Source organism: Helianthus annuus, chromosome 3, assembly GCF_002127325.2.
Source record: "Helianthus annuus cultivar XRQ/B chromosome 3, HanXRQr2.0-SUNRISE, whole genome shotgun sequence".
NCBI lineage: Eukaryota > Viridiplantae > Streptophyta > Magnoliopsida > Asterales > Asteraceae > Helianthus > Helianthus annuus.
Window position 1 is genome coordinate 60,880,075 of NC_035435.2, and position 72,089 is coordinate 60,952,163.

Genomic DNA, 72,089 nt, shown 5'->3' on the forward strand with positions numbered 1-72,089 from the left:
AGCAAATGGCTGACAAAGTGCTTGTAGCGTAAGAGCTAGAGGTAGTTTCTGAGTCTGGAACTGAGTCTAAAAGCATGGTCAGTTCAAATGATTCAATCGATGAGTCAGGTAAGAAAGCTAAAGCTGAGAACGACTGCAAAAATTGCATGAAAAACTGCAAGGTTTGTAGTACACTTGCTTACCTTAGCGGTAAAAAGACTGAAGAATTGACAAGAAGGGTCAGAGAAGTGGAAAGTCAAATTTTAAACCGTGACAAAATGTTAAAAGCTTCAAATGATAGATTAAAAGATCTAACTGAGAAAATTGAAAATGATAAAAGTGACGTAGAAAGAATCAGGAAAGAAAATGAAAAATAGGTTCATGAAAATCGTCAAATTTCAGAAAAGTTTGAAAAGTTAAAAAGAACGGTAAAAAGATTCTGATGAAAGAAATGGTAAAACAAACAAAGAAAATTTGCAATTAACCGGAGTTCTTAGGACAAAAGAAGAGCAAATCAACCAACAATTGGATGAGATTGCTAAGTTGAAGCTTCAGTTTCAAGAAGCTAAGATTGAGAATGAACGCATCAATCTAAAATTGAACAGTTACAACTCCGCAAGCTTTGTTCTTCAACATATCATTCCTAAACCAATTGGGAAGAACAAAGCAGGCGAAGATGTATACTCGGATGGAACTGGGGTTGGGTATCATCAGGTTCCATCGCCAGTGTTAAATAATTTTTCAAAAAAAAAAATTCGGGTTGGTTAATGATGAAGAAGTAAATGAAGTTAAGCTTCCAGACACAATTGATGTCACATTCACTTCATCATCCGATGAAGACAGTGTCCAGTCCGAAATTGTTAAAAGCATGGCTGAAAATGTTTTGAAAGCTGACAGTGACACAACCGAGGATCCTGGACAAATATATTCCGAAATCAAAATCCAAAAACAACTTAAGTGAAGAACCTAATCTTGTGATGTACAAGATGATGGGATCTGATAAGTTGTATTCGGATCGTGAATTTCCTTTGGAGAATGTGAATGTTGGGAAATTGAAAAATGTGTTCAAGTTGATTGAGATTGATGTGTCAGAAATTGAAGGTTTGAAACATTCTGAAAGACAATTAAACTTTGAAAAGGATAAATCTTACTATAAAAAACCTGTTGTACCACCGGTTTTTATAACAACAACCAAAACAGATGGTCCGGTGGATATCAGGGTGGTAAGAATTATCAAAGAAGGAATGTTCAAAACAGAAAGTTTGTTGAGAAAAATATTTTTGTGAAAAGTTCAAGTTCGAGCTCACTTTCAGAGCAAGAGTCTGAAATTTTTTCAAAATCAAATCAAGAATTCTTTGAGAAGAAGGCCTCATAGCCTCAGACTGAAGGCACAAGTCGGGTTGTTGATACCCGAACATGCTTCAAATGCAATCAAGTTGGACACATTGCATGAAAGTGCACCAACTTAAAGCCTAAGTCTGAAGTTGTTAAGAGTCAGGAAAAGAAAGTTGATGCAAAAGGAAAAGCTCCAATGGTTGTTGAGAAGAAAGTTTTGAAAAATGAAAACACCAAAATCAAAACTGAACCTGTAAAGAATGTGGTAACTAAAATTGATAAGTTTTACAAGCGGGGTGCATCATCTCAACAAACATGGAAGCCAAAAGTTGTTGAAAAGAGAACAAGTTCTCCAAAACCAAAGGTTTCAGAGTTGGAAAAACAATCATCTTCTACTACACCGGTAAAGATGAATTTTCCTTTGGATTATTATGAGAAACTTGAAAAACAAACGACCACTTCTGAGAAGAAAGATGTTTCAAAGAAAGACCAATCATCTTGTCAACCTCTTAAAAATAATTTCTTTTTATACAAAAAGGTTGAGATTGGGTCTGAAGAGAGTTTAAAGATGAATGATAAGAATTTTCCGCCACTTTACACTACAAAAACTCACATCAACATCAAACTACCTGAGTCGAAAGAGGCTTGGGTGGCATCCAAATCTAACTAAGCATTTGTGACTTGTGCAGGAGCTTCCGAGATTCATCTCGCGTTGGATTATGGATAGTGGAGCTTCTCGGCACATGACAGGGAAGAAGACCCTACAATACGATGTTCGAGGATTTAATGGAGGATATGTGGGATTTGCAGGCAATCAAGGTGGTAGAATAATTGGTGAAGGAACTTTATTGAATGGTATTGTCACGTTTGAAAGAGTTAACTACATTGCCGAGCTTGAAAACAATCTTCTGAGTATCTCTCATATTTGTGATCGCATGTATACAACGCACTTCACAGACAAAGAATGTTTGATTTTGAAACCAGGATTTGTTGTTACTGAAGAATGGATTATCATGAGAGCACCAAGAGTCAATGATCTGTACGTGTTGTGTGACACCCCAGGAAAACCATGCAACTTAACTAGCTTCCTCAGTGAGTACGTACCAAATTTCGGGACGAAATTTCTTTCAACTTGGGGATAATGTGACAACTCGTAATTCGAACCTATCTTTGTGCTTAATGTAACGTGTTTGAACATTGCGTGTTTATGTGAACATTGGTGATTAATGAAATGTTATGTTGTTATGTTAAGTGAATGTGTGTTACATGTTTTTGTAATGTGTTTGCATGATGTGAACCCGATCGCACAAGCCTTCTCAGCCCACATTCGTTGGTGATCGAACCAAGGGTAGCCCAAAGCTGGGTTCGGCGCACTCCTTCATACACATACCCCTTAGGGAGTTTTATTTCTCATTAGTTAAAAAACAAGAACACACACAAAACCCTAGCTCTCTCTCTCTCTTCTCCTTCCTCTTGTGCGACGGCAGTAACCTTTCATCTTTGAAGCCGACAGATATCCTGATCCTCTCGAAGTCCTTGTGATTCCTACCTTACATTCAGTTAGTATATGATTTTTATTGCCCGACATTGATTACTGTTATAACTTGATTGAATGATAATATGGTTAAGTGTTTGATCTCGGTTGGTATGATAGAGGAATTTGATAAATATCGTGTGATAATTAACAAGTTAGATCTAATATTGAAACATGGTTGATATCGGCCGACGATGTAGAATTGGTAGTAATCGGTTTGCATGTTGAATGTTGTTTGAGAACATGTATATATGGCATAAATGAATGATCTAATAGTGATGAACATTTGATGTAATGAACATTCTGATTGATCCACATTGATTTATGTGATAGGGGTTGTTCATGATTTTAGGTTAGGGTTCTAAGTAAATTAATTGATAGGTGTTGATTTGAATCTGATCATAGGTAAATTGATGATTTGATCATGGTTAGGTTCATGTTAATTGATTGGGAGTTGATTGTCAATAATCATGTAATTATGGAATGTGTAACTGAACCCATAATTTATGGTCAGATATAACTAATCGCACAAGATCTGATCGCATAAGGATCAGACCGCACAAGTCCCTAATCGCACAAATTGGATCGCACAAGCTAGGATTCCCTAAAGTGCAACTGTTCAAAGCATACTGTACAACCCATTGTTGCATGATCGCACAACAGGTTGTGGATCGCACAAGATAGTGTTGATCGAACAACATGTTGGGCCGCTCAAATGATTTAACTGTTTTAATATAACTGGGCCACGTATCTTATTTGGGCTGGGTAAAGGATGAATCGCACAATCCTTGATTGTGGATCGGGCCTGCATATGGTAGACTCGCACAACAGTGATGGGCTCAGACAATCTTATCGGCCCAATCACATGAGTCGCACAATTGGACATTATACGTAAATGCCGATGTTGAATATATTATGTGGTATTAACCGCCTGCCAGGAATCTATGTGTATGCCATGTATGTCATGATTTATACGTGTTCGTAACCTGTTAGACTATGTGTAGACATACGTGCATTACTTGAAACCAAAACCTGACTTGTATGGTAACCATGTTAGGACGTGGTTGACCCCTTTTAGCTCAAGTAACCTTTTCATGTATCTGTCGAGCAAACCAAGGTGAGTTCACACTCTTACCAAGGCATGGGATTCCCGGGGTTGGGAATGGGTTTGAATAATGGGATTGAACAATTACTTGTACTTACACGGCTACTAGACTATCTACCATCATCCTCAGGTTAAGCAGGGCACTTATGTAAAACCTACGTAAACATGTACTTACCACTGTCCTCAAGTTACGAAGGGCACTTACGTAAAACCTACGTAAACTCACGCATACTACTGTCTTCGGGTTAAGAAGGACACTTACGTAAAACCTACGTAAACCCCACGCGTACCACTGTCCTCAGGTTAAGAAGGGCACTTACGTAAAGCCTACGTAAACTTTGTACGTACTCCTGTTCTCAGGTTAAGAAGAACACTCCTGGTTACAACTAGTCTAGTACATACAACATGGGAAGCCCCCACTAACTGAACATACAGCATGGGAAGCCCCCACTAATGAAATATACAATCGGCTTAGTTAATAAAGCATAGTTATGCAATGAACTTACCTACTGTGAACTCGCTCAACTAGTTGTTGACTTTCTGTTACATGCCTTGCAGTACCATAGGTACTCATGGAGCTTGCACGGGAGGCGCGGTCATTGTGGGCACAGATTGTGGATATTATGGTAAACACTTTTATGACATTTCAACTTAATACTTATGTTGGGTTTTTACATTATTGCTTTCGCTACACATTTGACTATGTTTGGTTTTGAAAAAAAAAAAAAAACCTTTCGTATTGATGAATGACTTTTTACCATTTACTTATATGTTCAATATGATTGGTGGCTTGATCCTGGTCATGTCACGCCTCCATGCGGTGGTACTCCGCGTGCGGATTTGGGGGTGTGACAGATTGGTGTCAGAGCCATTGGTTATAGAGAACTCGGTTTTAGTAAGGGGAAAACGTTTTTATTAAAACCAGACTATAACCTGTACAGTGCTCAACGATCCAAAACGACGCTTCGCTCCACGTGCAAGACTCAACATCCTAGGTAATATGGTTTGTGTTTATGTTGCCTACTTGCTAGATTACATATAACTTTGCTCATGGTATGCTTAGATACACATAACCACTATTGCTTGAGAACACTTGTGTGCTTACTCTCTTCTGTCATCGCACTTTTCGCGAACCTCTCTCACTTATGCTCCTTTGATATGAAGATCATGAGTGGACGCGTTAACCTAACCCAAGCCCAGTTGACGGCTCTGATCAATGAACAAGTCGCTGCGGCACTTGCAGCCGCTCAGGCAGGAAGTCAGAACGCTCAGCCACCCTTAGGCACGTTCAAAACCTTCATGGATTGCCGACCTAGTACCTTCAGTGGTACTGAGGGAGTTGTAGGCCTCCTCCATTGGTTCGAGAGGCTCGAAACTGACTTCGAGATGCGCGGATGCCCTGAGTCTCGTAGGGTAAAGTTTGCTGCTGGAACACTCGAAGGTGCTGCGTTAACCTGGTGGAAAGCACAGGTTCAAATGTTAGGGCTGGCAGCTGCTAATGCCACCCCCTGGAACGACTTCAAGGATCTAATTAAGGAGGAGTTTTGCAGTCAGGATGACATCCACAAACTAGAGGTAGAGTTTCTCAACTTACAGATGACGGGGTCGGAAATTGAGGCTTATACGAAGAGATCGAATGAATTAGCCACATTGTGTCCCACTATGGTGCCAGAAATTCAGAGTCATGTGACCGTGACTAATCTTGGCACTATCCAGCAAGTCACTCGGCTGGCTCATCGCCTCAAAAACCAGGCGGTAGAACAAAACAAACTACCGAAATGTGTTAATGCTGCTACAACTTGTGCCCCTAGTGACAACAAACGCAAGTGGGATGGAAACCTGAGCAAGGGTTCCACTTCGGTTTAGTCTCAGTCCCAGCAACGAAAGACAGATGACTACCAGATCCCCAGTCAGCAGTCTTCTGGTAGTCACGGGCAGGGTGGATATCTAGGAAATCACCCAAGGTGCAACAGATGCAATAGGCACCATAGTGGTCAGTGCAACAAGGGACGTTGTCAGCGGTGTCTCAAGATGGGTCACGAAGCCAAGGATTGCCGAAACACACGTCCTGCAAACCAGGAACAACAACAGCAGCCTCAAGCTCCACAGAATCAGCAGCAACCCCAAAGTTTTAGAGGATGTTTTCAGTGTGGTGCTAAAGATCACTACAAGAGACACTGTCCACAGTTGAACCGGAACCAGAATCAGGACGATGACCATGGAAACAATGACGCCCGGGGCCGCGTGTTCGTGATTGGTCAGGGTGACGCAAGGAATGATCCTAACATGGTTATGGGTAAGTTTCTTCTCGACGACTTTTATGTTACTGTTTTGTTTGATTCAGGTGCGGATACCAGTTATATGTCACTGAAAGTTAGTCGAATGCTCAAACGTACACCCACACTTCTAAACACTAAGCATGTCGTAGAGTTAGCTAACGGTAAACGTCTAGAGGCCACACACATAGTTCAGGGTTGTAATCTAATCCTCGCTGGTCAGACTTTCTCTATCTATCTTATCCCTATAGTTCTGGGTAGTTTCGACATCGTCATTGGGATGGATTGGTTATCCCAACAACAAGCGAAGATCATATGCAAGGAGAAAATATTCGTATTCCCCGTTCTGGCAAGGAACCTCTCGAAGTTCAAGGCGACAAGAGAGGTGCCGTGGTTGGCATCATCTCCTTCCTGAAGGCCCAGAAGTTTTTACGAAAGGGCCACACTGCCATTTTGACACTTGTTACAGACGCAGCAACGAAAAAGAAGAGATTGGAGGACATTCCAGTAGTACGCGACTTTCCTCAAGTGTTCCCAGAGGAATTACCTGGGCTACCGCCTCATCGCCAGGTCGAATTCCAGATTGAACTAGCTCCAGGAGCAGCACCCATAGCCCACGCACCGTATCGCTTAGCTCCAACCGAACTGGAAGAACTGTCTAAGCAACTACAAGAGCTTTTGGATAAGGGTTTTATTCGTCCTAGCTCTTCACCTTGGGGAGCTCCAGTACTATTTGTAAAGAAGAAGGACGGTACCTTCCGTATGTGCATTGATTATCGCGAGCTCAATAAGGTGACAGTGAAGAATCGCTATCCTCTTCCACGTATTGATGATTTGTTCGATCAGTTGCAAAGATCGAGCTACTACTCAAAGATAGATCTGACGTCAGGCTACCATCAGCTGAGAGTCCGGGATGAGGACGTCTCCAAAACAGCATTTAGAACTCGCTACGGCCACTACGAGTTTCTTGTCATGCCATTCGGGTTAACGAACGCACCGGCAGTTTTCATGGATCTTATGAACAGAGTGTGCAAGCCTTATTTAGACAAGTTTGTGATTATCTTCATCGACGACATCCTGATCTACTCCAAGAGTCAGGAGGAACACGAGCAGAACAGTTGTACGCCAAGTTTTCAAAATGCGACTTCTGGCTTCGTGAAGTCCACTTTTTAGGCCACGTGGTAAACAAGGACGGGATTCATGTGGATCCATCCAAGGTAGACTCGATCAGGAACTGGCCTGCACCACGTACACCAACGGAAAAACGCCAATTCTTGGGTTTGGCGGGTTATTACAGACGGTTCATCAAAGACTTCTCAAAGATTGCACAGCCGCTTACACTACTGACACAGAAAGGTGTCACTCATCGCTGGGGCAATACACAGGAAACAGCCTTTCAGCACTTAAAGGATAGACTATGCAGCGCACCTATTCTTTCATTGCCAGAGGGCACGGACGATTTTGTGGTATATTGTGATGCATCCATTCAGGGTCTTGGATGTGTGTTAATGCAGCGCGACAAGGTCATTGCTTACGCTTCGCGCCAACTTAAGGTCCATGAACGGAACTATACTACACACGATTTAGAACTGGGAGCTGTTGTTTTTGCACTTAAGATATGGCGACACTACCTGTACGGTACCAAGTGCACTATCTACACCGATCACAGGAGGCTCGAGCATATCTTCAAGCAGAAGGAATTGAACATGCGTCAACAACGATGGGTCAAGATTGCTGAACGATTACGAATGTGCCATCAAGTACCATCCGGGCAAAGCCAATGTTGTGGCTGACGCCCTCAGTCGAAAAGATACTACGCCTAGGCGCGTACGAGCACTACAACTTACTATTCAGTCTGGTCTTCCTACTCAGATACGAAATGCTCAGGTAGAAGCACTGAAACCAGAAAACGTCAGGGCTGAAGCCTTACGTGGCTCAAGGCAACGATTAGAAGAGAAGGAAGACGGCGCCTATTATGTAATGGGGCGTATGTGGGTCCCACTATATGGCAGCTTACGCGAGCTTGTAATGGACGAAGCACATAAGTCTCGCTACTCGGTACATCCAGGTTCGGATAAAATGTACCACGATCTCATAACTACGTATTGGTGGCCTACCCTGAAAGCTCACATAGCAACATACGTTAGCAAGTGCTTGACTTGTGCGAGAGTCAAGTCGGAATACCAGAAACCATCAGGCCTACTTCAGCAACCCAAGATACCACAATGGAAATGGGAGGAAATTTCCATGGATTTTGTTACTGGCCTACCTAGATCTCAAATCGACTCACAAAGTCTGCACACTTCCTGGCTATTAAGGAAACGGATAAGTTCTCCACTCTAGCAGACGTATATCTTAAGGAAATTGTCTCAAGGCACGGAGTGCCGACCTCTATTATCTCTTATCGAGATGCACGATTTACTTCAGAACTGTGGCAAGCAATGCACAAATCTTTTGGCTCTCGACTAGACATGAGCACAGCCTATCACCCTCAGACGGATGGGCAGTCTGAGCGCACGATTCAAACCCTAGAAGACATGCTTCGGGCTTGTGTTATCGACTTCGGCAACAGCTGGGAAAAACATCTCCCTTTGGTGGAGTTTTCGTATAATAACAGTTACCACACAAGCATTCAAGCCGCTCCATTCGAGGCATTGTACGGACGTAAATGTCGGTCACCTCTCTGTTGGGCAGAGGTGGGGGATAGTCAAATCATAGGTCCAGAAATGGTAGTTGATGCTACTGAACGGATTGCACAGATACGACAACGCATGGCGGCGACTCGTGACCGTCAGAAAAGTTACGCTGATAAGCGCAGGAAACCACTCGAGTTCCAAGTTGGGGATCGAGTGCTACTCAAAGTCTCACCCTGGAAGGGTGTGGTTCATTTTGGAAAACGGGGTAAACTTAATCCACGGTATGTCGGACCGTTGTAAATCACAGAAAGAATAGGCAAAGTGGCCTACAAACTAAACCTACCAGCAGAACTCTGTGCAGTTCACAACGTTTTCCACCTGTCGAATCTGAAGAAGTGTCTGTCAGATGAGACCCTCATAGTTCCTTTGAAGGAGCTCACTATCGACGAACAGTTGTGATTCGTCGAGGAACCAGTCGAAATCATGGACCGGGATGTTAAGGTCCTCAAGCACACCAGAATACCTCTTGTTCGGGTTCGTTGGAAATCCCGTCATGGCCCAGAGTTCACCTGGGAACGCGATGATCAAATGAAGCAAAAGTATCCCCAATTGTTCGCAAGCAGTACTGTGACATCTGTGCCACCAAGACCATCGAACAGATACCAAATCAATGAAATATTGTATTTCATACTTGGAATTTGTATAAATATGTGTATCATTTGCACATATCAATTCTCGTTCGATTTCAAGCTCTAAATCGCTTTCTGGAAAGTTATACGCAAACTGGTGTGTAAACGCAGTCAGTTTAATGCGACAAACACTCCGGGATAGTGAAATAAGCATAACATACCTTAAATAACCTTCACATAACTTAGAAATAAGTTTTGGATGGTTTGGTGTGTTGAAAACAAGTTTATTCGCTTACAGGGACTAATTTCGACAAACTGCGAAAGTATGCCGATTCGTACTGTAACGAACAGTCTGGAACTTGATCATAAGCTAAACATACCATAAATAACCTAAACATAGCTTAGAAATAAGCTTTGAGGGGTTCGGTGTGCGAAAATATGCTTATTTGATCTTTCAGGGACTAAAAGCGTCAAAAAGTGCACAAGTTTGCATTTTCGCGCATATCTTACGTTCTAAATATATCCGGGCATCCAAAAATTTATGTAATCATTAAAATATTTTATTTTAGTGATTGGCATGATAAAATTCCATTCGTCGCTTAATTTGGACCGTTTTTGCGTTCGTTACGACTTCCGTCGTAATTAACCGAGCAACGCGATCGTACGACCAAACAAACCGACATCCAAGATGTTTTTGAGTATGTTTTGAGTTCTCTATACTTTAACTTCATTTTAGAGCCTTGAAATGAGGTTAACGAGGCTTAAACGTGTCAAAAATGAGCCGAAATGCAAGTTTTGCAAGTTCAGGGGCTAAATTGTCATTTTGAAAGTTGCTGGTCTGCAGGTCCCTTACGGACCATATGGACATGTGCTTACAATCCGTAAGCAGTCCCCAGATCAGCAGAATTGCAGAAACACTGAATCTGGTCATTTCCTCTTGTTCCAATGGTTTTGATCAATGGTTTTTCATGCTATGGGCTGGTTTGTGTGGAGAACAAGTCCCCCAATCATTCTTTGACAATTGTATGGCCTAGATCATGCCCTCTTCTCCAAGAAATGATCCTAACGGTTGCGAAAAACTATATATAGGCCATCCCATTTCACTTGTTCCTTGCTCATTTCTTCTTTCTCTTCTTCACATCTGCTTTGGGAGCTCTCTCAAGCATTTGGGACTTTGTCTTCTTTGTAGAAAAGATAGCAAGGACCCTTAGTGAGCCTTCTTTCATTCTTTTATTACTTTCCTAGCTCGAAAGTCAAACTTAGTTTGACTTTCAGCTTTGACCACGAGTTGGTCAACGAGAAGTTCGTTTGAACTTCGCAACGTGAGCGTAATCATGTTGGTTATAGTCCTTAGTGACTATACCCACTGATTACCACGTTGACTAGGCGTAGTCACGAGTCGTAGTTTCGGTCAAAATGCGCATTTAAGCGTATTTTGCAACCAAACTACTCTAGGTATCAAAACACTTTGTTTTGATATCAAAACCTGTTTTTCTAACTTAGTTAAGCATGTTTTAACATGCTTAGCTCGTTACTTTTAGTTTAGTGCTTGTGTAGAGTCGTAAGTCAAGCGGTCTAAACCACCGCTTAGACTTTCGAACTCGACTCGTTTGGTCGATCTTTAGGATCCGACCAAGCATGTTTAGTGACCATAGTTGTATAGGGAATAACCTTCCGAGGTTATACCTTATGGTCACCGAGTTTAAGTAGTTATATGATAGGTAGATTATATGCCTTAGGTAAATTACCAAAATTCCCTTTTCATGCATAATTGGACTTTAAGCATATGTAACCTAAACTTTTGTCACTTAACTGATTTTACAACATATTTAAACATGTTTAGGTATATAATACTTGTCATAGGACTAGTTAGACGTCTCGAACGCGCGTTTGCGCGAATGACGCGTTAAAGTAGCGTAAGCTACCTTAATGGGTCGTAACGGGTCGAAAGCACTTAGGTAGGTTTCAATCTAGTATGTAGGCATTGTTAAACCATGTCATGTGAGTTCCTATAACTCATTTTGGTTTACAAGACCTCATCCTATCCGATCCTCCGACTTAGGTCCGGTTTATTTATATAGTTATTAGGTTGCCGATTGATTCCGTGCTCCCTCTAGCTTTGCTTGGTTGTTGTTCAAAGACCGCTAAGCATTCTCAGGCGAGTACATAATTCCCCTATTTTACTGTTTTCGATTGTTTTGGGGTGATCCATATGTGTTAAATGATTTCGATGTTTAAACAATGGTTTATATTAAATTAATAACGATTTTGATAAGGTGAACAAGACTTGTTGTTTGTAATTACATAACGAATAACATTCATTAATTTTGGCCAAACCGACCAGTATTAGGTTATGGTACCATAGGATCTGATAAATCCCTTTATCAGACTGCACCCATGGTTATGTGTGGGTTAGGTGGGTAGCAACCGAACCTGATGATTGTTAACTTACCCTTTGGTGGTTAGTTAATGCGAGATTGTTAACTTACCCTTTGGTGGTTTGTTAATGCGAGATAGGCGAGTCATGAAGGTTTGAATGTTATTAGCGAGGCGACCAAAAGTATTTTCACTATTAAAACGAGTTAAACGATTTTGGGATGAGTTACATGATTTGAAACAAATTAAACGAGATAAACGATTTGGTTAAATGATTGGTTTTGGGATGGGATTAAATCATGGGACAGGTGTAGCATGATAAAAGCATGGTAGATACGCTGCTGGTACATCTTATATATAAATGCTCTTATCATACTACATTTTGTGTCATTATTTAGTTCACTGGGGAAACGATTTTAAAACGATGTCACACAACGAGGTTATTGAAAGGATATAAACCATACGAGTTTTATTAACAAGTTCTTACGAGACGTTTTACAATTTGATTTGATAAAACAAATGTTTTGGGTTAAGAATCATGGCTACGAGATTTTATAACAAACTATAACCAATTTGATTTGAGTTGGTTATTTATGTTGCAATACACTTTTCAAAACAAGGTTTGTATTTTGACTCTTGTAGTCTAACAAGGTACTGCAACATATAAATTAACCATGAATCCGACACTCTCATAAAACCTATATACTCGCCAGCATTTCTTTGCTGACTTTGTTTTCACATATGTTTCAGGTATTATTGATTGATGTCGATTGCTAGAATGCACACTCATATAGGACTGGACGAGGCCTTAGTGACTTAATAACAATGATAGACTATGTTTAACTTGTTTGTTAGATTTCAAGACGATGTAAATGTTTAATGTTTAATAAAACAAAACTTCAAATTTCCGTGTGTTTTGAAACAATGATTCTGTTACAACACTCCCCGACGTTTCCGCCACGGTTTGTTGTTTTAACGTGGTCGGGGTGTGACAGAAAAGTTGGCATCAGAGCTCATGGTTATAGGGAATTAGGTTATTAGTAATGCTTTGACCTAGTCTGTAACCTTCCTAGGACCCTAACACAAGATTCTTGTGTTTAGATTTTAAAACAATACCGTCACCTATCCTTAGGTGACAACCACAATAAGAACATAACTTTCGAATCCGCTTCGAAAATTAATCATCTGTTCTAGGATGATTGATTACTAGGTTTTGAACCCTCTGTTATACGGTTTTGAACCCTTCCGGTTTGATTCATCTTTGGCTTTATGCCTTTTGAGTTTTCAAAATCTCGTCAAAGTTCGGGTCTAAATAATGTGAACACGTGCAAACTGGAAGAGTGAATGCCTGTACCCTGAGTTTTCTGTCTAAGGCTAGAGTGTTCGTACAAATCCGCAGTATCGGACCAGTCACTCTTACCTGGGAACTCTTGGGGTGAGTGTTCACTTATAGGCGAGCATGTCTTCAGTGATACATTAATATGACCCATTTACTTTGATTAGTCACCGTCTCATTTGTTTGCCTTAGGTAACAAACAAATGATCGCAATTTTTATGCATTGCCATTCTATTTTGATTACCCAGTAGCCTTTCATTCATTTCCCCCTTTGTCTTTCCTTTCCTTCAGAATGTCACTTCATCGCAACGACGCTCAGATGTCCGAACAGGCTACTAAAGTTGCCCAACGAATAGGCGAAGTAATCTTGAAGACTGCTGAATTAGCTATTGCCATGTCCCGTCTCCAGGATGAAACCACCCGAGAAGCATCAAAGGAAGCAAAAGCCAAGCCTTCAAAAAGGTCAAAGAAGCGTAAGACCTTAAAGAATCCTCCAGCCGTTGCACCAAATCAAGCAGGACCTGGTCAGGTGGCAACACCACCAGCCAAGAAGCGGTACTTGGGAACTGCTCCTTTCTACAATCAATGCAATGGCCATCATCCGAATCAAGCACCTTGTTTCAAATGTACCCACTGCGGGCGATGGGGACATTTAGTTAACATGTGCCATTTTGTCATCCAAAACAAAGCTGTTGCAGGTCCTACTGTTACTCGAGCACCATACGAAGGAACAGCCCCTTTGTGCCATCAGTGTAACCTCCATCACCATGCTAGTGTCAAATGCCAAATATGCTTCAAGTGTGGACTTGTTGGTCATTTGGCAAGAGACTGTCGTTCAGTTGCTACGTTAAACCAAACTATTCAGAACCCTATTCAACTTCAAGCAAATCCAGCACAAGCTCGTCTTCCTCCTGGAACTTGCTACTTCTATGACGAGATGAGTCATTTCAGGGACGAATACCCAAAGTTTGTCAATGCAAATCTGACCCACGGATGAGCATTGGGCTGATTAGAAGAAGCTGATGCTTGAAATAATTAGAAACTTATGCTTTTGTTTCTTTTGTTGAACTCTGAAACAACCTGTTTGGTTTATAAATAAATCGTTGATCACAATTCTGATGTACAAGTGTAGTTACACATGTGTATGGCATACCCCTATAATACCTACACCAAAGAATTATGTTCTTTACAAACTACTCTTGTAGTTCTTCCATTCATGTGATCGCTCATGATTTCCTAAAAAATTCTAAATACTCATTTCAAGAAACGAAGTACCGAATACAAGTGACATTTGGAGTAATCACTTTAAATCCTTGGTCAGATAAATAAGGGTATTACTTTTTCAATCTTGTACCCAACCTCCAAATTCTGCTTCATATGTCGCCTTGGCATAGCTAGCACCTCAAATTCATGAGGATTCTTCCTCGTGTGTCGACCTAAGCACGTGTAGTGCAAGGTTTCGAAGCATCCCCTGCTATTCGAAATCCGAAATCCAATTAGATCCTTGTGGATGATTATCGCTCAAATCGGAACCTTTGATTGGATTCTTTGTACGCCTTAATACGTACATTAAAATTCAAAAAGGACAAGCCGAATTCCTATCAAGATCTCTCTATCTTCATAGTTAGATTTTTGAAGATGTTTAAAGTGCCAAATGAAATCCATGGATTGGATTTCCTGGTATGCTTTAAATACCCGTGTCCAAAGATAACAAATTAAAGGTCAAGTTAAACGATTATGTGATTATGTGTTTCTTTTATGTTTTTGTAATCCGAGTTATTTGTTATCCAAATCCTCGTAGAATCCTTCATATCTTCATATGAGGGATTCATAGTAGGATATCCAAAGGTACTACCTTAAATCCTTAATGGGCTTCTACATGATAGTTAAGACCCTTGGATTATATATGTCACGACCCCCGACCCCATCCTGGCCGGAATCGGAAGTCGCGAGCAGCCAAGTGGTACCGGTGATTATTTTAAAAAAACATTGCAGCGGAAATTTCATCAGGACCGTGAGTTAGGAAAATTATCAGAGTTTTAGAAACACCGGATTTTATTTAAATAGATGGAATAAATTCCATGTTTTACAAAGGTAGCTTTTAATACGGGATAACCCAAAAACAATATTTCTTAAGTTGATTTAATTAATAAAATAAGCCACTTCTTGATCCCTTTCAGTGCCGTATCCATCTTTCATTCCAATCTACTGTAATTACCTGAAACGTGTTTTAAAAAGGTTTTTGTCAGCGGGAAATACTGAGTGAGTTCATTCAAGTTTTATGAACTGACTCTTAGTTATAAATTACAGCATAAGAGCGATTACAATGGTTCACATCTTATCTTTATCTGGCTTTCTGCCACAATGGTGACAAGTCACAATGGTGACGATGGTCATACCACTATTAGGTCAATGAACTCTAATAGTGACGTTCCTCCCTAGTAGGTCAATGAACCTAACTGGGAGAAATAGTAATGTGCACAATACCCCACTAACCAATGAATCAAGATATCCACGACTTAGTCCCTGTAATTATAACTTTTGAAAATACTTTGAGGTATTGTAAAACAGTTTGAGAAAAAGAGAATGACTCACATATAATCATGCAGATTCATACGGCCAAAGTTTAGTCTACAGATAAGCCTTGATATATTGCAGATTTATACAGGCAGAGCCTAGCCTACTGATTAGCCTTTTTATCCTAAGTTTAATAACAAGCACACAATTCTGGGTTAGTAATCAATCCAGCATTTACGATAACTCACGAGATCAAATTCTCACAACGAACGACAAAGTGCGATACTTCATCCATCGAATTAACGACGAACGACAAAGTATAACCCTAATGTGGGCGGCACTTAAACATCCATTGGATATATTGATCGTCGGAAAATGAATCATAGCAGCGATTGTGCTAATACCCTGATTGCGGCGTCGATTAGTGATCCGTGTGTGTTAATTGTGATAAACAGAACAGAAATCGGTGCCTGAAGTGAATTTCTTCGTCGAACCAACGCACAGAAGCCAGTCCCAAGGTCCTCTATTTATAGCTGGAAAACCGTCCCCCTCGCGCCACGCAAGGGGTCCTCTTATTCCTGTCGCGTGGCGCGACAGGTCACTTCTAGGGTAGAGTAGGTGCGTGTCTTTTATAGCTTTGGTGAGTCAGATTTCGACGTAATTCAATTCCTACAGCAAATTGTAAGGATATTACCGACTAGGGTTTACCCCCCCTGAGTTTTAGGGGCCCTGATCCTGATTCCGATTGTTCTGAAAATTTTAGGGTTAATGTAGAATTACTTGGGTTTCTCAATTAGGGTTTCCTTTTTCTTACATTAAAATAAGAAATAGTATTTTTAATAAGAGTTGTTATATCAGGGTCCGGGTTTATACTTACGAAACATGTTTAGGATGTTTTTGTGTGAGTCGTTACAATATAGTACCATTCCATAATACGAAAAAGACCCCTTGAGCGGTCTAGTAAAAAGATTAATTCAAATCTGGTCAGGAATGACATGTGATATAGCTGGAAAGACTTCTAGGTAGTCTGTTTTAAAAGATCATTTATTGATCTAAAGGACTCAATGATGGTCTAGTCACAGTCATCACAGGTTCGTTCATTTGGTTCTTCCCTACACATTATCAAATACACTATGTGGACTATGCAAGGAATTACGTAATTATGGATGCGTACATAATTATGAAATTCAGTGCACGGAAACCACAGTAAGATTTATCATGTGTAAGAACTGATGGTGGCAACAATAACGGAATGTGAATGATGTAATGGAGGTACGGTGGACGCACCAATGGCACTTCATATACTTGTATATAAGTGAACCTCTTACATTGCAAGCATAATGTTACTAAAGTTACTAGAAGTTCAGAACCCAACTAGTATTGTCTTATCTTTTCGACTTCATGTTTCGAGCTCTCACAAGTTTCTTCTGATTAAATTTCGGGACGAAATTTTCTGAAGTAGGGGAGACTGTGACATCTGTGCCACCAAGACCATCGAACAGATACCAAATCAATGAAATATTGTATTTCATACTTGGAATTTGTATAAATATGTGTATCATTTGCACATATCAATTCTCGTTCGATTTCAAGCTCTAAATCGCTTTCTGGAAAGTTATACGCAAACTGGTGTGTAAACGCAGTCAGTTTAATGCGACAAACACTCCGGGATAGTGAAATAAGCTTAACATACCTTAAATAACCTTCACATAACTTAGAAATAAGTTTTGGATGGTTTGGTGTGTTGAAAACAAGTTTATTCGCTTACAGGGACTAATTTCGACAAACTGCGAAAGTTTGCCGATTCGTACTGTAACGAACAGTCCGGAACTTGATCATAAGCTAAACATACCATAAATAACCTAAACATAGCTTAGAAATAAGCTTTGAGGGGTTCGGTGTGCGAAAATATGCTTATTTGATCTTTTAGGGACTAAAAGCGTCAAAAAGTGCACAAGTTTGCATTTTCGCGCATATCTTACGTTCTGAATATATCCGGGCATCAAAAAATTTATGTAATCATTAAAATATTTTATTTTAGTGATTGGCATGATAAAATTCCATTCGTCGCTTAATTTGGACCGTTTTTGCGTTCGTTACGACTTCCGTCGTAATTAACCGAACAACGCGATCGTACGACCAAACAAACCGACATCCAAGATGTTTTTGAGTATGTTTTGAGTTCTCTATACTTTACCTTCATTTTAGAGCCTTGAAATGAGGTTAACGAGGCTTAAACGTGTCAAAAATGAGCCGAAATGCAAGTTTTGCAAGTTCAGGGGCTAAATTGTCATTTTTGAAAGTTGCTGGTCTGCAGGTCCCTTACGGACCGTATGGACATGTGCTTACGATCCGTAAGCAGTCCCCAGATCAGCAGAATTGCAGAAACACTGAATCTGGTCATTTCCTCTTGTTCCAATGGTTTTGATCAATGGTTTTTCATGCTATGGGCTGGTTTGTGTGGAGAACAAGTCCCCCAATCATTCTTTGACAATTGTATGGCCTAGATCATGCCCTCTTCTCCAAGAAATGATCCTAACAGTTGCGAAAAACTATATATAGGCCATCCCATTTCGCTTGTTCCTTGCTCATTTCTTCTTTCTCTTCTTCACATCTGCTTTGGGAGCTCTTTCAAGCATTTGGGACTTTGTCTTCTTTGTAGAAAAGATAGCAAGGACCCTTAGTGAGCCTTCTTTCATTCTTTTATTGCTTTCCTAGCTCGAAAGTCAAACTTAGTTTGACTTTCAGCTTTGACCACGAGTTGGTCAACGAGAAGTTCGTTTGAACTTCGCAACATGAGCGTAATCATGTTGGTTATAGTCCTTAGTGACTATACCCACTGATTACCACATTGACTAGGCGTAGTGACGAGTCGTAGTTTCGGTCAAAATGCGCATTTAAGCGTATTTTGCAACCAAACTACTCTAGGTATCAAAACACTTTGTTTTGATATCAAAACCTGTTTTTCTAACTTAGTTAAGCATGTTTTAACATGCTTAGCTCGTCACTTTTAGTTTAGTGCTTGTGTAGAGTCGTAAGTCAAGCGGTCTAAACCACCGCTTAGACTTTCGAACTCGACCCGTTTGGTCGATCTTTAGGATCCGACCAAGCATGTTTAGTGACCATAGTTGTATAGGGAATAACCTTCCGAGGTTATACCTTATGGTCACCGAGTTTAAGTAGTTATATGATAGGTAGATTATATGCCTTAGGTAAATTACCAAAATGCCCTTTTCATGCATAATTGGACTTTAAGCATATGTAACCTAAACTTTTGTCACTTAACGATTTTACAACATATTTAAACATGTTTAGGCATATAATACTTGTCATAGGACTAGTTAGACGTCTCGAATGCGCGTTTGCGCGAATGACGCGTTAAAGTAGCGTAAGCTACCTTAATGGGTCGTAACGGGTCGAAAGCACTTAGGTAGGTTTCAATCTAGTATGTAGGCATTGTTAAACCATGTCATGTGAGTTCCTATAACTCAATTTGGTTTACAAGACCTCATCCTATCCGATCCTCCAACTTAGGTCCGGTTTATTTATATAGTTATTAGGTTGCCGATTGATTCCGTGCTCCCTCTAGCTTCGCTTGGTTGTTGTTCAAAGACCGCTAAGCATTCTCAGGCGAGTACATAGTTCCCCTATTTTACTGTTTTCGATTGTTTTGGGGTGATCCATATGTGTTAAATGATTTCGATGTTTAAACAATGGTTTATATTAAATTAATAACGATTTTGATAAGGTGAACAAGACTTGTTGGTTGTAATTACATAACGAATAACATTCATTAATTTTGGCCAAACCGACCAGTATTAGGTTATGGTACCATAGGATCTGACAAATCCCATTATCAGACTGCACCCATGGTTATGTGTGGGTTAGGTGGGTAGCGACCGAACCTGATGATTGTTAACTTACCCTTTGGTGGTTAGTTAATGCGAGATTGTTAACTTACCCTTTGGTGGTTTGTTAATGCGAGATAGGCGAGTCATGAAGGTTTAAATGTTATTAGCGAGGCGACCAAAAGTATTGGTTTTGGGATGTGATTACACGATTTTGGGATGAGTTACACGATTTGAAACAAATTAAACGAGATAAACGATTTGGTTAAACGATTGGTTTTGGGATGTGATTAAATCATGGGACAGGTGTAGCATGATAAAAGCATGGTAGATACGCCACTGGTACATCTTATATATAAATGCTCTTATCATACTACATTTTGTGTCATTATTTAGTTCACTGGGGAAACGATTTTAAAACGATGTCACACAATGAGGTTATTGAAATGATATAAACCATACAAGTTTTATTAACAAGTTTTTACGAGACGTTTTACAATTTGATTTGATAAAACAATTGTTTTGGGTTAACAATCATGGCTACGAGATTTTATAACAAACTATAACCAATTTGATTTGAGTTGGTTATTTATGTTGCAATACACTTTTCAAAACAAGGTTTGTATTTTGACTCTTGTAGTCTAACAAGGTACTGCAACATATAAACTAACCATGAATCCGACACTCTCATAAAACCTATATACTCGCCAGCATTTCTTTGCTGACTTTGTTTTCACATATGTTTCAGGTATTATTGATTGATGTCGATTGCTAGAATGCACACTCATATAGGACTGGACGAGGCCTTAGTGACTTAATAACAATGATAGACTATGTTTAACTTGTTTGTTAGATTTCAAGACGATGTAAACGTTTAATGTTTAATAAAACAAAACTTCAAATTTCTGTGTGTTTTGAAACAATGATTCTGTTACAACACTCCCCGACGTTTCCGCCACGGTTTGTTGTTTTAACGCGGTCGGGGTGTGACAAGTACAACTACTAGTGAGGCTGAAGCTACCACGGAATTTCGGGACGAAATTCCAGATCAACGGGGGGAGGATGTGACACCCCAGGAAAACCATGCAACTTAACTAGCTTCATCAGTGAGTACGTACCAAATTTCGGGACGAAATTTCTTTCAACTTGGGGATAATGTGACAACTCGTAATTCGAACCTATCTTTGTGCTTAATGTAACATGTTTGAACATTGCGTGTTTATGTGAACATTGATGATTAATGAAATGTTATGTTGTTATGTTAAGTGAATGTGTGTTACATGTTTTTGTAATGTGTTTGCATGATGTGAACCCGATCGCACAAGCCTTCTCGGCCCACATTCGTTGTGATCGAACCAAGGGCAGCCCAAAGCTGGGTTCGGCCCACTCCTTCATACACATACCCCTTAGGGAGTTTTATTTCTCATTAGTTACAAAACAATAACACACACAAAACCCTAGCTCTCTCTCTCTCTTCTCCTTCCTCTTGTGCGACGGCAATAACCTTTCATCTTTGAAGCCGACGGATATCCTGATCCTCTCGAAGTCCTTGTGATTCCTACCTTACATTCGGTTAGCATATGATTTTTATTGCCCGACATTGATTACTGTTATAACTTGATTGAATGATAATATGGTTAAGTGTTTGATCTCGGTTGGTATGATAGAGGAATTTGATAAATATCGTGTGATAATTAACAAGTTAGATCTAATATTGAAACATGGTTGATATCGGCCGACGATGTAGAATTGGTAGTAATCGGTTTGCATGTTGAATGTTGTTTGAGAACATGTATATACAACATAAATGAATGATCTAATAGTGATAAACATTTGATGTAATGAACATTCTGATTGATCCACATTGATTTATGTGATAGGGGTTGTTCATGATTTTAGGTTAGGGTTCTAAGTAAATTAATTGATAGGTGTTGATTTGAATCTGATCATAGGTAAATTGATGATTTGATCATGGTTAGGTTCATGTTAATTGATTGGGAGTTGATTGTCAAAAATCATGTAATTATAGAATGTGTAACTGAACCCATAATTTATGGTCAGATATAACTAATCGCACAAGATCTGATCGCATAAGGATCAGACCGCACAAGTCCCTAATCGCACAAATTGGATCGCACAAGCTAGGATTCCCTAAAGTCCAACTGTTCAAAGCATACTGTACAACCCATTGTTGCATGATCGCACAACATGTTGTGGATCGCACAAGATAGTGCTGATCGCACAACATGTTGGGCCGCTCAAATGGTTTAACTGTTTTAATGTAATTGGGCCACGTATCTTATTTGGGCTGGGTAAAGGATGAATCGCACAATCCTTGATTGTGGATCGGGCCTGCATATGGTAGACTCGCACAACAGTGATGAGCTCGCACAATCTTATCGGCCCAATCACTTGAGTCGCACAATTGGACCTTATACGTAAATGCCGATGTTGAATATATTATGTGGTATTAACCGCCTGCCAGGAATCTATGTGTATGCCATGTATGTCACGATCTATACGTGTTCGTAACCTGTTAGACTATGTGTAAACATACGTGCATTACTTAAATCCAAAACCTGACTTGTATGGTAACCTTGTTAGGACGTGGTTGACCCCGTTTAGCTCAAGTAACCTTTTCGTGTATCTGCCGAGCAAAACAAGGTGAGTTCACACTCTTACCAAGGCATGGGATTCCCGGGATTGGGAATGGGTTTGAATAATGGGATTGAACAATTACTTGTACTTACACGGCTACTAGACTATCTACCATCGTCCTCGGGTTAAGCAGGGCACTTACGTAAAACCTACGTAATCATGTACTTACCACTGTTCTCAAGTTACGAAAGGCACTTACGTAAAACCTACGTAAACTCACGCATACTACTGTCTTCGGGTTAAGAAGGACACTTACGTAAAACCTACGTAAACGCCACACGTACCACTGTCCTCAGGTTAAGAAGGGCACTTACGTAAAGCCTACGTAAACTTTGTACGTACTCCTGTTCTCGGGTTAAGAAGAACACTCATGGTTACAAATAGTCTAGTACATACGACATGGGAAGCCCCCACTAACTGAACATACAGCATGGGAAGCCCCCACTAATGAAATATACAACCGGCTTAGTTAATAACGCATAGTTATGCAATGAACTCACCTAACGTGAACTCGCTCAACTAGTTGTTGACTTTCTGTTACATGCCTTGCAGGACCATAGGTACTCATGGAGCTTGCACGGGAGGCGTGGTCGTTGGGGGCACAGATTGTGGATGTTATGATAAACACTTTTATGACATTTCAACTTAATACTTATGTTGGGTTTTTACATTATTGCTTCCGCTACACATTTGACTATGTTTGGTTTTTTAAAAAAAAAAAAAAAAAAAAACCTTTCGTATTGATGAATGACTTTTTACCATTTACTTATATGTTCAATATGATTGGTGGCTTGATCCTGGTCATGTCACGCCTCCATGCGGTGGTACTCCGCGTGCGGATTTTGGGGGTGTGATATGTTGGACATGAGCATAGCTACTACTACCACGGGTCAGGCTCATTGCTTCATGTCTAGGGCAATGGAAAAAGAATCTAAATTGTGGCATAGAAAGATGGGCCACATTCACCTACGAAAAATGAATCACCTGGGGCACAACGACTTAGTAACTGGTGTTCATGTAAAAGGTTTTCATCTTGAGGGGGAGTGCATTAGTTGCATCAAAGGCAAACAAAAGAAGAAGTCACATCCTCAAAAGAAAGTTAATTCAGTTTCAAGACCGTTAGAGAGACTCCATATGGATTTTTTAGTCCTGTGAACGTCAAAAGCATAACTCTGATCTCTACTGTCTTGTAGTTACTGACGACTACTCAAGATTTTCGTGGGTATCATTTCTGAAGACAAAAGATGAGACTTTTGAAAGTTTGATGGCGTTGTTCAGAAAAATTGAAAACTTGTACCAAACTCAAATCAGAAGAATCAGGAGTGACAACAGTACTGAGTTCAAGAACAACAAGAAGGAAGAATATTGTGATGAGAGAGGTATATTGCAAGAATTTAGTGCTCCTTACACTCCACAACAAAATGGAATAGTAGAACGAAAGAACAGGACGTTAATTGAAATGGCCAGAACAATGCTTGCTGATTAAAAGCTACCAGTCAATTTTTGGGCAGAAGCAGTGTCAGCCGCTTGCTATACACTCAATCGAGTTCTCACAGTGAAGAAATTCAACAAGACGTGTTTTGAGTTGATCAACAACTGCAAACCGAACCTGAAGTATTTAGAACCATTTGGGTCTCCCTGTACTATTCTAGAACCTTTTGGAAAGTTTGGTCCAAAGAGCATCGAAGGAATATTCGTTGGTTACTCAAGTCCACTAAAACGAGTCTTTGTTCCAAGCTTGAAGCGGATTATTGAAGCTCATAATGTTGAATGTCAAGGGTATACAATGCCACCACAGAATCCCAGCGATTCATGGCGTTTTCACTACGATACTTTGTGGGATTCGTTTGACATGGAAGAAGGACCAGAATTCTTTGATGAGTTGGATATTCTGAGAGAGTATGAGTCATCACAAGAAATATTTCCAGCTGAGTATTTTAGACGTCAATGGCAAACTACAAATGATGATGAAGCCGGTCCAAGCAATGCTGGTGAACATGATGATATTCAGCAATCTTCAGAACATGAACATGCTCCTGATAATCAGATGGCAGTCAACGATAATCAAGAGTCTGATGATAGATCAATATTCGATCGTGGTGATTCAGATTCTGAGGGGGAGCAAATCCAGATTTCAAGTCAAACAATTTCAGTTGGTGAACATGATGCAAATCAATATGTTACAAATTTGGAGGGCGAGGTAGATGTTCCAGGTGAGGTTATGCCAAGAACTCTTTCATACCATCCAGAAGAGCTAATTATTGGAGAATTACAATCAGGCGTCCGCACCAGACGACAAATTGACCAAGGGCTTACTTGTTTTTATTCTACAATGTCACACCCCGAAAATATCTGTTAGGATCTGAGTTTGGATTGATTGTGATTTGTGTTTGAATTAAGATGAACAATGAAAGAGTAGTGCAGCGGAAATTAAATGGAAGCAAACTTTTCACAATCAAACAAAAGAAATGCTTTCAACCATACATTTTCGACAAAGAACCAAATGTTTAAATTTATTTCAAACTTTGATTACAATTGCATGTATGCTTTGCAAACTCCCCCTCAGCCCGAGCTCAGTAATTTGTTCGTGCAGGAAGAAGATGGTGAAGAGCTAAACAGAACAGTACAGAGCACTGTTCTATTTATAGGCACGCAACAAACCACTGAGCATCTAAGCTGACGTCACCATGAAAGTGACATCTAACCTCCTAACAAACTCTAACAACTGACATATACAAATACTGCTTATGCTAACTACTGATATTACATTACATTACATTAAGTAAATAAACAACTGCTGCATCCTTCCACTGCTGTGAACCCAGTAGTACTTGTCATGATCAGCAGAGCTTGAACCAAGGCAGTAGATTGAGCAGTAGAGCTTTAGTTCTTCATCAGTCTTTGACTTGATCAGCAGTTGTAGGTCAGCAGTTTGTATGATCAGTAGATAGGAGGTCAGCAGATGTTGAAACCACTTTCAAGGGGAGAGACTTGCATGCATAACATCTGCTTATTCTGGATCCATTGCTCTGATCAAGTTTTGGCTTTAATTATCTGTTCCTTTGGCAGGGTTCAATCCCAACAATCTCCCCCTGGAACAGATAATGCCAAAACTCTCCATTATTGGTAGATCTTTATTGCCTCAACAACAGTTCCCTTATTTGCCCTTTGAGTTGTAATTCAAAGGTTAAGGCATCTGTGTCATCATCATCCCTGCTAAGTGGAAGATCAAGGAGATCCTGCAAAATCTTCAATACTCTGGCCAAGAGCTTGTTCCCTTGTTAATTTCTTCACTTCTCCACTAGACTTGAACACTTTCAGTACGTGAGTCTGTTTATCAGTTTTCCACTTTAGTACTTTTGAGCCTGGTGGGTTTCTTGGGAGATTTTTATTGGTTGAGGTATTTGGTGATGCAGGTCTATTCATGACTGCCTGAGCAGTACTTGCAGATTGTTCCAATTCAGATTCTTCTTTCATCATTAACCTAATGCCTTCTTTTACAAGGACATTACCAGCAATTAGATCTTGAATTGTTTCAGCACCTGACTGGTTTTGACTCCTTCTTTTGTAGATGGCAGCACCAGCTAGAGAAGTGTTTCTTTTACCTTGCAGCTTTGGTGGTCTTTTTGAGACCTCTGCTTTAGAGTAGTCAGGCTTTTGTGGAGCTGTTGGATCTTTCTTCCTAAGTTCCTCCAACCTTTTGTAGGTGGCCCTGACCCTAGCTTCTCCCCACTTTGACACAGAATTCTTTGACCCATAATCAGCTGCTACCAGCTCCTCTTTCATTATCTTCAACTCTAAGGCCTTATCAGCTTCAAACTATTTGAATTTTTCAGGAGGAGTTTGCTGGACCTTATTTTTTATCATTTCTTGAATCCTGGCTGCCTCACTTTCAAGCTCAGGAATGGTCCAGTTTTTATACATGTATTTCTCCCCCTTGTATTTCTTGTAGGTCATGATGTTTTCAATGTAGTCTTTTCTCAAGGTCTCATCTGCCCTTTCAGAGATTTACTGACATACACTTTTGGCAAATTGCTCCATAGATCTGACCTGTGTGAGTAGAAACTGATAGTTTTGCTGAAATTCTCTATCAGATTTCCCTTGTTTATTTTTGTTTGAGATATCCTCTGCTTGCCTGGCCTTGATTTTTAAATATTCTTCAATATTGTTTGGCCTGGGATATCCTTCAACTGATGGCAAACTCCTTTTAGCAGGGTCATCCTCATAGTAAAAATATTTGATTTCTTCTCTAACTGCTATGAGTTCCAAAGGAAACAAAACACCTGCAGGAGGTAATGGCTTTTGGATTTGAGTTGAAGAGAGAGGAATGGGTTTTGGAAATGTGACAAGTGCTTGAGATTTTGAAGCTGTTGGTGGTGGTGATGGAGAATCATCATCTGGTATGATAATCCTTCTCCTTTTTATTTTAGGAGAGGCAGATGATGTTTTGGGTGGAATAGTGGTGGTGGTTTGAGTGGCAGTGGTTTGTGACTAACTAACTGTTGTTGAAATAACTGGTGTTTCAACCACTGTTGTCATTACAGTAGATGTTGTAACATCTGTTGTCTTCTGCTTTTTGGCAGGAGGTGATGGTGGAGATGTTGTTTTAAGTGGTGATGATGGTGGTGGTAAGGTAGTGGTAGTGGTGTGTGTTGAAGTGGTGTGTGTTGAAGTGAGAGCAGTTGTTGAAACAACTGAAGTACCAACAGATGTTGATACAACAGGAGTTTCAGCAACTGTTTGGGTGGAGGTTTGATGTTGGTGGCTTTTGGATGGTGGTTTTGAAGTATGCTTAGTGAGTCTGGATGGTGTGGACTTGGGTTTCCTTACTTTTCTAGTAATATTTCTTTTTGGCTCAGGATTTTGAACATCCTTTAACCCAGAACAACCCTGCGCATTCAGCTCCATGTAAGCTCTTTTCTCCTCATTCCACCTTGATATATCCTTTACCGCTCTATCCCTTTTTACACTTAATACACCTTCATCAAGTGCATTCTGGGTAACATCAACCTTCTTGCTACCATCTGGCAAAGGGATTTTTCTTAGCATAGCATCCTTTTCTGGCTCAATATACAGACCATTATCAATCCCTTTCTTCTTCCACTCCTGAATTTTCTCCCCCTTTTTGGCATTATCTGGGGGGAGTTCATCAATAAAAAGAATTGTTGGAGGAGGAGTGCCAGTGGTTGTCAACAGATGGGCCTTTAGGGCCTTGATGTCTGCTTGTGTGTTCTTGAAGCTAGACTCCATTGCTTTTCTCAGCTCTTGAACATGTTTTTCATGTTGCTGCTCAGCCATCTGTTGTTGTTGTTGGAGAAAAGGTTGAAAAAGGTTCCATAGCTCATTTGTAGCATCTGCTGGTGGTGGAGCAGGTGCTTAAGATGGAACAGCAGTGGATTGTACCTGTTGTACTGTCAACAACTGATGCAGCATTTCTTTGATTTCTGCAACAGAGGTATCAAGTTTTTCAACACGATTCGTCAATTCCTGGTACTTTAAACCATCACCCAAATTAATGGGATCATCTGATTTCCCACTATCAGTGGTTTTATCAGAGGTTGAGGTAGGGAGTGTACTCCAAACATCAACAACTGATGCCCCTTTTTCTTGGTACTGGGGTCTTCTTCCTTCAACACTTGATAATCATTTGATGGAACCAGTGGTCAAAACAAACTGACTAGCAGATAACAGAGGTGTTATAGAAGGAATTGCCTCCAAGGAAGTCTTATTGATGTAACCACTGTCCAAGTGCAAACCCGTGGGTTCAACACTTGTAGTGGCTGCTTCACTTGGATTACCACCAAGAGTTACTTGTAACTCAGGGGGTGTAACCTCCTCAGGTTGTGTTGGTGGGTTAGCAAAGACTGATACATCAGGCCTAGTCTTTTGTTGAGGCATATTCTCATGAACAGGTGATTGAGAAGGACTGGTTTGTGCCTGGTTCAAATCAATTGCATCCAACAGCATTTTTGTATTTGGTGGAATTTTGGATGTGAGGGTAGGTGTAGAAAGAGAATGTGCCCTGGGCATTGGGCTATGGATGATGGAAACGAGCGCCTCCAGAGCATCATGATGTGGTGACCCTATTTGTACAACCTGTTCTTTTTGTGAAGAAGCAGGACGAGTTTCAGGTATGGTTTGAGATATTTTTACCAACTGCTGTGAGGAAGTAGCAGCAGTGGTTTCTTGTGACTTTTGTGCTGTCACTGGCAGTTGCTCTGGTATCTCATCCTCCAGAGTTGCCTTTTTGGTAGGTTTTGGGGGGTTTTTGAGTTTTCTTTTTCTGTGGCCTTTTAGTGATTGTAGGTGTGGGTTTCAAAGCAGTTGTTTTGCTGCTTTGATCACCTAGAGCAGTGGGCTCAGCAGCTGATACCTGAGGAGCAGTGGTAGCTGCTAAATTCTGCTCAGGCACCTCTGCTTGTGTTTTGCAAGGTGTTGACATTCTGGTAAAAGTTTCAGCAGTTAAGCTGTGCATTTGAATAAATTCACCTTGGTTTATTACAGAAAGATCATCCTTACTGAATTTCTTTTCAAAATAATAGCTTAGAAATCTTGGAAACAGTAAGAATGATTTTGTTTCAACATTTTTAACCAAATCATTGAAGATTACCTTGGAATAGTTAAAATTTTTTTCTTGTAGAATAGCATATCCCAAGTTTTGAATCTTCATTGGTATTTCATTAAAAGTAGCATATCCCAAGTTTTGAATCTTCATTAGTATTTCATTAAAAGAAGTGGTTTTATTTGAAAAACACATAAGGAGGGTATGGAATAAAAACCGTGTTGCAGGAGGGAAGAAACCTTTTTGTAAGGTGTCTCTCTTCATCATGTGTCTACATACCCTCTTTCAACGAAGTCAATTTTTAACTCGTTTTTAGGAAAAGAATCTGTACCTTTCTGATCATCGAGCTGAAAGACCTCTGATATGGATTGTGGTGTTATTTGAACTGCTTTTTCCTGTAGAGTAGAGTTAATGGCTATGACATCTTTGCCTTGTTTGTCAAGGGTACAATTTTTCCAAAACTCTCTCTGGGTTTGCAGGTAGATGGGAGCATCTGCTGTAAGCAAAGTTTTGTACTTTGACGCAGTGATTAAATCGAGGATGGAATCAAATGTATCGATGGTGCCGGGTTTTGTGAGAAGACCCAGAAGATTGTGAGAAGGTTTGTGTGGAATTTCTGTGGGTTTAGCCTTTTGAGAGGCCCCTTTTGAAGATGATTTTGCGGAAGGCTTCGATTTAGTCATTTTGAAGAAGATAATCGAAGAACTTTGTGAAGGAATTTAATGAAATGTGAAGAAACTGCTTTGAGAAGAGAATTTTTGAGAATTCAATTCGACAGTAAGACCCTGTTTGGGGTTTTGAAGGGGGTTTTATAGAGGAAAACGTGAATGCTGATGTGGCAGTGGTTACAAAAGGTCTGACCACTATGTACTGACCACGTACCATCCCCTGGTGAAATGAAGGACAGTACTTTTGTGAAAACTACTTGTGAAGGCAGTGGTTGCAACGGTAATGGAGGCAGTGGATGATTTTCACTATCAGTGGATAGCATATCAGTGGATACAACACTGATTTTGAACATCAGTGCTTATCAGAGGAATATGAGAACAGGGGATGGTTTTCAGCAGTGGACAGACTTTTGAAGTAGAGCAGACTTTTGAACCCATCAGTGGTTATGGCAGACTTTTAGGATTTCAATGAAAAATTCATTTTTAGCTATTTTTAAGGATGGATTTTTGATTTTCTGAAAACATTTTAATGCTTTTATTCATAGAAAAACAGGATTTTGCCTGTTATTCCATGTTGAGCATGCCAATCCTAGAGATCAAGCTTTCAAAGGTGGATGTGTCTAATGCTCTGGTTAGCACATCTGCCAGCTGATCCTTAGTTGGAACATGATGCAGAGAAATCAAACCTTTTTCATAGCAATCCCTCACAAAGTGATGTTTGATGTTGATGTGTTTGGTGATTGAATGAGAAACTGGATTTTTGATGATATTTTCTGCTGCCTGGCTGTCCAACATGAGTGGTGTCTTTAAGGCAGTGATACCAAAATCCAGCAACTGATTTTGAAGCCAGAGCAGTTGGGCTGTACAGCTTGCAGCAGCTATATATTCTGCCTCAGCAGTGGATGTGGAAACAGCTGCTTGCTTTTTGCTTTGCCAAGACACTAAGCAATTGCCTAGGAATTGGCACCCTACTGAGGTGGACTTCCTTGTCTTGTCACATCCAGCAAAGTCACTATCTGAGAAACCTGAAAGCTCAATTTTACCATCAGCTGGATACCAGATACCAAGTGTGGGAGCACCTTTTAGGTATCTGGATATCCTTTTTACAGCAATAAGGTTTGACTTTCTAGGGGCTGATTGGGATCTTCCACAGACACATGTTGCAAACATAATGTCTGGCCTAGATGCAGTTAGGTACAATAAAGACCCAATCATGCTTCTATATAAGGTTTGATCAACCAAATCATCCTTTTCATCAGACATGACCAATTTATTGGTTGCAATGGGTGTACTGCATGGCTTACAATCATCCATATCAAATTTCTTTAAAAGTTCTTTGGCATATTTTCCTTGATGGATGAAAGTGCCATTTTGCAGTTGCCTTACTTGGAGACCAAGAAAGCACTGGAGTTCACCCATTGCACTCATTTCAAACTCAACTGTCATGAGTTGCCCGAACTCTTCACACATTTTATTACATGTGCTTCCAAATATGATGTCATCCACATAAATTTGGACAATCATCAAATCCTTCCCTCTCCATTTTAAAAACAGTGTTTTGTCAATTCTGCCTCTGGTGAAACCAATGGAAAGTAGAAAGGTGGAAAGAGTTTCATACCAGGCCCTTGGTGCTTGTTTCAGGCCATACAAAGCTTTATTCAGCTTGTAGACATGATTTGGATTAATGGATCCTCAAAACCTGGAGGTTGACAAACATAAACCTCCTCTTGAATCTTACCATAGAGGAATGCACATTTGTTATCCATTTGATACACCTTGATGTTGTGGTTGACAGCAAAGGCCAGAAAGAGTCTGATAGCTTCAAGTCTTGCTACAGGGGCAAATGTTTCATCATAGTCAATGCCCTCTTCTTGTCTGAAACCTTGAACCACAAGCTTGGCTTTATTCTTGACAACAATACCCCTTTCATCAGTTTTCTTTTTGAAGACCCATTTTGTGCCAATATAACTTACACCCTCTGGCAATGGAACAAGCTCCCATACTTGTTGTCTTCTAAACTATTGGAGCTCCTCTTGCATGGCTTCTACCCAGCTGTTGTCTTTCAGTGCCTCCTGGTACTTGACTGGCTGATGGAGTGATAGAAAACCAGCAAAAAGACAAATGTTTTGGGATTGCCTTCTTGTGAGCACCCCTTCATTGATGTTGCCAATGATTTGATCTGGTGGATAAGATTTCAGGAAGATTCACTCCCCCTTTGTATGGAACAATGGCATTGAGTGGTGAGGGTTGTAGATGTGTATCATCTGAGCTAACCACTGCTGGTGACTTTGATGACCCAGCAGTGGCTTCAAAAGGTGGTGGTATAGGGGGTAAAGGTGTGGACACATGCTGACTTTGATCCACAGTTTGAGGATTTTTATCAACAGTGCTTGATGATGTGGAAGCGGTGGTTAATGGGCTACTTTGGTCAACAACTGTTGAGGTAGCAGTGGTTGAGCTTTGACAGCTGTTTTGGACATCTGCTGCTCTTCCCATTGTGGCAGACTTTTGTTGAGGAATGATGATCTCATACCCATAGTCTGGGTGATGAATTTTCTGATGGACCTGCACTGTTAGTCTTGACAGCAATATTTTCAAAAGTGAATTTTTCAAGATCAAACAATTCTGCAGGATTTGCTGGGATTTTCATTGATGAAAGTTCATTGAACTTTACATTCAAAGTCTCTTTCACTGCTTTGGTCCGTGTATTAAACACTTTGTAGGCCTTAGCAGTGGTTGAGTATCCCAGGTGGTATCCCATATCAATTTTGGCTGCAAACTTTGAGATAGAATCTTTTAAGTTGAAAATGAAACATGGGCAACAAAAAACTTTGAAATATGAGATTAATGGCTTTATTTTATACAGAATTTCATATGCAGTCTTTTTGTGCCTAGGGTTGATTAAAACTCTGTTTTGGACATAGCAAGCATTGTTTACTGCCTCTGCCCAAAAAGTTAATGGCAAACCTGAATCTGCAAGCATGGTTCTGGCAGCCTCAATCAATGTTCTGTTCTTCCTTTCAACAACCCCATTTTGCTCTGGTGTTCTAGGGATGTTGTACTGCCTTACAATCCCTTTCTTCACACAGAAGACATCCAACTCCTTATTTTTGAATTCTGTTCCATTGTCACTCCTGAAGACTTTCACTGGAAGGTCAAATTGCTTTTCAACCTGTGTCACAAAGTCTTGCAAAATGCCTGCAGTCTCATCTTTTGAGTGTAAAAAGAAAGTCCATGTAAACCTAGAGAAGTCATCAACAATAACCAAACAATATCTCTTCTTTTTGAGACTCATGACTTGCACTGGGCCAAACAAATCGATGTGCAGCATTTGCAGACACTGGGTTGTTTTGGACTCTTCAATGGGCTTGAAGGAGCTTTTATGCTATTTTCCTTTTAAAAAGGAAACACAATGCTCAGGACATGAAAACATTTTTTGTGTTAAGCCTCTCACTAGGCCATTTTTTGAAATTTCATTGATTGTCTTGAGATTTGTGTGCCCCAGTCTTTTGTGCCAAAGCTCTGTCTCTTTGTTAGAGGCAGCTGAGAACAGACAGGCATCAGTTCTGGGACACTCTTTTGACATATCAACAACATAAACATTGCCACTTCTTTGAGCAACAAGTTTTGTTTTTCCTGATTTTATTATTGCTTCAATCTTTTCAACCATTTCTGGTCCAACAATCCTACAACACTCCTTTGTGAAGAATGACCCATACCCCTTGTCACTCATTTGTGAGACACTCAGGAGGTTGAATTTCAGATTGTCTATCAGATTGACATTTTCAAATTTTACATTTCCAGACTGAACTGTACCAGACCCCAGAACTTTCCCTTTACTATTATTCCCAAAGGATATATCACCCCCTTCATGGATTTTGAAATCTTTGAGTAGGGCTTTACATCATGTCATGTGCCCGGAGCCTCCACTATCTACATACCAAAGACTATATAAGCATGTAGAAGCTCCCTGCACATGAAGTAAAAGGATTAGTTCAATAAGGTCTCCAAAGCCAATAAGGCTTTGGATGGGGTCTCAACAGTGTCTGGGATGGTGACAGATGCATGGACAGTGGTTAGCTCAGGGGTTTGAACAATTTTGGGAATGTTTTTCTCTAACCACTGTTGGGGGTCTTGGCCAATCACCTGTTGATAACCAAAAGGATGCCTGTTCACTCTAGGTTTAGAGGGCTTTTCGTAAGCCTCATAAACATGTAGGATCCTTTGGTATGATGGTTGTCCTTTGCCTCTACTGAATTGATTGGCAGGGGGTGCATCAGTCACCTGAACATCTCTTTGAACAGATGTTTGGTTCAGCTATTTTGTGACAGCTGTTTGGACCGGCACAAACAGTGGTTGCTTCTTTGTGAATTTGACAGATGATGTTGATGAACTTAAGGATGTTTTTGCTGTGTACTCCTTCTTTTTCTCATCAAAGTTTTTGAGATACACACATTCCTTAGTTTTGTGGTTATTTTTACCACATATGGTGCAGCTCTCAGCAGATACAATGACACTTGTTTTGTTTAGATCATGTGCTTTTAGATGAAAACAGTCTTTTGTTAGATGATTTCTCTTTTCACAAAAATCACAAAACAGGTTTTTAATCTTTTCTCTCTTGTTCCTTTTCTCAGATTCCTTTGCAACAGAGTTTTGAACCACTGTTGGGATATCTTTGATTGGAATGATCTTTGCTTTTGGAGCTTTTACACCATCAGTGGTTGTGAAATCCATTGGTTTGAAGTTTTCCAGGATATCACACTCATCAGACCATGTGGGTTTAAATTGATATTTCTCAATCTCCTCAAAAGTTAGGGATCCCACAGATCTTTCCAGAGTAATTTTGTTACCAAGTTTGTCAGTTATTTTAACCTCTTGGCCATTTTTGTTGGTTGGTATTATTTCAGTTGAACCAGCTTGTTTTTCAGCAGTGTTTACAAGTTCATCATATTTTCTATGTCCTATACCAAACTTGACATTGCTTTCAAGATATTTTGCAAGCATAACCTCATATCCTTTACAAGACTCCACCCATCTTTCACAGGTGATCTGGGTAGACTCCAACTCCTTTTTGCAAACTTGGTATTTTTCTACCATAGTTTAGAGTTGAGTTTTGGTTATGCTCTGCTCTTCTTTTAGACTGCTGATCTCTTTATCTTTTTCAGCCAATTTGTTTCTAAGTTCTTTTAATGACTTTTCAAATTTGACTTCATCAGACAAGACTTTGTCCCTAAGGTTTTCATTTACCTCTTTGATGTTAGCAAATGCAATAATACATTTGTCTGAACACATTTTTTCAAGAACTTGAGGAGTTACCTTGGCAGCAGCCATCATGGCACAATTACATTGATGATCATCTTCTTCATCAGCTCTCCCTTCTCCCTCACCAGCTTTCTTCAACTCTTCTTTATCTTTGTCTTCTTTGGACAAAGGGTCAGACAGTGGTTCAATCAGGGTTTCTGAATTTTCTCCCAGCAGTAGTTTACCAGCAACTGCAGTAACCACTGCTTCAGCAACTTCATCCACTGTTTCAGCACTTAGATGTTCACCTTCAGTTTCTACCCCTTCTGGTATTGACTCTAATGCCATCAAACAAAATTCATCATCAAAAGTATCATTAGAAGCATAGAGAGCAAAATTTTCATCACCAAGTTCATCAGGCATGCTGCTCCAATCAACAAAGCCTTGTGTGAAAAAGCTTTGTTGATCTGGTTGTGTCACTGTTGGAGCAGCTTGTTGAGGTGCAGCAGGTTGCACCTGTGCCTGAGGAACAGGGGCTTGAACAAACTGAATTTGTGGAACAGTGGTTTGAACATAATGCACAGGCACAAGGGTTACAGCATAATGAGCAGTGTTAACATGTGTTGCAGGGGCATATTGGGTATAGTGCACAGTGTTTTGTTGTTGTGGTCTAGGGTTTGAGCTAGGATGAGTAATTATTTGACCAGTGGTTTGACTCCTACTTTCCCTAGCAAAATGACCTAGCCTATTACACTTGTAACACTTGATTTTTTACTTATCCAACCCTACCCTTAAATTCCCATGAAGCCCTGGGAATTTTCTCCCTGTTCTTTTGTAGAATTTGCTTGTTCTAACACTCAGCAAAGCCAATTGATGCAAAATGTCCATCTCTTCTAAGTCAGTGGAATCAAAATGTTGCAAATCATTGAGTTCAAAGCACAAGTTACCTGACATCTGGTTTTCATTATTTGCAGTGAAAGCATAATTTGCAGAGTGAGAATCAGAGTTGTTAAAATTACCACCAGCAGTTATGTCAATAAAATGATCATAACTCTGATCCTTACTGCTGCTACGAGATTCTTCCTGACCAAACAGAGCTGTGCTGCCAAATGAATAGTCATCAGCAACTTTACCAGACTCTTGCAACTTCCTTTTCTGGTTTAACTCCCTTTCATAGGTCAGGAGTCTACCATGGAGTTGGGTCAGGGTCAGATCTTTGAACTCAGCTGAATTCCTGGTGACAAAAGCAATTGTGTCCCATTTTTCGGGCAATGATCTAAGGAACCTGTTATTTTGAGTTGCATTTGGAAATGTAACTTTAACAAGCCTTAGTTCACTGATGAGACAGCTGAAACGTTCAAATTGTTGGGTTAGTGATTCCCCTTTGATGTGACAAAATATTTCATACTGCTAATTCAGAATTTCCCTGTTGTTTTTAATAACCTCTTCCGTCCCCCCAAATTGTTCCTTCAATGCATCCTATAATTCTTTGGCACTGTTACAGTGTAACAGCCCAGCATAGATTTCATTGGGTAATGCAGAAGCTATGATGCTAAATGCTTTGGCATCGAGTTCGAACTTTTGAAAATCAGTTTCAGTATAGTTTTCAGTTGGTTTTGGAACGAACTTCTTTGCATCCTCAGCACTTGGCACCATAGGAACATGAGGGCCAAAACAACAGACCTCCAACATCCAGTGTTCTGTTGAGCAAGGATGTGACCCATCCTTCTCTCCCAGATGTTGTACTCATTACGTTTAAGCATGGGTGGTTTGAAAAGAGAACCGATGTTATTCTTATCATCTTGTGATTGTGACGTCATCCTGGTTGTTTTAGAGGCACTGATTAATCAACTTTAATGGTGATTAAACCTTGCTCTGTTTTTCAACGAAACGAACAAACTATCAGTATCAACGATTGCGAGCTGAACTATTTATGTCAGAATGATTGTTAAATCAAATTTGACTGTCCAAGCTCTGATACCAATTGTTAGGATCTGAGTTTGGATTGATTGTGATTTGTGTTTGAATTAAGATGAACAATGAAAGAGTACTGCAGCGGAAATTAAATGGAAGCAAACTTTTCACAATCAAACAGAAGAAATGCTTTCAACCATACATTTTCGACAAAGAACCAAATGTTTAAATTTATTTCAAACTTTGATTACAATTGCATGTATGCTTTGCAAACTCCCCCTCAGCCCAAGCTCAGTAATTTGTTCGTGCAGGAAGAAGATGGTGAAGAGCTAAACAGAACAATACAGAGCACAGTTCTATTTATAGGCACGCAACAAACCACTGAGCATCTAAGCTGACATCACCATGAAAGTGACATCTAACCTCCTAACAAACTCTAACAACTGACCTATACAAATACTGCTTATGCTAACTACTGATATTACATTACACTACATTAAGTAAATAAACAACTGCTGCATCCTTCCACTGCTGTGAACCCAGCAGTACTTGTCATGATCAGCAGAGCTTGAACCAAGGCAGTAGATTGAGCAGTAGAGCTTTTGTTCTTCATCAATCTTTGACTTGATCAGCAGTTGTAGGTCAGCAGTTTGTATGATCAGTAGATAGGAGGTCAGCAGATGTTGAAACCACTTTCAAAGGGAGAGACTTGCATGCATAACATATGCTTATTCTGGATCCACTGCTCTGATCCAGTTTTGGCTTTAATTATCTGTTCCTTTGGCAGGGTTCAATCCCAACAATATCAGAGCTGACGTGACTGGACTGGTATCTTCATTGCACAGCGGAAGCAGATAAGCTAAGACTTCTAGAAAATGAACGCCACTAAGTACTCGACTTCACATGGTTCTCCTATTCCAACCGAGCCTTGTCTTAGAAATGCAACCCGAGAAAGAAACATGCGAAAAATCAACATAAAGTTGAGCGAGTTCATAGTTTGTTTGTAAAAGATTTAAAATAAATCTTTTTGAATAACCGGTTTGTGAATTATTATTGAGAAAACGAATTTAGAAATCATTTTCTTGTCAAGTTATATGGAAACTTTGTATTTGTAACGCATATGTTCGTAAAACCATGTATTTGTAAAATTTGTATAACCGTCAATGCCCACCCTGACTTTGACTCCATGCCCGCATAATCCTATGCTTTGAATTTGTATAAAACCTTTGTAATTAGTGTAAGTATGTATGTATGTGTCACACCCCCAAAATCCACACGCGGAGTATCACCGCTTGGAGGCGTGACATGACCAGTATCAAGCCACCAATCATACTGAACGTTATAGGTAATAAGTAAAAATCATTCATCAATACGAAAGGTGTTCAAAAACCCAAAACATAATCAAGTGTGTAGCGGAAGCAATAATGTAAAACCCAACATAAGTTATAAGTTTGAAGTGTCATAAATGTTTAACATGGTATCCACATTCCATGTCCACAACGACCGCGCCTCCCAGTGCAAACTCCATGAGTACCTATTGACCTGCAAGGCATGTAACAACGAGTCAACAACAAAGTTGAGCGAGTTCACAATTGGTTGTTTAATTATAATATCCGTTTCGTAATTCACATGTTCGTTTTGTAAACCATGTATCATATTTATTTGTATCGCGGCCCTCCAGGCATGTGTGCGAAGTTTAGTATTCGTATCGCGACCATTCCAGGCATGTGTGCGAAGATTGGTATTCGTATCGCGGCCATTCCAGGCATGTGTGCGAAGATTAGTATTCTTATCGCGGCCATCCCAGGCATGTGTGCGAAGATTAGTGGGGGCTTCCCATGTGTTACTAGTCTAGCTGTATCTATAATCATCCAATCCCATTCCCAACCCCGGGAATCCCATGCCTTGGTAAGAGTGTGAACTCACCTTGGTTTGCTCGGCAGATACACGGGAAGGTTACTTGAGTTATAAGTGGTCAACCACGTCCTAACATGGTTACCATACATGTCAGGTTTTGGTTTCAAGTAATGCACATAAGTTTTCACGGAATTAACAGGTTATGTACACGTATTGATCATGGTAACACGTTAACAGTCAAACACAGAATATATGCATGCTTGTGCGATTCAAAGGATTAGGCTCGCACAAGTCCAGCAACCTTGTGCGATTCACCTGTTGAAGCCCAAAGATACCCGACCCAAATAATATAGACAGTCCAAACATGTACACGGCCCAACGGTTAACCGAAAGGTAAATTGTACGATCCAATTAGTCTTGTGCGATTACAGACAACTTGTGCGATTGGAGTCTTGGGTTGTCCGACCCAATAGCATCAGCAGTTTGTTCTTTTTGTGTGTGGCCCAACATATTGTGCGATCGGCACAGGCTTGTGCGGTCCACAATATGTTGTGCGATCATGCATAAGTGATTTGTATATAGTGCTTGTGCGACTAGTCCTTATGCGATTCAAGGGCTTGTGCGATCAGATTTATTATTCGTAATTTAAGGGGAATCGGTTACATCATTTATTTGCAAATTAATTCTACAGTTTCCATATTTGAAATCAATCAATTATCATACTAACAGTTTCCAATCCAAGCAAAAATTGACTAAACAGAAGTTTTTAACAATAATTTCCTATGAACCCTAATCATGGATTGAACACTCATCATCATTCTCATCATCGGATCAAACAGTGGGGTTTAACACTAAAATTCCTACTTCAACATGCATAATTTTTGACAAGACCTATGAATCAATTGAACATCTAACACATCACAGCTGATTAGCATCCATTCGGTCTAGATCATTATCATACAGATCCGATTAACGAGAACATTATCAAATACATGCATGTGAGCCGATTTCATGAGCACTAAGGTTCAACAGTTTATATCATGTTTAATCACAATTCATCGCCGAATCATCATATAATACATATAGATTATAACATCAACAATCATACAACCACTAATTATAAACACTAACCGATTGAGAGAAGAATGGAATCAATCCGGGCAAGAAAGCTTCGAGAGATGGGAGTGTTTGCCATCGGCTTCGAGAGAGAAGTGTTAGGGTTTGGTGTGTGTTCTTGTTTTGCAACAAATGAGAAGTAAAACTCTTTCTCCTAAGTGTTATGCGTATCAAATGGAATGGGCCGAACCCAAACATGGATAGCCCTTTTGGGTTTCGAATATACCAAGTGTAGGCCGAGAAGGGTGGGAAGCAAAAAGCCCAAAGGCTTGTGCGATCGAGTTGATGTGCGATCGGTTCATTTTTATGTGGTCCTATTACATACATACATGCACAACACATATTCACATAACATAATAACACATATCTCATTAATCATCATAGTTCACATAATCACATAGGGTCCACATACGTTACATTAAACACAAAGATGGGTTCTGAAATACGAGTTGTCACATTATCCCCAAGTTGAAAGAAATTTCGTCCCCAAATTTGGTACGTACTCACTGAGGAAGCTAGTTAAGTTGCATGTTTTTTCCTGGGGTGTCACATCCTTCCCCCATTGGTTTGGAATTTCGTCCCGAAATTCCGCAGTAGCTTCAGCCTCAGTAGTGGTTGTACTGTTTGCGAACAATTGGGGATACTTTTGCTTCATTTGATCTTCGCGTTCCCAGGTGAACTCTGGGCCACGACGGGAATTCCAACGAACTCGAACAAGAGGTATTCTGGTGTGCTTGAGGACCTTAACATCCCGGTCCGTGATCTCAACAGGTTCCTCGACGAATCGTAACTGATCGTCGATAGTGAGCTCCTTCAAAGGAACTATGAGGGTCTCATCTGACAGACACTTCTTCAGATTCGACACGTGGAAAACGTTGTGAACTGCACCGAGTTCTGCTGGTAGGTTTAGTTTATAGGCCACTTTGCCTATTCTTTCTATGATTTCGAACGGTCCAACATACCGCGGATTGAGCTTGCCTCATTGCCAAAACGAACTACACCTTTCCAAGGTGAGACTTTGAGTAGCACTCGATCCCCAACCTGGAACTCGAGTGGTTTTCTGCGCTTATCAGCGTAGCTTTTCTGACGGTCACGAGCTGCCGCCATTCGTTGCCGTATCTGAGCAATTCTTTCCGTTGCGTCTACCACAAGTTCTGGACCAGTTTTCTGACTATCACCCACCTCTGCCCAACAAAAAGGTGATCGGCATTTACGCCCATACAATGCCTCGAATGGAGCGGCTTGAATGCTGGTGTGGTAACTGTTGTTATATGAAAATTCTACTAAAGGGAGATGTTTTTCCCAGCTGTCACCGAAATGGATGACACATGCCCGAAGCATGTCTTCTAAAGTTTGAATAGTGCGCTCAGACTGCCCATCCGTCTGAGGGTGATAAGCTGTGCTCATGTCTAATCGAGAGCCAAAAGATTTGTGCATTGCTTGCCATAGTTCTGAAGTAAATCGTGCATCACGATCGGAAATAATAGAGGTTGGCACCCCGTGCCTCGAAACCACTTCTTTCAAGTAAATGTCTGCTAAAGTAGAGAACTTGTCTGTTTCTTTGATAGCCAAGAAGTGTGCAGACTTTGTGAGTCGTTCCACGATTACCCAAATAGTATCGTTCCCACGCTGAGATCTAGGCAGGCCGGTAACAAAATCCATGGAAATTTCCTCCCATTTCCATTGTGGTATCTTTGGTTGTTGGAGTAGGCCTGATGGTTTCTGGTATTCCGTCTTGACTCTCGCACAAGTCAAACACTTGCTAACGTAAGTTGCTATGTAGGCTTTCATGCTAGGCCACCAATACGTAGTTCTGAGATCGTGGTACATCTTATCTGAACCAGGATAAACTGAGTAGCGAGACTTATGTGCTTCATCCATTACCAGCTCGCGTAAGTTTCCATAATGTGGGACCCAAATGCGTCCTGTTACATAGTAGGCGTCGTCTTCCCTTTGTTCTAACCGTTGCCTTGAGCCGCGTAGGGCTTCAGCCCTGACGTTTTCTGGTTTCAATGCTTCTACCTGAGCATCTCGTATCTGAGAAGGAAGACTAGCCTGGATAGTGAGTTGCAATGCTCGTACACGTCTAGGTGTAGTGTCTTTTCGACTTAGGGCGTTGGCCACAACATTGGCTTTGCCTGGATGGTACTTGATGGCACATTCGTAATCGTTCAAAAGTTCGACCCATTGTCGTTGACGCATGTTCAATTCCTTCTGCTTGAAGATATGCTCGAGACTCCTGTGATCGGTGTAGATAGTGCACTTGGTACCGTACAGGTAGTGTCGCCATATCTTAAGCGCAAAAACAACAGCTCCCAGCTCTAAATCGTGCGTAGTATAGTTCCGCTTGTGAACTTTGAGTTGGCGCGAAGCATAAGCAATGACCTTGTCACGTAGCATTAACACACATCCAAGACCTTGAATGGATGCGTCGCATAGACCACAAAATCGTCCGTTCCCTCTGGCAATGAAAGGATAGGTGCGCTGCAGAGCCTATCTTTTAGGTGCTGAAAAGCGGTTTCCTGAGTACTACCCCAACGGTAGGTGACACCCTTCTGTGTCAGTAGTGTAAGTGGCTGCGCAATCTTCGAGAAGTCTTTGATAAACCTTCTGCAGTACCCTGCCGAACCCAAGAATTGGCGTATTTCCGTTGGTGTGCGAGGTGCGGGCCAGTTCTTGATCGAGTCTACCTTGGATGGATCCACATGAATCCCGTCCTTGTTTACCACGTGGCCTAGAAAGTGGACTTCACGAAGCCAGAAGTCGCATTTCGAAAACTTGGCGTATAACTGTTCTGTTCGAAGGAGTTTCAGAATGAGTCGTAAATGCTGCTCGTGTTCCTCCTGACTCTTAGAATAGATCAAGATGTCGTCGATGAAGACAATAACAAATTTGTCTAGATAGGGCTTGCATACTCTGTTCATAAGGTCCATGAAGACCGCAGGCGCGTTTGTTAACCCGAATGGCATAACTAGGAACTCGTAGTGTCCGTAGCGAGTTCTGAATGCAGTTTTGGAGACGTCCTCATCCCGGACTCTCAGTTGATGGTAGCCTGACCTCAGATCTATCTTCGAATAATAGCTCGACCATTGCAATTGGTCGAACAGGTCGTCGATGCGTGGAAGAGGATAGCGATTCTTCATGGTCATCTTGTTGAGTTCACGGTAGTCAATGCACATCCTGAAGGTACCGTCTTTCTTTTTCACAAATAGTACTGGAGCTCCCCAAGGCGAAGAGCTAGGACGAATGAAACCCTTATCCAAGAGTTCTTGTGGTTGCTTGGACAGTTCTTCTAATTCTGATGGAGCTAAGCGATACGGTGCACGAGCTATTGGTGCTGCTCCTGGGGCTAGCTCGATCTGGAATTCGACTTGGCGATGAGGCGGTAGCCCAGGTAATTCCTCTAGAAACACTTGAGGAAAGTCACACACTACAGGAATATCTTCTAATCTCTTCTCTTTCGTTGATGCGTCAGTAACAAGCGCTAAGATAGCGGTGTGGCCCTTTTGCAAACACTTATGGGCCTTAAGAAAGGAAATGATGCCTACCACGACACCACTCTTGTCGCCTTGAATCACGAGAGGTTCCTGACCAGAACGAGGGATACGAACAATCTTCTCTTTGCATAGGATCTCGCTTGCTGTTGGGATAACCAATCCATCCCAATGACGATGTCAAAACTACCCAGAACTATAGGGATAAGATCGATAGAGAAGGTCTGACCAGCTAAAACGATGTTACAACCCCTGACTATGTGCGTGGCTTCTAAACTCTTACCATTAGCTAACTCTACAACATGCTTGGTGTTTAAAGGTGTTGGTGTACGTATAAGCATTTGACTAACTTTTAAAGACACATAACTGGTATCCGCACCCGAATCAAATAATACAGTAACATAAAAGTCGTCGAGAAGGAACTTACCCATCACTACGTTAGGATCATTCCTTGCATCGCCCTGACCCAGCACGAACGCTCGACCCCTAGCGCCGTTGTTATCATTGTTTCCCCCGTTGTTGTTCCCATTGCCCTGATTATTGTTGTTGTTGTTATTGTTCTGGTTATGGTTTAACTGGGGGCAATCTCGCTTGAAGTGGCCTTCAGCACCACACTGATAGCATCCCCCTGTTGCCTCGCTGCTGTTGTTGCTACTGGTTTCGTGGAGCTGGTGGTTGTTGTTGCTGGTACTGATTCGCAGGTCGTGAGCTCCTGTAATCTTTCCCTTCATGACCCATCTTGAGACACCTCTGGCAACGACCCTTGTTGCACTGGCCATTGTGGTGCTTGTTGCAAGTGTTGCACCTCGGAAGGTTTCCTCGATATCCACCCTGCCTTTGACTACCAGAAGATTGCTGACTAGGGCTCTGGTAGTTATCAGTCTTTCGCTGCTATACCTGGGACTGAGCTGTAGCTGAACCCTTGCTGGAATCCCCATCCCATTTCCGCTTGTTGTCACTGGGAGTAGCGGAAGTAGTAGCATTAGTAGCACTGATACGTTTGGGCAGCCTGTTCTGTTCCACTGCCTGATCTGTGAGGCGATGAGCAAGACGTGTAATATCCTGGATATTAGCAAGGTTGGCCGATGTCACATGACTTTGAATTTCTGGTGCTAGCCCTTTGAGATACAACTCAATACACTTGATAGGAAGGTCCACCATAGTTGGACACAAGATGGCCAGCTCGTTTGACCTTTTCGTATACGCCTCAATCTCTGACCCTGTCATTTTCAGATTGAAGAACTCCACCTCCGACTTGTGGATGTCATCTCGTGTACAGTATTCCCGCTTGATTAGTTTTGTTAGTGCACTTACGTCTGTCGACTACGTCTTACATCGAGTCTTAGAGTTAGACAGATCGGAAACGACACGGAAACCTAGAAATAGTGAATTGTATAGGTTCGCTTATATGGTTATAGCTAGGTTCGCTCATGTGTCATGGTAGAGATCAGGATCGCTTATGTGGAAGCCAACAGGTCCGCTTATACGATTTTTGATCAGGTTCGCTTATATGGATGTTCATATAAGCGAACCCAGCTAGTCTATATATAGTGGATGTTCGAGCGATCCTAGATAGATAGCTGATGGTGTATTTTGTTCCGGCATGCTGCTGAAGTGCTGTCAAACCTTGTATTCGCGTTCAATATCAATAATACAGCAAGTTTAAAGTGAATATAGCTAGAATAGCACCGAATCATTAGTTTCCGCCTCTTGATTTGGATAGAAACTTCTCTGATCGACTCAAACAGGGCCGAGAACGATCCTACAATTGGTATCAGAGCTCAGGAGGAGGAGTTCTTGCCATTTTAGCTGCATTTCTTCTGATTTTCTACACTTTCTTCACGTTTTCAAATTTTTTACGGTAAAACCAGCTCAAAATCACACAGTGCACTCGGAATCATGAATTAACAAGCCCTTGAAGTTTTTAGAACTAAAATCGACCTAGAAAGTTGATTTTTAGGGGCTTCGCTTATACGGTTCCGCTCAAAAAGTGACATCAGCATCCTGGATCGCTCGAAAGTTCAAATTGAGTTCGCTTGTCGTGACAGATTTTGATTGGTTCGCTCCAACGATATCTGGTTGGTCCGCTTATCTGGTCAAGTCTATTGGTTCGCTTATCTGACCAATAGTTGGTTCGCTCGATTGGTCAGCTTTACTTGGTTCGCTTATCTGATCAGCATATCTGGTCCGCTTATTGGTTATCTTAACTGGTTCGCTCTTGTGGACATTTACTTTGGGTTAGGTTCGCTCGAAAGTACAGGGTTGATTCGCTCATTGTGCAAGTTTTTAAGTGTGGTCCGCTCCAGTGATAGTTTATGGTTCACTCAAGAGTGCTACTTTCTGGTTCGCTCATTTGACATTTGTCTGGTTCGCTCCAAAATTCAACTTTGTGGTTTGCTCATACAACACTTGTGGTTCGCTTTTTGGAACATTTGTTGGTTCGCTTTTGTGACAGTTCGCTCTTTTAAACAGTTTGTATAAGTTTTGGAATTTCTGTGATCTTTGGACATTCAAACGATGGACAACGAATTCTATAACGCATTTGCTAGCCCGATTTCAGTGACACAAAGTGCTTTGATTGAAAATGAAACCGGAACGTCTCAGAAGCCACCTAAACTTATGGATATTGATGATTATAATGTGTGGTCAGAACGTTTTGGAAACTGGGTCGAGGCTTATCATCTAGATGCGTGGGAACACACTGAAGAGCCATATGTTAAGCCCACAAAGAATGATGTTGTGAATGGTACTCCGTTAACACTTAGAGAGATGAGTACAGCAGATAAAAAGAAATATCGCGATGAAAAGCTTATGGTGAGTTTGCTTCAGCAAGCTATAAAAGAAGATATCTTGATACTGCTTCAACATGACGGAACTGCATATTCAATGTGGACAGAATTGGAAGCAAAGTTTACGGGAAGTGATGATATGTTAAAGAACAAAATGTCTCTCATGAAGAAAGAATTTGATTTGTTTCGGGGATTGAAAAATGAAAACACCAAGCAAATTATTGATAGATATTGTAACTTGGTGAGAAATATGACAAAGTTAGGTATTAAGAAAGATACTGATGAATTGATTGAAAAACTTGCAGATGCGCTTCCATATGAAACATGGGGAACATTTCTGATGATGCTGCGAGCAAACAAAGCAGAATATAAGAAAATGACACTGGGAGATTTTATCAAACATCTGGAAGCTCAGGAGATGGAGCAGAGGAAGATCGCTAGGATGAAGAACTATGATGGAGAACAGGATATCAGTTTATACTACAAGAGTGGTGCTACTGATTCTACAAAGTATTCTCCAAAGATCGAAACTGCTTACAGTGTTAAAGATTCTCCTGAGAAGAAGGCATCTCAAGGATCAAATAGCACAAGATTTTCATCTTATGATCCTAACATCTCTGTAACAAAGAATGGTAGAAAACTTCAGTGTAACATTGTGTTAAGCCTTGAAAATGATCAAGACTACACTGAAGAAATTGCAAAAAATCAAATGTCTTTGTTAGGGATGATTTTAGAGTCTTATAGTTGTTTTGTTGCAGGAAAGATCGGAAATCCAATGCTCACGAAAGAGGATTACGATCAAATTGATGCTGAGGAAATGGAATTGATGGATATAAAATGGTGTATGGCGAGTGTGATGAGACGTGCTGAAAAGTTTAAACAAATTACAGGCCGTGATGATTTTCGTGATGCAAACGTTTCAGCTTTGGGTTTTGATAAATCTAAAGTTACGTGTTTTCGTTGCAGGGAGAAAGGGCATTTCAAGAGGGAGTGCAAAAACCGTGAAGCTACCGGAGCCCAGAACCCTTTCGGAAACAACGACTATCACAAGAAGGCCATCTATCATCAAATCACACCACCAGCACAACAACAGGCACAAACCGTTCATGGGAGAGATGTGGTTGATAAAAGAGCATGTGTTGTTAGTCAGGGAAAATATGATAATTTTACCTGGGAAAAGTATCTTCCGAAAGACAGCAAAGTGTGTTTGGCTGAACAAGATGATGAGAAGTTGGCTGAAGGTTTTACTTGGGATGATTTTTGTCCAGATCAAAATCTTATGGCCAAAGAGATATCCAAAAACACTTCTCATGCTTTCTTTGCTAATGCTTATGATTTGAAATGTGCAGAAAGGTGCAGAAAAGTCATGGAAGCTGCTGAAGAAAAACGAAGAAGGAACAGAGAAGAGGCAGAAGAGGAAGAGAGATTGAAGGAAGAAGCGAAAGCTGAGAAAAGAAGAAGAGCTGAGTTTTTACAACCAAGCAGAAGTGTCAAAGAAGTTCCAGAATATGAAGTGAAGATTGATGCAGAACGAGTTGAAGTTTCTGAAAAGTGCTTAAACTGTGATTCGCTGATTAAGCAGAACAATGAGCTGCTGCACAATATTCACAAGTTAAAAGAATCGTATGATACTATGAACAGAGAAATCAACAAATATACAGATTCTGATGGTGAACAAGCTGAAGCTATGAATACTTTGAAGATAGCTTATCTGAGACAGCTTGATACGACGAACTTTAACATAAAGAAATATGCAGATCTCGAGCTTGAGTTGGCAACACAAAAGATAGAAACTAAGAAAATTAAGAAATTATTAGATAGTTACTCATGTTCTACTTTTGTGGTTGATAGGATTTATCCGGTGGTGAAAGATTTGAAGACGTTCAAAGAAGAGCAGACATCGGATGAAGAAAAGTGTGTGACAAATGTTGAAGAAAAGTTGAAAGCTTCTGGTAAGAAACCGAGTGTATCCTACAATAGATGTCCGCCCCTGGTCGAAAATGGATATTCACCTCGAAATCCAAATTCAGAAAGAGTCAATAAAGCGATCAATTTGAAATGGGAGTCTGGGTCGTCGGATAACTTACCAGAAAGTATTGATGTTACATATACGTCATCAGACACTGATCATGAGTCAAAGTTGATAAAAAGTATGGTCGATCAGGTGTTAGACAGCGATGACAATGAGGTGTCAAAACCGAAGTCAAAACCCGAGTCAAAGTTTGGGTCCAGTGCGTCAAAGCCAACAGTCAAAAAGGACAAACGGGTTTATGATAAAGAGTTTTTAATGTCTAAATCTAATTTGAATGATGAACCATTCAAAGTGGCATATACTTTGAAAGGTTCTGACAAATTATATACTGATGAAATCTTTCCAATAAGAAGTGTCAGACTTGAAATGATTCAAAAGATTTTCAAAATAACAGAAATTAATATTTCTGAAATAAAAGATTTCAATCTTAATGGAAAACCTAAACAATACACTTCAAGAGATCAACAAAGAATCAACAAGAAAATGGGTTACAATTGTGGTTATAGTTTCCGACAGAAACCAAACCATAATCGTAATTTCAAAAAGAAAGGTCTTGCTTTTATGCCACCGAAAACTATAAAAATAAAAAAATGTATAATTCAAAAACTATGTTTGTTTCAGGGAAAACGTCAGAAGCTGAAAAAGAACAATTATTCAGAAAGCAAACAAATCAGGAATTCCTTGCCAAGAAGCAAGAAGAACTAAAGAAGAATGAAGTTCCGAAGAAGATTGAAAAGAGAACCTGTTTCCAATGCAAAATTGATGGTCATGTGGCAAAGGATTGTCCGAAGACTTTCAAGCCAAAACAGGAAGTCTCTGGGAAAATGAAAGAAAAAGTTGTTGAAAAAACTGAACTGTCAACCCGGAAGTTTATTGGCTTTGAAAATTCAACTTTTGAAAAAGGAGAATGTTCAAAGAGTGCTTCAAAAAGGAAAGAAAATGCGCTAAATCAGAAATGGGTTGTGAAAGGTTCGGGTAATAGTTCTGGTGATGAATCTGATTCCATAAAATCAGAGGAGCCACGTGTTGAGAAAAAGGTTGAAAAGAAAGTTCCGATAGTGGACGATGTGAATTTTCCGCCACTGAATGCTAAAAATTACAAATCTAAAATCGGAAAAGTTGAAATTTCAAATTAATTTTATTCTGACAAGAAGAAATTTGATGTTGAAAAAACTTTCAACGGAAATGTAAAACGTATCTTTGGAAAAATGGTCAATGGTAAGGCCAAAAGCATCGAAGATTTTTATGCTTCCAAAGGACGTGTTTACAAGCCTATTGAAAGTAAAGAGAAAGAATATGTTGTTACACCCAAGGAAGGTCAGGCTTGGGTGGATATATTTTTCAAAGAATAAAACCTGACTTGCCGGAGATCCCAAGATGGTATCGTGGATCATGAATCGGCATCCTTCTAAATCTGTGTTTGAAGTTTTGCAGGATTTGCCGGAACTCCCAGGTTTGTAAGCGAGGAGTAGGAATCGGCACCTTGAGAATTCAACCAAAAATGGTAATTGGTTGAAAAACAGGTTTGAATAGCTTAATTGCTAAGTCTACAAGTGGTTGTATGTGTGTGGATGTTATAAGTGGTTCAGAATGAGAACTAGTTGATCGTACAAGTGGTTAAATCAAGGTCATTAATTTGAACTTGAGTTAACTATCATTCATAAGATTGGTAAAACAATATGATGATTTGAACCCCAATTTTACAAAAGGTAAAAACAACTAAACTTATTTTCCGGAAAAACCATTCTGATTAAAACAAACTTGAGTGTTTTGAAATCATTATGGGAAAATAGTTTGTTGAGAGGGGGAGTTCTGATTGTTTAAGCCAAACGAATGGAGAATTGAAGTGTTTCGATATCAGTTGTCATGTTCTGTACAGTTTGTTTTCAATTTTAACTAGATGTATTTGAATTTTATGGGGAGTAAGAATTTTAGAAAATCCAAAAACATCAGAAAATTTGAAAAAGTCAAAAACATGATAAAACTGAAAAATGAGTTTTTGTTGCATAAAAGAGGAAATGATAGTACATCAGTGAACTATCACAGCACGCTAAAGAATTGGAAAGCCAAAATGTGATAAACAATCTTACTGCGGATGTGTCAGTAGATTTTCGCACATTTAGTAAATTGAAACGAGATATAAACCTAAATTCGAACTTACTTAATCCGTGGGTAACTATTCTTGAACATATGGGTAACCCCCGAAATCTTGTTTGAAAGGTCCCGTATTCTGAGATACTAGGTCTTTATGCTCAGTGATATCTGGGGTATTATTCCAGGACTTCTGCTGTATGGAAATACTGACCTAGTCCCCGAATAATACTTTCTGCAAAAAGCTTTGAAATACAAGCTCGCCCTCAGCAATCTGATTAAACAATAAAATTGATAATCTTTGCTGTTGTAATAAAAGATCCTCTAAAGGGGACCCACCAAAAGTCGAGCCGTCATCTCTCTGCTGAACGGAAGTTCTGACCTGAGCTCTCACGGTTTCGCATCTACCCCTTTACAGATATCATCTGTGGTATACTCACCTGTAAGACTGAATATTTGGGATCTGGATACGGGAGTATATTCAAGTGGAGTGATACACAATTAAGTTTTAGTTTCTAAAACATTAATATCGTATCTCGAATCAATTGAAATCTGTGTGAAAATTTAAGTGGACAAACATACTGACAATCTAGGTAAATTGTTTAGAACTAAATATGTTTAAAGCTTAACGGTGTTAGTGATATGTCTTATATACTGATATGATCCACTTGCACAAACTCACAAAAATATTGTCTGTAAATGGTTATTTTCTGCATTTTCTACTTTCATTCAGAAAATTCAAAAAGATTTTTGGTGTGTTTTAGCATAAATTTTGAAAAAGTCAAAAAGAGTTTCGACAACTGGTGTTGAGATACTGATTTTCGAAATTCATAAGTGCTAAACTTGAAGAACTGGTTTGGGAGAGTGTATATGAAGCTGGTAAATTTGTTTGAAAAGAGCTAGTAATTGATTCTGAATGCAAAATCATTATTATAGCTTAACAACATAGTTTCTGAAAAGTTTGAAAGTTTAATTTTTAATAAGAAACTAATGGTTAGGTAGAGATTGTGCAGATGTTGAGCCAGATGTCAATTATGTGTTGAAGCGCCAGGTTACGATCTTGAACCTGATGAAGCTGTGAATTCCAGATTACGATCCCAGCTGTGTGAGAGGGGGAGTCTGATGACACCGAGTCAACATTCAAGAGAGAAGAGTTTGTTGATGATGAAGATAGAGAACAAGTATTCTTGAAATGACAGATATTTCAGAGGCAGATTGACGACTGATGAAGATTGTAGATTGACATGTGCGAAGACTCTATGAAGACTCCGTCAACATCCGAGGGGGAGTCTGTTAGTGCACTTACGTCTGTCGACTACGTCTTACATCGAGTCTTAGAGTTCGACAGATCGGAAACGACACGGAAACCTAGAAATAGTGAATTGTATAGGTTCGCTTATATGGTTATAGCTAGGTTCGCTCATGTGTCATGGTAGAGATCAGGATCGCTTATGCGGAAGCCAACAGGTCCGCTTATACGATTTTTGATCAGGTTCGCTTATATGGATTTTCATATAAGCGAACCCAGCTAGTCTATATATAGTGGATGTTCGAGCGATCCTAGATAGATAGTTGATGGTGTATTTTGTTCCGGCATGCTGTAGAAGTGCTGTCAAACCTTGTATTTGCGTTCAATATCAATAATACAGCAAGTTTAAAGTGAATATAGCTAGAATAGCACCGAATCATTAGTTTCCGCCTCTTGATTTGGATAGAAACTTCTCTGATCGACTCAAACAGGGCCGAGAACGATCCTACAAGTTCCTTGAAATCATTCCAAGGGGTGGCGTTAGCAGCTGCCAACCCTAACATCTGAACTTGCGCATTCCACCAAGTCAGCGCAATGCCTTCGAGAGTACCAGTGGCGTACTTCACCTTGCGATCCTCGGGGCATTTACACATCTCTAATACAGACTCGAGCTTTTCAAACCAATGGAAGGCCCAACTGCTCCTTCAGTGCCACTGAACGTGCTAGGACGACAGTCTATGAAGGTCTTGAAGGTGCATACAGGTAGCTGAGCGTGTTGACCTGTTGTGTAGAAGAACAGGACAAGGTTTAACACAAGAATTGGTTTAGGAGTGTAGGATCTAAAGATCCTAGAGTGAGTTTGCGACTGCAGGGTATACCTCCTGCTTGTGCGGCTGCAAGTGCCGCAGCAACTTGTTCGTTAATCAGAGCCGTCAACTGGGCTTGAGTCATGTTAACGTGTCCACTCATGATCTTCATATCAAAGGGAACATAAGTGAGAGAGGTTCGCGAAAAGTGCGATGACAGAAGAGAGTAAGCACACAAGTGTTCTCAAGCAATAGTGGTTATGTGTATCTAAGCATACCATGAGCAAAGTTCTATGTAATCTAGCAAGTAGGCAATAAAACATATACCATGTCACCTAGAATGTTGAGTCTTGCACGTGGAGCGAAATGTCGTTGTGGATCGTTGAGCACTGTACAGGTTATAGTCTGGTTTTAACAAAACATTTTCCCCTTATTAAAACCAAGTTCTCTATAACCAATGGCTCTAATACCAATCTGTCACACCCCCAAAATCCACACACGGAGTATCACCGCTTGGAGGCGTGACATGACCAGGATCAAGCCACCAATCATACTGAACGTTATAGGTAATAAGTAAAAATCATTCATCAATACGAAAGGTGTTCAAAAACCCAAAACATAATCAAGTGTGTAGCAGAAGCAATAATGTAAAACCCAACATAAGTTATAAGTTTGAAGTGTCATAAATGTTTAACATGGTATCCACGTTCCATGTCCACAACGACCGCGCCTCCCAGTGCAAACTCCATGAGTACTTATTGACCTGCAAGGCATGTAACAACGAGTCAACAACAAAGTTGAGCGAGTTCACAGTTGGTTGTTTAATTATAGTATCTGTTTCGTAATTCACATGTTCGTTTTGTAAACCATGTATCATATTTATTTGTATCGCGGCCCTCCAGGCATGTTTGTGAAGATTAGTGGGGGTTTCCCAGGTATTCTAGACTAGTTGTATTTGTATCGCGGCCCTCCAGGCATGTGTGCGAAGTTTAGTATTCGTATCGCGGCCATTCCATGCATGTGTGCGAAGATTAGTATTCGTATCGCGGCCATTCCAGGCATGTGTGCGAAGATTAGTATTCGTATCGCGACCATTCCAGGCATGTGGTTTTGGCTAATTTCGGGCCTAAAGGACTTCATAGTTCTTAACGGGATTTTAGCCCGATAACCAAAACACATTTTTGAAGTCCAAAGGAGTTTGGAACTGAATATAAAAGACATTTGGAAGACCAAAGAATGTGAAGAAATCACAACACAAGAAGAAAACTTGAAGCATTTGGATGCGGGATCAAGTGGGAGTTCAACGACACATTTCTTGTGTCAATATTCACCCTTAGGAAGGACCTTTTGGCACACTTGTTTCGGCTAACAAGTGTTGTCAAAAATAGTTGGCTATGGTTATGCACCTATTGTTATGTGTGTTGTGCTTGTGTGGTTGTTTTATTTATGATTGTTTAGATGATATTTGGATATGCATGCTTAACAATTAATAATCAACAACAAGCTTAAAATTGGTTCTTTAAAGATCATTAAAAATGGTTAATAAAAGGTTATTAAAAATTAATGATTTTATAATAAAATGGGTTTTATTAAAAAGAACCTTGAAAATTTATTTTCACAAAAGTACCAAGGATTTGAATGCATGCAAATGTATGGTACATAAAGTTTTCTAAACTAGAATTTTGAAAACTCAAAACCCCTTTTATAAAACAAGTCAAACACCATCCTTTTATACAACACTCGAATCACTTGGGAACTCTTATTGTGGGATAAAGGTCACCTAACCACATTTGAGGGAACTTGTATATTCAAGGTGGGTTTACCATGTTTGTGGGATAAAGGTCACCTAACCACTTATGTGTATAAACTCACACGTGTGTGTAAGTTGGACGACTTGATTTAGAAACCATGAACTTAGGGTCACCGAAGCATGGCGAACAAAAGGTGTTGATGGGATTAAACATGCCAACTAAACATAAAGATGTTTAACCGATCCCATATGACTAGAAGTTGCAAAGGGTTGCAATCGTCAAACGTTGACTACCTTGTTAATTTAAATAATGGGATAAAGGTCACCTAACCAATATTTAAATGTAACGTTGGATTCTAGATTTTAATTTTAATTGTCTATAAGATATAAAAGGTATTAATGATTAAAATATAATAATATCAAAAATACTAAAATTGAACCTTGTTAAATTTCGTAGATGGTCGCTAACAATATTACCCAAACCGTCCGTAACCTATCACTAAAAACGATCCTAATCCCGATGAACATCTTATGGAAGATAAGGATGCCTATAACGATTGGATTAAGTATATCGAGGATACTATGCAAGCCTCTTGCCTCATGTTAGGAATTATGATTCCCGATATTCAAGAGGATTTTGAACATCATGAACATACGACATGATTAACCAATTGTAGGAAATGTTACTAAGGGTAGAACGCTTCAAAACAGTTCGAGCGCTTCATGCATGTCAAATGGAGGAAACCCAATCGGACTCATCTTATGTCTTTAAGATGAAAAGCCACATTGACCACCTCGAAAGGCTTAACATGGGTAAAAGGGATTTACCCATTCTAACGATCAATGAGGGTGACAACAAGAAAGGGCATCACCCCGACACCAAAGCAAATGTTGCAAATGGTAACGGGAAATTCAAAGGGAAAAAGATTAGAAAGACTAAAGCGAAACCCCCGAAACCAAAAGAGAAGAAGGAAAAGGTTGCCACGAACGATCCATGCTTTGAGTATGGTGAGATAGGGTATTTGAAAAGGAATTGTCCAACCTGTCTCGAAGAGTTGAAAAACAAGAGGGATGCTAGGCAAACCTCAGGTACAATCTTTATGAAACATATTGACCTTAATGTTATTTCTTCAAACACATGGGTATTAGATACTAGATGTGGAACTCATGTTTGCAATTTGTTGCAAAAGGGTTCAAAAGAAATAAGCATTAAAAGAAGGGAGACATTAGTCTCTTTATGGGCATTAGAGCGAAAGTTCAAGTGAAGCCCTAGGAGACTATGTTTTGAAACTTCCAAATGTTTTGGAAATTGTTTTAAACATGTTATGTATGCTCCTAGTTTGACTATGAACATTATTCAAGTTTCCCTTATAAGACAATATGGTTTTGATTTAAAGTTTGTAAACAATGACATTTATATTTCGATGAATGACATGTTTTACTTTAAAGCCATGCCTTCAAATGGTATTTATGAATTGGTTCATGATAATATATCATTTGATAGTTAAAGGTACCAAGAAATCACCAAGAAACTCAAAATGGATTTGAGTGAGACCTATCTTTGGCATTGTCATCTTAGTCATATAAACAAAAGGTCATATGCAAACACTTCAAAAGAATGGTCTTTTGGAAACAAATGAAGTTGATTCATTTGATACATGTGAATCTTGTTTACAAGGTAAAATGACTAAGAAACCCTTTAGTGGAAAAAGGCAAAAGATTTATTAGGTATCATACATTCGGATGTATGTGATCCTTTTAAGCCAATGACTAGGAATGGTGAAAGATACTTCATTACTTTTACCGACAACTATAGTAGTTATGGTTATGTGTACTTGCTGAGACACAAAGTTAAAGTTTTGAAATGTTCAAAGCCTTAAAAGGTGAAGTACAAAATCAACTCAATCAAAGTTCTTCGTTCCGATAGAGGAGGAATCGAACTCTATTTGGATATGGTTCGATCTATGATGGCCAGGAGCGCATTATCTCTATCATTTTGGGGTTACGCTTTGTTCTCCGTGGTCCGTATATTAAATATGGCCCAAAACCAAGAAAGTGGATAAGACACCCTTTTGAAATATGGCATGGAAGGGCTCCATCATTATCATATTTAAAGGTATGGGTTGTGAAGCTTATGTGAAGCAATACACCCAAACAAATTAGAAGTACGATCCACTAAGTGTATCTTTTTAGGATATCCTAAAAATGATATAGGATATTATTTCTACGATCCAACAGAGCAAAAGGTATTTGTGGCTCGAAAGTCTGAGTTCTTGGAAGCTAAGTTCCTTGTGGAAGGAATTAGTAGAACAATGGAACTTGATGAGGATCAAGAACCACAAGCCGATACACGTTTGGTTGAAACTAACACTCAACAAGAGGTGGTTGAAAATGATCAAGTGGTTAATCAATACACACAAAAACGCTCGCATATCTGGTAGAATTAGTAGTCCACCTGAAAGATACGGATTTTTCATGGATGGATGCTACGTGGTAGATTCGGGTGAACCTACCATATACCATGATGCAATGTCAAAATCCAATTGTGATAAATGGCTTGAAGCCATGAACGTAGAGATGCGGTCCATGTATGACAACCAAGTTTGGAATTGGTCGTGCAACTTCTTAACTCCAAAGTGGTTGGAAGTAAGTGGGTTTTCAGGAAGAAAACCGATATTGTCACACCCCCAAAATACCACCTAGGGAGTGTCCCTATTAGGCGTGTGACGAATTGACAATGAGCCACCAATTACATTGAACCCACAATAATAAAATAAAACTCTCCATTTAATTATAAAATTTCAACATGAGTTTATACGAAAGAAAACCAATGTATTTAGCGGAAGCGTTATCAAACCATAAATTAAATATTCTCAAAACAATTTGCATGAAACCAATATCCCAATAAGTGTATCCAATCAGCACGACCCATGACCACTCAAACCGCTCCAAACAGCAAGTTCCACATCCAAGAAATCTAACGACCTGCGAGCATGCAACAAGTGTATCAGACAAAGCTGGCGAGTTCACAGTTTATGAAAATATTGGTTACCAGGTGTATAAAACAGTTCATTAACAAATGCAAGTAATATTGATAATATCTCGATACTGAACAAGACGGCTCCTGATGTATGTTTTGCCCTTTCCCCAGTGCTCCTATCAAAGCACTGGGCCCGACTGGGTCATTAGTTCACACCCGCCCTCTCTCAGGAACGGGGTGAGGGTGCCAAACCTAAGTAGCGCTACCAACTAATACTCGTTACATCCTCGGTAACAATGAATGGGACTTAAAAAATGATAGAATGAGAACATTATCCAATATATACCCGTTTTTACCCAAAAGACTTATCCCTCCACGGGATACCCACTAACTGTCCCAACCACCGGGACGCATGCTCAAAGTAGTGAACTCACCTTAGGTTGCTCGGTAGGTTTAAATTCCTTGTTCGTACTAAATCAAGTGTGTCCTATTTTCAATTATTGACAACAGTTAGGACTACGTTCAATGTTTAGCACCATGTTTATCACATAATATTTATCACACATTTTGGTTGCTCATGCAGTAAATAGTAACTTCACAAACAACACTTAAGTGCATAGTCACTATATCAACCCACCATTAAACAAATGACATTTTTCATTGCACAACGCTTAAACAAGTAACACTCTTTATTAAACCATAACAGTCAGACGTGCAATTACTTAGGTGTAGCCGCTCGAGTCCAACCGGTCATATGGCCCACATAGGCCCACCCTTATGTGGTTGAACTGGCCCGGGGTCCCAGTGTAACCCAACCCAACTCGTAGGCAACCCGTTTCGGTAGCCAGCCCACCTAATAGCATGCATTAATCGATCCCACAGCCAGTCCACTAGCCTCTCGGCTCACGCTTAACGTCTGGCCCAAACACTCCGCTGGGCCCAATAATGATGCTGTGTGATCCAGTTAACCTAGTGCTTTGTTTCTGGTAGTATTACTTATGTATTTAACTCGGTCGTTCGTTTCCTATGTTCACATGATCATATCGCAATTTACATAAACATCATCAGTACTTATCATTCCAAAGCCGACACAACATATCATTCCTTTTTATTGTTGAAACTCCTAATATAGGCTACCCATAATCATGCACAGCAATAAATGCAACCCCCCAACTGATCCCCCTTTGCACACATGCTGAATATCAGATCATAATCACAAGATACTATATGGGTGCGTAACAGTGTCGTATCAATACAATTTAGAATCATTGAAACCATCAATTTAACGTGAGGTAGTGACATATTAACCGATAAGCATAGCCTTCGGCTGAACGTGTCGAGGCATCCATTCCAAATAACAGACATGTAATCACAATCATACATAAGATCCGATACGTAAATCGCAAATATACAGAATTGCTAACTCACATCGCTTACATATACATGAAATCTTATAGAGCATAATCGTACGTGACCAGATCGAGTAACTGAGAGTTAAACAAATATGAATTTACTAACCACAATAAGTTGCTGGAATGATAACTCGGATGAGAGGGGGAAAGGGGTTTGGCCAGAAGGGGCGATGCTTGGAGAATGTCTGCTGCCGTCGCTTTTACAAGGGGGAGGTGTTTAGGGTTTGTAAAGTGATATTGTGAGTTGTGAAAATAGAAGAAAGACTCTACGTGATTTATAGCACAAGTGGACCAGTGACTAACATGCAACACTTAATCATAAAATACAAGACATAGTGGGCCGATGACTAGCATGCTACATTCAATCATGAAATACAAGACATAGTGGGCCGAGGTCGAATAATGATATGCACGGTGTTGGACCAAGATCAATTTAAATGTTCAGTGGGCGGCCCATTTGATGTGCGGTCCAAGTGTCGAAACATTTCTAGATAAGTTATCGAATCCTTCCGTTTAACAAGATTATACGAGCAAAATGTATTAATCATAATAGGGAAAAGATAACAAGAAGTAAGGATCAAAAGATGAAACGCTACCTTGAGAGTTCGGGTTGTCACAGATATGCATGGTAACTGGGATACTTATAAAGCGAGACTTGTAGCAAAAGGTTTCGTTCAAACTCAAGGGGTTGATTATGATGAGACCTACTCGCCTGTGGCGATGCTAAAGTCAACTAGGATATTATTTGCCATACCTTCATAATATGATTATGAGATTTGGCAAATGGATGTCAAAACGGCTTTCCTTAATAGATATCTTGAGAAAGATGTCTATATAGTTCAACCTGAAGGTTTTGTCGATCCAAAACATCCTAACAAAGTATGCAAGTTAAAGAAATCAATCTATGGATTGAAACAAGCATCTAGAAGTTGGAATCACCGTTTTGATGAAGAGATTAGGGAATATGGATTCATCAAGAACGGCGATGAAGCTTGTGTGTATAAGAAAGCTACTGGAAGCACCGTCACTTTCTTAGTATTTTATGTCGATGACATTCTACTATTTGGAAATGACATTCCAACCATGGAAGGTGTAAAAGCCTGGCTTGGAAGTAGTTTTTCCATTAAGGATTATGGTGAAGTCGCCTATATTTTGGAAATAAAGATCTATAGGGATAGATCAAGGCGCTTGATAGGTTTAAACTAAAGTGCATACATTGACAAAGTCTTGAAAAGGTTCAAGATAGAGAACTATGTGAAAGGTTTGGTACTTATTCAAGAGGGGACAATATTGAATGCGTTTCAATATCCAAGCTCAAAGGATGAGCAAGAAAGAATGAAAGGAATCCCATATGCATCTGGTATAGGATTCATTATATATGCAATGATATGCACTGGACTGGACTGGACATGTCATGCATTTTAAGCATGACGAGAAGATACCAGCGAGTAACGGTCATTGGGTGACTGTTAAAATATATATATATTGAAATACCTTAGAGGGACTAAGGATATATTTCTAATATATGGATCCGGTGAAAAGAACTCGTTGTAAAAGGTTACAGGGATGCGGGTTTCGGAATTCGTTGTAAAGGGTTAGATGGATACAAGTTTCCAAATTGATCGAGATGGTTCTCGATCACAATCAGGGTAGCATTGTCCACTACAGAATCAGAATACATCGCCGCTTCATTGATTGAGATAATTCATATGGATTTTCCACTTGAATTATTGCCGATCTAGGGGTAGTCCCTACCATTCAGGACCCCTAGAGATCTTTGTGATAACGATGGTGCGATTGCTACAAATCAAGGAACCTCGTGCACATCAAAAGACTAGGCACATTGAGCGGAGTTTCAACTGCATAAGGAATGAAGTTGAAAAAGGGAAATATATGTATTCGCAAAGTTCACACTGATCAAAATATTGTGGATCCACTCACGAAGCTCCTCGAACGGGCAAAGCATGAAGGGTCATACTTGTGCCTTAGGACTTCAATATTCTAGTGATTGGATTTGATCTATTTTGTATTTGGATATTGGAACAATTGTTTTATAACTCTTTATGGTATGTTGAGTTATGTTCCATTTTAGCATGTTTAAATCCGTGAATAAGTTGCTTATTCTAAATGTCCGTAGTCGATCATACTTGTGGGAACAAATATGAATGTAAGACTATTATGAACTTGGATTGGTGGATATTCATTAGGTATGAATATAGAGCAAAGTGTTGCTACCAAGGTTCATAGATATTTGTGGGATACAACTATTGGACTGACTCGCTCTCGAATATTACTGCATGGAATCATTTGTGATTGATCATAAGTAAATTTGAGTAAAGGAGAATATCATAGTATCCCCTGACCTGAGATACATATTGGGTCTTGATATTCACCAAATATTGTACCTTGACTTATTTTTTCGCTGTCAGTAATATGACAGTACATAAGGCTAAGCTCAGGTGTGATACAAGGTGATTGTGAGAGACGTATGTAGTCAAGAAGGGATTTGTTCCTCTTATTCATTGAGAGTAAGATGTCTAAGGCCTGCTAAAGTTAAATCAACAGAGAGTGATCACTCTATGTCTCTGGATTTGACATGACATCTGTAACAAAGGGATAAATGATAGATTCACCTAAATCATTTTCAAGTAAGGGACTTGAAGGGGATGATGTGATTGAATGGGACATATAGTCATACGTATTAGGGGTAGTAAACTATAGTTAGGTGGTCTTTACTACTTGCATCAATCTTCTGTGTATCTTGTGCAAGTGGGAGATTGTTGGATTCTGTATGCCCAAGACACATATTAAATTGATGTGGCTAGTACGTTATGATCCAACTCGAGTCATACCCAAATACAAGCTAGACAAATACTTATAATATTTATTTATGATATGATCATACAAATAAATATTAACACTTATAATATTTAGAAATTGGTTTTCTAAATAATTGCACTTGATAAACAAATAAATTATATGGATAATTTATTTTGAAAGAATATTTTATTTTGTTATTTAATAGGTTAAATAACAATATAAAAGTATGTGATATATTATATAAGTCTTATAACATATTTTATAAAAGTTATAAAATATAAAACAAGACTTAACTTAAAAGAAAATTTTGAATTTCTTTTTATTAAACACATGTGGGCCCCACCCCAACATGGTCTTCCCAAGACCAATTTTGGTCCAATAGGAGGACATGCAATTTGCATGGTTATGGGCAAAAAGGGTGGCTACCTCTCTCATAGTTTTAATAAGTTTTTTTTGTATGACAAAATTATTAGAAGACTTGGAAGAACTTGAAAAACACTAAAGATTTCTCTCTAGAAATCGGCCAACATAAGGTTGTGCATAAGGGTTTTTCAAGTGCATAAAACTCCATACTCTTCTCTCATAATTTCGGCCAAGGGTTGGTTCCAAGAGAGGGATTTTTCAAGAGAGTTTTAAGTGTAAAATCCTAGCTAAACATAAAGTGTTTGTTGGAAGGCTTGGGGTATACAAGCTTGAGGTCTTCTACACTTGAAGGCAACCGTTCAAGAAGCATCATCTTCTTCATATCCTTTACTCCTTGGAAGGTAGTATTCTAAACACTCTATGGTTGTGTTTTAATCTTTTGATAGCATGCATATTCGTATATTGATCCGGGGATTGGGTTTTACATATAAAATGGGTTTTATATCTTATAAGTAACATGTTTTAAATAATATTTTCCGTTGCGTTTTTATTTTATAAGGATAAAATACTTTAATAAACATGTGAAAATCTTTTATAAGGATAAAATACTTTAATAAACATGTGAAAATCATTCACATTTCGATATACGAATTTATTTTGTAAAAACCGGTATATTTAGTATAATCCATTCGTAAACCATTTGAGTTCCTCGAAATCCATTCGTAATAAGATTTAGAAATATGAGTTTTCGTCCGTTCAAAAGCTTTGCATGTCCTTGCAAAACGTGCTTTGTCTAAAAATATGCAATCTTTGTTCATCGAAAACTTTGTGTGTTTTCTGCAAAACGTGCATGTCTTTCCACCCCGAAAACATTTACAAAAATGTAAAACCGTAAAAAGGTGGGGTTATGAACTCACCTGGATTTCCATATGCAAAGCTAGCTATATACGACTCCGTGATGTCGTTTCCAAGACGTGACTCGCTAGCGTGCATTATACAATATTCCTAACACGGAATATCTTATAAGTTTCTAAGTAAACGCAGTAGTCGTTAGCCGAACGATTATACAATATTCCTACGTGTCACCGAGCTCTACCGAATCGTTAGCCGAACGATTCTACGGTAAGTCGTTAACTTAATGAAAACGATTAAGTTAAACTTTATTTAGTTTGTTTATTGTCAGTAATTAATAAGTCTTGGAAGACTTAGTTCTCGAGAGATTATTAAAATATAAAAATATTTATGTAAGAATATATAAATATAGCGATAAGATCGCTTCTTCATCCCGAGAAGTCGTATGTGTATGTAAGATATTCGTATGAAAGTAATATATAATAAACTTGTATTATATATATATATATATATATATATATATATATATATATATATATATATATATATATATATATATATATATATATATATATATATAGCGTAGGGCTAGATAGAAAACCCTATCTATATAAAAAACCCTAGAAAACCCAACCTCCCGACATTTTTTTTTTTTTTTTTGAAAAAAATAACACATGTAATATACATGTTTTTAAGAGTTTTGGGCCAAAAAATCAAAAAAGCGCCGAAGGGATAATTTTAAAAAAAAAAATTTCAGCAACTTTCAGCATTTTTGTCTAACACATGTTAGGCACTGAATTTTGTTTATTTTTTTTAAAAAAATCCCTTCGGCGCTTTTTTGTTTTTTTTGGCCCAAAACACTCTAAAACATGTATATTACATGTGTAATTTTTTTCAAAAAAAAATGTCGGGAGGTTGGGTAAAAATGGGGGGAGATTTGGGTTTCCAGAGTTTTCTAAGAATTTTAGGGTTTTTTGTCTAGCATTACCCTATATACCCTATATATATATATTGCGTCATGTATGTTCTTGTCATCATATACGTATGTGCTGTTTCGGCGTTTCAAATAAATATAGAAACTTATATTTACTTCTATGGTGTCCGTGGTGTGGTCGTTTATAATAATTATAATAGTTATATTTATTTTTAAAAAAAGCAGCGTCGAGTTGTTATGTCTGAAAAATAAATATATAACAATATTTATTTTTATAAAAGGATTCGTATCGTACGATATTTGAAATAAATATATAATCTATATTTATTTTACAAAACGAAATCTTGTTGCTTGATATTGGAAACATATGTATAAACTATATTCGTTTATAAAATGAATTTGTGTTGTTTGGTATTTTTAAATAAATATATAAATTATATTTATTTTAGTAAAACAATCGTTGTGTCGTTTGGTTGATGAAATAAATATATGAGATATTTATCCTTACCTAAAAAAGTCGTATTATCATCCGACATTTGTAACGTTATAAATCATTACGTTAATTTTACAAAAGTTTTGTCGAATTTTCAAAGTTTAAAATAAATATAAAAACTATATTTATTAGTTGTCAATAAATTTCGAATCGTTGTCTTCGTGAGTTGTAAAGCGTCGTCGAAAGTAATCATATATTTGTATTTGTTTTTCTAAAAGTTTCCTTTGTATCCGATGGTTTTGGTTTATAATAAATCGCGTTATTTTTACAAATTCTCTCGAAAAACGGGCAGAGTTTCCTCTATTTTTGGACGCCCCCGACAACACAAGTTGTCGTTATTTTATCAAAATTCAACAATATAATTAATATCAATATGTATAATTTTCGTAAAAGCGACAAAATGTAAACTAAATATCCGAATCGGTTCAAGCTCGTTTATCACGTAAGTATTAAAACTAAAAATATAACGTAAACATTAAACACGTCGTTAATCTTTTACCATTTCTCGTGTTGTTTCGTGAAAAAATTGACTGAGTCGACCGTGTCAACTGAGTTGACCGGTTGAGTTGCCCGAGTCGACCACACCACCTCCGAAACTGACCCGTAACCTGAGACCCGAAATAAAACCCGAATCATCCCGTGACTGAGCCATGACCCGAATCTGCTGATGTGCACCTGAACTGAAGCTGAACGAACCGGACATCAACCGCATCATCTTTCCAACATCCGAACATCTTCAAATCTGAACCTGTCTTGAACAAAGACGACCCGAACTAAAACTCAAATTGACGTCTGACCAAATAACACCACCGTCACTTCAGCCGTGAACCCGTAACTCCGGTGGCCATGCCGTCGCCGGCCACCGCCATCTTCATCATCTTTTCAGCTTCTACAGCCATTAACCCGGTCAAACTTCAGAGAAAAATAAAAGAATCAAAAGATATAGAAGGATACGGTGAATTTTTGCCATGATTCGTCGGAATCCAAGAACACCACCGTTGTGAGCGGCGGCAGGGGCGCCGGAAATCCTTCTCTCTCCGTCTCTCTCTCTCTTTCTCTCATCTCTCTCTCTCCGTCTCTCTCTCTTTCTCTCATCTCTCTCTCTCCGTCTCTCTCTCTGATTCTTGGTCAGCCATCGCTCACCACCACCCGATGATGGTGGTGGTGGTTCGTTTTGTCCATCGAGGGGGGGGGGGGGGGGGGGGGGGGGCTCGCCTGACCGGAGTGAAACGCCGGCTTACCGGCTCCTTGTGTTGGTCGTCGATCTGAACATGAGGGGTGGGGGTTTGCTGTCGTCGGCTGGAATAACCGTCGCCGGTAATACGACCTGCAGCCGGTCGTGTGTCTTCGTCGGAGGGAGAGAGAGGAGACGAGGGATGCTGGTGTTTGTGTTCTGAGCTTGAGAGAGGAATGTGGGAGTGAAGGTGAGGTAGAGAGGGGATGAACCCTGTCTGTGTTTACAGAGAAATCGAGAGGGGGGAATGGTGGAGATAGGCAAGTTTTGATTTCATTTGAGTGTATTGTTTGAGTCTGATGCATAACCGAGAGAGAAATAGGTAGATTTATGTGTGTGTATTGCTTTGAGAAGATGGTTTTCTCTGTGTTTCATTTTTGTGTATAAGGATAAGGTCTTAGAGTATTCACATCCTAATCATCAAATTATCTGAGGATGGGTTTTTATATTATAAAGGGTATAAAAAGTGGTTGTGAGTAGAGGAGAGAGAAAATGTTACTGTTCATCTGTATATTTGAGGGGACACTGTTCACCCGTTATAATTTTTTAATATATTTTGAAAGTGGTTGTGAGTGGAAGTTAGAGAAAAATGTAATGATAATATTATTTAATTGAAAGGAGAGAGAAAAAGTATTTATTTTTAGTAGAAATATATTGATATAGGAGTTGTTTTTTAGTGGAATGTATGTATAATTTGATGAATTGGATGTAAATGCTCTTATATAGAGATTTGTGGAGATTTCTAGGGATCTTGTGGAGATCTTATGTTTCAAATCCTTGAGACAAAATCTAATAGGATTTTGTAAGATCTTTTTAATATATTATGTGTAGATTTAGGCTTGTGGGTTTTGGGCTTGGCCCAGGGCCCACAAGCCCATCTCATGTGTAAGTGGCCCGTAATTCCTACGAGACCCATTGTCAAAACCCGACCTCTGTTTAACGTCAAAAGATAAAATTTTAGTATTAGAATACATAAAATACGGTCGGTAGTCGTTGTTTGTGCGTTTATAACGGTAATAATCGCGAAAAATTACATCGTTGTCGTCTTTAATCCGTTTTTCGAGACGGTTTCAACTACGATTGCTAAAATTTAATTACGAAGCTAGAATATATCGTAAAAATTTAATATTCGTCGGCGTTGTCAGTATTTTAAACGGTATCAGTTCGTTGTCGCATAATATTCCACAGATTTTTTTCGTAAACCACCGTTCGCGTACTGTAAAGTCGTACAGACGTTCCTAGGCATTCCAAAGGCCTAATTATGTTAATTTGCGTCTCAAACACTATTCATTGTCGCGTTAATCGCCCGTTAATTACGTAATTAAGAGTCGTAAATCACCGGTTGTCACATACAGTTGCTCCTTTACAAACAGAGTTTTCACTAAGTTGTTTTATCTCGCAAATCGAACCGAGAACATATAAGGAGGCACTTACTGAAGATTCTTGGGTCAACGCAATGCAAGAAGAGTTGAGTCAATTCGAGAAGTTGGGAGTGTGGAAGTTGGTAGACTTGCCTGATGGTCACAGGAAGATTGACACAAAATGGGTGTTTAAATGCAAGAGAGACGACCGAGGGGTTATTATTCGTAATAAAGCTCGACTCGTAGTCCAGGGTTTCAGTCAGCAGGAGGGTATAGATTTCACAGAAGTGTATGCTCCCGTCGCTAGACTTGAAGTGATTAGAATCTTCTTAGCATTTGCATCGTGGAAGAGATTTAAAGTTTTTTAGCTAGATGTTAAATCGGCTTTTCTCTATGGGAAGGTAAAAGAGGAGGTATATGTCGGACAGACACCGGGCTTCACCAACCCAATCCACAAAGACAAGGTTTATTTACTGGATAAAGCGCTGTATGGTTTACACCAGGCCCCGAGAGCTTGGTACGAGACATTGTCTCAACATCTGCTTGCCAACAGCTTTATCAGAGGAAAAGTGGATGCCACTCTTTTCACCAAAGAAGTCGACGGACATCTTCTGGTTGTTCAGATATACGTGGACGACATCATATTTGGGTCAACAAATGAAGATTTATGCAAAGATTTTGAAAAAGTTATGAAGTAAAAGTTTGAAATGTCATCGATGGGTGAGATGAAATTCTTTTTGGGTCTTTAGGTTGAACAACTACCCAAAGGAATTTTCATACATCAGACGAAGTATGCTCATGATATCTTAGAGAAATTTGGGATGTCAGGATCTACTCCAGCCTCCACCCCGTCAGCAACGAACCATGGGATAAACCCTGATCTCACCGGAGAGAAGGTAGATGAAACGATGTATCGTTCCATGATCGGTTCGCTAATGTATTTGACAGCTTCAAGACCCGATATCATGTATCCTACTTGCCTCGCAGCATGATTTCAGTCAAACCCGAGAGCTTCGCATATGGTGATTGTGAAACGGATATTACGCTACCTGAAAGGAACTCCATCATTGGGGTTGTGGTATCCAAAAGAAGGCGATTTTATACTCGAAGGTTATTCCGATTCCGACTTCGGATGCTGCAAAGTTAACGCTAAATCAACAAATTCGGGTTGTCAGTTTTTCGGACCACGGTTGGTCACCTGGCAATGTAAGAAGCAGACCTCTGTAGCTTTGTCCACATGTGAAGCTGAATATGTATCTGCCAGCAGTTGCTATTCTCAGATCTTGTGGATCCAGCAACAGATGCGCGACTACGGTTTGCAATTTCTTACTGCCCCTATCTTTGTTGATAATGAGGCAGCGATAAATATCACGAAAAATCATGTTCATCATGCTAAAACGAAACACAGAGAAATTCGTCGTCACTTCATTCGAGATTGTTTTGAGAAGAAGTTGATACGAATTGAGAAAATCCACACTGACGAGCAAAAAGCTGATTACATACCAAAGCGTTTGATAAAACACGTTTTAAATATCTTTTAAAATTGAACGGTATGAAGCTTTTATCAGTGTCGGAGGAAATTCTTGGCGTAGATGAAGGTACCACTGTAGATGATGTTGAAAAGCAATCTGCAATGGTTTGTCGATTTTTTACTTGTTTTGGTATTTAGGGGGAGTTAGGTTATATTTTCAGAAAATACAAAAACAGTAAAAATACAAAAATACAAAAATATGAGATATTTCTAAAATCCAAAAACAATAGAAAACCGAAAAAGAGCTTATGTAAAAAGGGAAAATGATAGTACATCGGCTAGACAGTTACAATATACTAAAGAATTGTAATGTTTAAAAGTTTTAAACAGTCTCGCTGATGATGTGCCGGTAGATTTTTACACACTTAGTAGGTTTGTTCGGGATATAAACCTAAATCATCACTTGCTTATTTCGTGGGGAACATCTCTCGGATATATAGGTAACCCCTGAAATCCTGTTTGAAAGACTCTATTTCTGACATACAAGGTCTTTGTATGTGATGATATCTGGGGTATTATACTTGGACTTCTGATTTTGCGGAAGCAATAACCTAGTCCTCGTATAATATTCTGCACAGCTTTGATCTTAAAAGCTCACCCTCGGCATAAAAAATGATTAAACATTGCAAAATGCTAATCATGTGCTGTTGAAATAAAAGATTCCCAAAGGGAACCCACCAAATGACGAGCCATTATCTCTCTGTACGAACGGAAGTTCTAGCCTGAGCTCTCATGGCCTCGCATCCACCTCATTACAGATATCATTAGTATGCACTCACCTGTAAGACTGAATATGGTGGTCTGGATACGGGAGTATATTCTGAGATGGTACACACGTATAAGTTAAGATCTTAAAACACTAAATTCATATCCTGAACAGATTGAAATTTGTGTGAAAATTTAAAGTGGATCAGTATATCTGCAATCTAAGCGGATTGTTTAATTCTGATTATGAAATTGAAGCTTAACGGTACTCGTAGCTTGTCTGATAGCTGATATGATTCCCTAACACGTTCACCAAAAATATGTTTGTAAATAGTTTACATTTACTGCATTTAATTTCTGATTATCATTCAAAAAGCTCAAAAAGATTTCATTGCTGTTTAGTCTAGAAATTTTCTTAAAAAATCCAAAAAGATTTTTCATTTCTGCTTTATTTTCATCGACAAATCAAAGTGGAAAGCTGATCTTCAGATTCATAGTTTGAAGCAAATGCAGGAAGTTTCTAAGCTGGAAGATGAGTTGGGAGCTTACTATGATTAACCTGAAAGTTGAAAAGTCAAAACAAGTTCATTAATTTGAAACTTGTAATTTTTAGAAAATGTTAAACAAAAATCAAAAATCAGTTTTTGCTTTGTCTCAGATCAACCACGGTCATTAAGTTGGACTTGGTAGATAAACTGCGTATTCAGGGTCATTAACTTGGACCTGAAGACTTAAGTGGATTATTAAAACTGAGAAAAACATCAAATGAAGTTAAAAGATTATCAAATTTTAATGTTAAATTTTTGAGGAACAGGTAGAAGCAGGAAGCAAAATCCCCATGGCTATGATTGTACAAAGTTTGAGCCAGAATTCAAGTCCCAGCTTATTAAAAGGGGGAGTCTAAATTCTGGATCAACACTCAAAGGGGAGTTTGAAGATTGAAGATGTAAAGAGATTGAAGGAAGCTTACAGTGTCAAATCAGTTTGATAAAAGTTCAAAGATAGACCAAGACTAAAGTTTATTAAAGACTCGATCCTGAAAGACTTCATCAACATCCAAGGGGGAGTCTGTTGGTGCATAAATGTCTGTTAACTTTGTCTTTATCGAGTCTTGTGTCTAGATAGGATAAACCAGTGCTCAGCAGGTTAGAAAACAGGTTTAGTGTGTGATTAGGTGATTTCGCACGAAATAGCTAAAAGCTATTTCGCACGAAATGAGTAATACTCATTTCATACGAAATGACCTTTACCTATTTCGTACGAAATAGCTAGCCTATATATACCTGAGCTGCTGTGTCATTTGTAACTTTCGGATTTCAAAGCCGAGGTGCTGCCGATTTGTCAACTGATCTGTAAAAGCTTTGAAATCAATAAAAGAAGATAATTAGGGAGAATCAAGTTGTAATCACGTCAATATCACTGATTCCGCCTTTGATATTGATGTAAAACTCTTCTGATTGACTCATTCGGGTCATACAACGATCCAACAGCCAAAGGTCTGCTTAAGAGAACATCTGCTTGAAGACAAAGTTTGTTGAACCAAAGGTCTGCCAAAGTGAACCTCTGCTGATGAAGACAAAGTCCGTTGAAACAAACATCTGATCATCCTCTGCTGATGAAGACAAAGTCTGAAGAAGCTAAGGTCTGCTATGGATCAACAGATGTTAAAGCTCAACAGAGGATTCTTCAACAGATGCTGATCAACAGAGTTTATCAATGTAACAGTGCTTAGGCTATAGCAGATGTTAGGAGTTTGTTAGGCTGTTAGATGTCGTTGTCTGGGTAACGTTAGCTTAGATGCTTCAGATGTTTCGTTTGTACTATAAATAGAACAATGCTTGTACTGTTCTACTCATCACTTTCCTCTTGACATTTTTGTACGAACAAACAAGGAGTGATCAGGCTGGAGGGGTTGTAATTCTCATGTATACGTAAACATTGTAATTGCAACTTTATTAAAGCATGATAATGAAAGCAATATCTCTATTGTTGTGATTGAAAAGTTAATTATTCCGCTGAATATTTCATCTATGTTTTATCTTCTTCCATTATTATCATCTTAACTGTCACAACTCTAAAACCCAGATCCTAACAAGCTACTAGAACAGTGGTGATCCTCAAAGAAATCTTTTGTTAGATAGGTAAGAAAGATTCTTTGATAATATATCTCTTCCTGAGTATAATCTTTGACAATCAATCATGTTTCTTCGTGTCTTAATGTTTATATTAGGATTTGGTTTGGTTATGAACACTCCCAGGTAATTCAATCAAATCTTAAACATTATTCGAACACATAAAATCATATTTACTAGAAAACAATTTTATTCCATTTTGAAGATTGATGGACGCTAATGGCTTAATTAGAAGAGATAGGATCAGTAAACTTTTTCCAAAATCCATTTCAACTTTGGTCAAGAAGGATATGTAATCATCATAGTTAGTAGGCTTTTAAACCTAGATAACCTCATGGGTTGATTATTGGGTTTATTAGGAGTTTCAGTTTTATGGATTAGCTCTTGGTTAAGTTGCTATCATTTTTCAGGATTCTAAGTGTGTAAGAGTTGGTGCAGTATGGTGTACAAGAGGTGTAATCGGAGTTAAATTCGGAGTAAAATTTAATAACTCTCTTCCCCCCGCCTCTTGTATTACTTACAAGTCATGATAAATACTTTTACTGCTCCCACTGACCTTAGAAGTCTTTAGGAACTCCGCATGTTTCGGGTCATTATTAAAAGACCAACAAATTCTAATAAAGAAATAAGTTAATGACGTTAGTCATTATAGTTTCTCTTGTTGTGGAATATTCTAGGTTTGGTAAGAAATCTGAGTGTGCCCACAGTTAATCAATAGTGAAACCTTTGTAAGAGTAGCATTAAATTCTAAAGAGACAAGTTTTAATAGAACAGTGGGCAAAATAGAGCAGTGTCTTGTACAAGAGGTGTAAATTGAAGTAATATGATGTTTTCACTCTCCACCTCTTGCAAGTTATTATTAAGACACTTAATGCTCCCATTGATCTTTGATAAGAGAAGTTTCAATGAGGTACGTGACGTGGAAACCTATCATACATATGTTAAGACTTTATTTGATTTCCTTAATGTCCAGGTGTCATAAGAAGCTTAGTGTCACGGGCCAAATATTTGAAGGTCGCAATGTTGTGGGCTGTGCTTGAACGCTTGGATTACTGGCTAGTCCTGGACTTTATCGGGGGACGGAGTCAGTGTCATTGAAGAGGTGTATGTGCCTAGTCGTGCAAACGACGAACGCACCATTGGTCGAGAGCTAGTGCCACTCTCCTGATGAGTCCAAGGCATGATGAAACCAGTGACCCACACAAAGAAGCGGGAAGGATTGGCTTGTCCCTGGGGACTTGGGGACGCCACACGGGGGTCGAAAACTAACCCCGTGACAACTTGGTATCAGAGCAGAACGATTCTCGGATACGTTGGAACGTGACTCTTAACCAAATGAGCTTAACATTTAGAGTATGGTTGCGCAATGGTGGTGGGAGAAGACCTAATATGGATTTGCTTCGGCAAAGGTCTTTGTACTCCGCGAGTATGGGATCGTGAGAGCCGCTCAAGTATAGTTGCAGTGAAGCCCTCC